Here is a 72,089-nt window from a genome sequence, read left to right on the forward strand (position 1 = left end):
AATACATTGATTGTTTTTCTGATGTTGAACCATCCTTGCATGCCTGGAATGAACCCCACTTGGTCATGGTGTATGATTTTTTTAATGTGTCTTTGGATTCGATTTGCAAGTATTTTGTTGAGGATTTTTGCATCTATATTCATTAGGGAGATTGGCCGGTAGTTTTCCTTTTTTGTAGCATCTTTGCCTGGTTTTGGTATTAGATTGATGTTAGCTTCATAAAATGAGTTAGGTAGTGTTCCATTTTCTTCAATGTTTTGAAAGAGTTTGAGTAAGATTGGTGTCAGTTCTTTCTGGAAAGTTTGGTAGAATTCCCCTGTGAAGCCATCTGGCCCTGGGCATTTATTTGTGGGAAGATTTTTGATGACTGATTGGATCTCTTTGCTTGTGATGGGTTGGTTGAGGTCTTCTATTTCTTCTCTGGTCAGTCTAGGTTGTTCATATGTTTCCAGGAAATTGTCCATTTCTTCTACATTATCCAGTTTGTTGCCATACAGTTGTTCATAATATCCTCTTATAATTTTTTTAATTTCTTCAGGATCTGCAGTTATGTCACCTTTTTCATTCATTATTTTGTTTATATGGGTCTTCTCTCTTTTTGATTTTGTCAGTCTAGCTAGGGGCTTGTCAATCTTGTTGATCTTCTCAAAGAACCAACTTTTGGTGATATTTATCCTTTCTATTGTTTTTTTGTTCTCTATGTCATTTATTTCTGCTTTAATCCTTGTTATTTCTTTTCTTCTACTTGGTTTAGGATTGGTTTGCTGTTCATTTTCTAGCTTCTTCAGTTGATCCATTAGTTCTTTGATTTTGGCTCTTTCTTCCTTTTTAATATATGCATTTAGTGCTATAAATTTCCCCCTTAGCACTGCTTTTGCTGCATCCCATAGGTTTTGGTATGTTGTGTTCTCATTTTCATTCGTCTCTATATATTTAGCAATTTCTCTTGCTATTTCTTCTTTAACCCACTGATTGTTTAGGAGTGTGTTGTTTAACCTCCAGGTATTTGTGAATTTTCTAAGTCTCTGATGGTTATTGACTTCTAATTGTATTCCATTGTGGTCAGAGAATGTGCTTTGAATGATTTCAATCTTTTTAAATTTATTGAGGCTTGTTTTATGTCCCAGCATATGATCTATTCTGGAGAAAGTTCCGTGAGCACTAGAAAAGTATGTGTATCCTGGTGATTTGGGATGTAATGTCCTGTAGATGTCTGTTAAATCTAATTCATTTATCAGATTGTTTAGGTTTTCAATTTCCTTATTGGTCTTCTGTCTGGTTGATCTATCTATAGGAGAGAGTGATGTGTTGAAGTCTCCCACAATTATTGTGGAAACATCAATTGCTTCCTTTAGTTTTGCCAATGTTTCTCTCATGTATTTTGTGGCACCTTGATTGGGTGCATAGACATTTACGATTGTTATTTCTTCTTGCTGAATTGCCCCTTTTATTAGTATGTAGTGGCCTTCTTTGTCTCTCACAACATCCCTGCATTTGAAGTCTATTTTATCTGAGATTAATATTGCTACACCTGCTTTCTTTTGGCTGTAGCTTGCATGAAATATTTTTTTCCATCCTTTCACTTTCAATTTCTTTGTGTCCCTGTGTCTAAGATGAGTCTCTTGTATGCAACATATTGATGGTTCATTTTTTTTGATCCATTCTGCGAATCTATATCTTTTAATTGGGGAGTTTAATCCATTTACATTCAACGTTAAAACCGTGAAGGCATTTCTTGAATCGGCCATCTTATCCTTTGGATTATGTTTGCCATATTTTTTCCCTCTCTCTATTAATATCCTTTATTGTACCCATACCGAATCTCTTTAGTACTGAACCTTTCTCCAAGTCTCTCTGTCCTGTCTTTGTTTCTCTGTCTGTAGGGCTCCCTTTAGTATCTCCAGCAGGGCAGGTCTCTTGTTAGCAAATTCTCTCAGCATTTGTTTGTCTGTGAAAAATTTAAGCTCTCCCTCAAATTTGAAGGAGAGCTTTGCTGGATAAAGTATTCTTGGCTGGAAATTCCTCTCTCTCAGAATTTTAAATATATCGTGCCATTGCCTTCTCGCCTCCATGGTGGCTGCTGAGTAGTCACTACTTAGTCTTATGCTGTTTCCTTTGTATGTGGTGAATTGCTTTTCTCTTGCTGCTTTCAGAACTTGCTCCTTCTCTTCTATGTTTGACAGTGTGATCAGTATATGTCTCGGAGTGGGTTTTTTTGGATTTATTCTATTTGGAGTTCGCTGAGCATTTATGATTTGTGTATTTATGTTGTTTAGAAGATTTGGGAAGTTTTCCCCAACAATTTCTTTGAATACTCTTCCTAGACCTTTACCCTTTTCTTCCCCTTCTGGGACACCAATGAGTCTTATATTCGGACGCTTCATATTATCTATCATATCCCTGAGGTCCATTTCGAGTTTTTCAATTTTTTTCCCCATTCTTTCTTTTATGCTTTCATTTTCCATTCTGTCATCTTCCAGGTCACTGATTCGTTGTTCAACTTCCTCTAGTCTTGTACTATGAGTGTCCAGAATCTTTTTAATTTGGTCAACAGTTTCTTTAATTTCCATAAGATCATCCATTTTTTTATTTAGTCTTGCAATGTCTTCTTTATGCTCTTCTAGAGTCTTCTTGATTTCCTTCATATCCCGTACTAGGGTCTCATTGTTCATCTTTAGTTCTTTGAGTAGCTGCTCTAGGTGTGTCTCTTCTGGTCTTTTGATTTGGGTGCTTGGGCTTGGGTTATCCATATCGTCTGGTTTTTTCATATGCTTTATAATTTTCTGTTGTTTTTGGCCTCGTGGCATTTGCTGTCCTTGATAGGGTTCTTTTAGGGTTTGTAGACCAGTTGAAGTCCTTATCTCTAATTTATCAGATCTACAGCTTCGTGGAGTACACTTTCTCTAACTAACCAGCAGGTGGCGTCCACGAGCCACCTGTTCTCCACAAGCCAGATCTCCCCTGCTTAGCCTTTTTGGTGAGTGGGGGAGTGAGTCTTGTGGGGCCCAATTGGTGTCCCAAGCTTGCGTGTGTAGTTGGTGTTGCCTGCCCTGTATGTGGGGCATGTTTCTGGGCAGTCGGGGAGGGGGGGGTGTCCCTAACAATCAAATCTCCCTGATGATCCTAGAGTTTTAAAGCTACTGCAATAGTCTAATCCTTCAGTTCAGTCCTGCCACAGTTTGTCTCTGCCACTGACCCACAAGTCTTTGGTATTGGTGTATGGCTCCTGAGACTTGCAAGTGGGCCCCTCTTCCAGGCTGTGCACCCCGGGTCCTCTGTTGAGGGATGACTGTGCTATGTCACAGGTGAGTGCCGTCCCCCCAGGGCAGTTCTGGGCTGCTGGGCTGTGTTGGGAGGCTCCCAGTCTGCTCAAATGATGGCTGAATGGGGCTCTGTTAATTCACACTGCTCCCCCTTCCCAGCTCTGGGACATTCAGCTGAGGTTGCAGGGAAGGCTAATGTCCACGCCCAGTTTTGTGGTGTGTGCCTGTTATTTGAAGCACTTCCGTCACACTGGGTTGTCTGGGGCAGCTCTGGGCTATGGGGCTGGCGATGGGCAGGAGTGTTTCCTGTCCACCAGGATGGTGGCTGTGAGCGGACACCCCCCTTTTCTTGGGAAGTTGTGTTGTTTAGTGAATTTTCTCAGCCACTGGATTATTGCCTTTTGTCTCAGAGCTCTCTTATTTCTGGTCTTGACTTGATGTGCCCAAATTTCAATTCTTTGAAGCTTTCTGTATTGAGCTTCTTAGAGTAATTGTTTTAGAAAAAGCAAAAAGGATTTAAAAAAAAAAAAAAAAAAACGGCCCTCCTCAGAGATCTAATGGGTTATTGAAATGCTAATAGACAAAGCAACCAGGGCCATTAAGGAAAGGTGCCCTGGGCAGAGAGATCAGCCTTGCTTCGGGATTTGCATATGCGCCTCAAGGCCTGATCTCCGCCCTTCCCCTTTCTGTGTTCACCAGAACTCCAAAAATCCTCTGCTTTTACTTTGGAGCTTCTCGTGTTGTTTTCCTTCTATGCCGGTCTCCTCTCTGCTGGGTTGGCTGCTCTCAGAGTCTCTGGTGTCTGGCCTCAGTCTATCTATGGTTGGAGTTTGAATCAGTAGAATGAGTTTCCGATGAGAGCAGCCACTGCAATTCTCCCTTCTCCTTCCTGGAGCTGACAGCCCCTCCTCCCCCGGGACTGAGCCTGGCAGGGAGGGGCGCGGGTCCCCTGGCCGCAAAAACTTACAGATTTCGGTGATCTCAGCAGTTCCACGTTTTCATGAGTGTTGTATGAAGTATGCCCAAAGACAGATTGCTCTGTGGTGTCCAGTCCACGCAGTTCCTGGCTTTTTACCTACTTTCCTGGAGGAGTAACTAAAACATACAGCTCACCAGTCTGCCATCTTGCCCCGCCTCCCGGAGATTTGCTTTTATTATAAGGTGACAGATAGTTTGTTGAAGGGGAGTCAACCCTTTCCCACTTTAAGCTCTTTCTGGGTCAGATAGAATTCAAGAGTTACCTGTAATCAGAGTGGCTTAGGTCAGTCACAGCAGCATTCAGGGGATTTGTTTTCATTACTTTTCTGTGGGAATGTTAAGACAACACTTAAAAAAATAAAATGTTAGTCATATTCATCAGGCAGCTCCAAATAGACCCTTAACAATATTAAATATGAGATCATTTAAATGAATACCTTCCTTATTTCTTAGTTTTCAATTAATATTCTCTTCTTCCATCTTCCTAGAAAATGGGTGGAAAAGTACCCTTGAGAATTTCAATATTATAATTTTAGAAAAACTTTGTCCTCAGGGTGGACAAACAATCCAGAGAGAGAAAAACAGGAATTTAGCCTTAGTCAAATTTCATAAACCATTTTGCCCAGCATACTGGGTTTTGCAGAACAAAATGTGCTTTTGCCAAACTTTTCCTCATTATTTAAAGCCACATGTTCTATGAAGAGGATTTAATGCATATGTTACAAATGTTTTTTATAAATATATTTTATTGGCAGAGATTAGTTAACTGAAGTAACAAAGCTTTAACTCAAGCCCATTGTAGCACAAGCCATAGGATTGTTTTAATTAATCAGTCACTTTCCTAGAGTATGATGAAGTGGAATTTATCTACAGAAGAAATAATTTTAGTTGGAACCATGAGGACTTGAAGTTGAATATTTATATCACCAGTGAGATGTATGAAACCCTTATTAAATTATGGAAAGCTTAGGAATGTAACATAGATTCACTGAACAAATAAAAATTCATTGTTGGAAAGGGACTTTGGCAAGTTGCAACCTCATCTGGCCTCAGTTTCTACTTCTGTAAAATTTAAGGGTTGGTGTATGTGTTGAATTCCAATCTATTCATATTAAGGACAATTTTTATTATTCTTTCATGCATCATGAGCCCCATATTTTATAAATTGTGCCAGCCAAACTGTATTTAATGTGTAGTAATTCCTTTCTCAGAACTTTATTAATGAAACATATTAATCACAGCTTCTGATCAGTATAAGAAAAGCAGGATTACTGGGTGGATACACTGCTAGCCAAAGCCATAGAAATCTGATGTTTTTGTTAGTTTATGCAGGTTTACTGTGGTTAAATTTATTATATCCATCAGGCATTTAAAAATATAGACAATGCTGATTATATGAGGATAATTGGTTCCAGGAAAGGACCATTGAAGTGAGTGCATATAAAACTAGGGTCACTCTACCTTAGAAGTTGAAATTTAAAATTACAAAAACTAGTATATTTTGGTAATACTTGCAGCTAAAGTATATTCATATTTAAAGGTATCATAGACCAATAAAGATAGTGACACACATGTTGTTCATTTTATTTTGGCATAATTTTTTGCTACAAACCTTCACCTTACATTTAACTTTCTCTGCAAGTTCACAAGGAAGGTAATTTTTTTATGGAGAGGGTTCAGCGGGGAGAGGAAAATATCCAGGCCCGAAGATCTCTTTAATCCTTTGATATTCAAATCATTCTCTTTTGTAGTTCCATCATTCTTTTGCAGAATCTTTGATTTCACTTTGGAGTTGATTTTTGCATCATATTTGCATTATGTGGTTGAAAGATTATAACATGTGGCAAGCATCCAAGTGACTGTCAAAGAGAACAAAGGTGTTGAAAACCAAAAGCAGGGCTAGAGCTAGTGCTAACTGGGGATTAGAACAGAGGTTATTTTTTGGTAAGTAGTAAGTATATCAGACTTTTTTTTTTTTTCCCAAATTACAATGAATTTCTTCCCTCTGCATCTTTGTAAACTAGTACCCCTGTGAGGGTCATGGAAGGAACAAACCTCTGTAAGGAAAATAGCTCATTGTCATCCACTGAAAAGTATCATGGACTTGGTTGGCCCAGAAACCCCAGGTTGGGAACCACTAGGTCTTTATTACAGTCCTTTCTGTCTCTAATATTTTCTACATCTCTCTTTTATTTTTATTTATTAATTTTTTTTATGATGTGGAAATTCAGAACCTGATGGGTTATTTTCTGGAGGCCACGTGGCCAATTACTGGCTAAGTCAGGTCTAGAATTCAGGTTCTGACCTTTTTTGTTACTTTAAAATAACATTTTATAGTTGCAAGTGTCTATGATTTTATTGACCTGATGTGTGCTTAGTTTTTAATCTCTAAGATATCATGATTCCTTTATGTAAAATTGCTACATGTTAAACACCACCATCAATGGAAACTCAAATGCACCTGGCTTAAGAAATTTCATGAGTTTTAAAAGGAAATATTATTGTGTTAATTATAAGCAATCTTTTCTAGTCTGAAGATCAAAATTAAGCTGAAATATCAGGAACAGGCACTTCAGAGTAGCATAATTGGGTACAACCCAACTGTAGTGGTTTGGAGTTAAGTACCCCAGTAAAATATGTTCTTAATCTTAATGCATTCTTGTGATAGGAATCCATTGTAAATAGGATCTTTTGATGAGGTTACTTCAGTTAATGTGTGGCCCAACTAAATCAGGATGAGATTTAATCCTATTACTGGAGGATTTACAGAGAAGATCTCATAAAGAGAAGCTACGGGGAGGAGCCAGAGGTTGCAAGTCAATGGAACCCAGAGGAGAAAGGAAAAGACACTGCCATGTGCCTTGCCATGTGATGGAAAAGCCAAGGAACCCCAAAGATTTCCACCCAGCCAGCAGATAACAACTCTGGGAGGAAGCAAGCCATCTATCTTCTGAAACTGTGAGCCAATAAATTCCCATTTTAAGACAACACATTTGGTGTGTTTGTGTTTGTGTGTGTGTGTATGTGTGTTTAGCAGCTAGGAAACAAAAACACCAAACAAGAGAATTTCTGTTATGAAAATGATGCTAAGACTGTAATCACACGGCCTCATCTACAACAAGGCTCTACACATCGAACAGTCAAGATGGGTACCTGGGGCCAGGGGAGAAGAGCTGAATTTGAGTATTAGAATTTGGGATTAAATTCAGTGTTACTGGTTGTTCTAATTTGGAGTTGTTATGTACCCCTACAAAAGGCGATGCTCTTTTAATCCATTCTTGTGGGGGCAGACCTATTGTGGGTGGGACCTTTTGCAAATGGTTGTTTTCATGGAGATGTGACCCACCCAATTCAAGGTGGGTCTTAATCCTTTACTGGAATTCTTTATGCGACAACTAAAGACAATAAAAGCCCAGAGAGCTTACACAGAGAGACATTTGGAGACAGCCATTGAAGCCAGAAGCTAGGAGAGAAGGATCAGCAGACATTGCCATGCGACAGAGGAACTCTGGATGCCATTAGCCTTTCTCCAAAGAAGAAGCCTTAACTGGGACATTCTCATGGCCTTAGAACTGTAAATTTGTAACCTAATAAAACCCCATTGAAAAAAACAACCCATTTCTGATACATTGTATTCCAGCAGCTTTAGCAAACACTGGTCTTCAACCCTTTTAACTTATCATCTGATAAACGATGAAGTTAAGCCTTTCTCACTTTATGCTGATGAAAGGGAAGGTTAGTAAGAAGATGGGAATTTAGGAATATTTGAAAGCTACTTTTTTCTTAATGGTGATGCTGTTTAAATTTAGGATATGCACATAATTTAATTGTGGAAAATCATGTGGCAATTCAGAAAGGTTTTATAATAAAAGAATCATGAATAGAAGAAGCTTCAGGCTTCCATTACCCTCCATAAAATTTTTAAAAATCAGTAAGAACTAGCAGAAATGACTTTCTCAGAATTCCAGAAAACAGTTAAAGTATTGCAGTAATAGGGCAAGTGCAAAATCAAGAAAAAGGCAACCTAAAAGCAGTAGGATCTCATGGCACTCTGACTGGTCCCTTCCCTATCCCCTCACCAGGTCAGAGCAAGTCCTTGGGAGCAGAGTAACCCTCATGTACATACTGGGAGTATGTAGGTCTGGACCAGTTTGTCTCATGGCAGCCTGAGGGACTGAACCAGGACATTTATCACAGGCTGGCCGTCCTAGAATTTTCCCTACCTGCAGACGGCAGTTCCTGGTGCTCTCTCAAGTACACTATGGAAGAGTAGCCAAGTCTGCTCAAGATGGTGGAAAAGGTTAAGTGTTGATCAGTAGCTAATAGATGGGCATTTATAAATACTTTGGGGAGATTTCACAAAACACAATCCTCCCCATGATAGTCAGATGGGATAGAATAATTGGTTCTCAGAGTAGGGTTCTAGTAGCATCGGCATCACAGGGAGACTGCTCAGAAGTGTATGTTCTCAAGCTCCATCAGCAGCTCTGGCAGTAAGGCCCAGCAATTTGTATTTTTACAATCCCGCTACACTAAGTTTGAGAATAATGGAATATAAAGATCATGTGAAGATGGAAAAACTTCCCATTTGATTCTAATTCTGAAAAATATGATTGCACAGAGGTAAAACCAACAGTAGTTAAAGAAAAACAAAATAAATTTTTAAAGAATTCTATCATGGTCGTCATAGTTTCTTATTATTTATTTATGGATGAAGTTTTTGTTGTCTTGATAATTTAAATACAAATTCAAAATCTCCCTGCTCTGCCTTTAAAGGAACCAAAACGGTTGAGAAATTAAGCACCGTTCTCCGAAGGGCTTTTTGGGTCTAGATGGTTGTGCTTCTTGAGCTGAACTGAAAGTGTTGTTTTTCCCCTCCGCCTTTCCTACTAGGCTGTAAGCTTCAGAGCTGTTTTCAAGTCTTGGCCATCTCTGTATTCTCATAATTTAGGTACTGATAAATGTTTCTCAAGTTAATTAATTAATTGAGCCAAATGCTTGTTAATTAAGAAAAATAAGTCCCTGAATTAACAACAAAGAGATGGTAGAATTAACTTTGTAATATTTGCCTAAATTTTAAAACTTATGTTATTATAACACTATAAAAGGAATCATGTTTTTCAGCAGGCACATTCTTTCGAAGTAAGTGAGAAAAATAAAGTTTTCTGATTAAAGTGATATTTTCAGATTAAAGAGACAATTGAATTGCTTTCCAAGTGTTTATGCCATTTTCTTGGCAGAACTTATTTTAACTTCTGTGGTGTGACTTGGCAAATCACCTGGGAAATATATAGTTCACCTTCAGTCTGGTGGTAAGACAGATTGAAAATATTTCCTCTAATCAAAAGGGAATTTTCTTGTTTTTATCAATAGATGTGAACTATAATTTTTAAAGCTGGAGGAATGAGGATACTGGGGAAGAAACAACTTTAGATTCACTTGAGTCACTGGGCTGGAATCCTGGAGAAACGCTAAGCTCACAGCCTGACAGGGGGAGAAGATTGGCAGCCACATGCGTGGGTTCTCAGAAGTGCACAGTGATGTCCAGATGGTGACAGTTTGGGGAGAAACGGGGCTGTCAGCAGCAAGAACATTCAGGTGGCATGTAGATGTTCTATGTGGGCTGGGACAGAGGGAAGCCAGGCCTGAACAAAGATAGCTGGTCAAATGATTATTTAGGAACAGTTTACCTAAATGATAGGGAATGATGAGAAAAACATTTCATAAAATTTAATGTATGAATTAGTAGCTATAAAAATATAGGAAAACATGTCTGAGATCTTTGAGGCCATACTTGTTGAAATTCTAGTAAATGCAGCAAGGCAAGTGTTCTTTTAGTCAGCTAACTGTAATGTAGCAGAGTAGGGGGATCAAACACAGGTTAAAAATACTGAACCTATATGCGGTATTCCCAGCTTCACTGGCTGCTGAGCTACATGGCTGCCAATAGGCTCTTCACGCCCAAGCTGGTGATATAATCACGGTCAGGAACAGGTAAACCTGGTGGAATGCCAGTTTCCAGGGTCGACAGTATGTTTCTATTTGTTGTTATATGATTAACCTTGCTGCTGCCCTTAAACTGCTTTTTTCCAAGAAGTTGAGAAATGTATTCAAGTTGAAGTGTACTGAGGAAAGGAAGGAGGATGAGAGGAAGAAAGAGGACAGTAAGATCAAAGAAGGGTGAATCACAGAAATAATAAAACTAGAAGGAACAAAAGCTGGAAGAAAATCCCAGGAAACTCCCTCTTCAGTTTGGCTTGTCCTGGCTCAAAGCACCTTTTTAATGATGCTCCCTTATCTAAATGGTCACCAGATTCCTAACTGAAAAACTCTGTAGACCTAAAATGGTTATCAATTCCAAAATGATAGGTAAGTGCAGGTATCATTTTTTTTTGCATTTTCCCTTTATTTATTTTTATTATTTATATATATTTTTCATCTTTGTAAACACCAGTTTTAATTAAACTGCATGACAGAATAATGTCCTGCTCTATCTGGACTGGGCATAATTACACCCACTGAGCTTCAACAAAGAAGGAGGCTTTCAGTCCTCTCCTGAGGTAGCTTGAAGGACCTGGTCTTTGGAATTTCTTTGGAGAAATGGCTTCTATAGGCCAGCTAATGGAAGTGTTATCTTTCTTAGTTTCAGAGGGGAATGAGATGGGTGAGATTGTGGGGCATACCCTCTGTTTTATAAGGCTCTTTCTTACACCCAGGTTTGGCAAGGAGAAGTTATATCAGAGATGTATGGATGAAGAGTTTATTGGTACTCACAGGATCTAGAACAGAGTGGAGTGGCATGCCTCACGGGGTCACAGAGGAGTGTAGGCTCAACCAGCAGGTGGGAGCAAAAGGTTACAGTGGGCCTGGGGACTAAGCCTTTATAGTTTTACATGGATGGAGCTGGAGCAGTTGGTCAAGAAAGAGTTGTGATTGGGGAGTTTGAATTTTGCAGGGGTGCAAAAAATAGGACACGGGGAGGACAGGGAGAAGTTGCTTATCTACATAAGCAGGTGTCAGGGGTGGTCACTGAGGAACCTAACGACAGAATCTAAGATGCTGAGGCATTATGACAATGCAAAATCCCCTTACGTTGCTAACGACAAGGTCAGAGATGCTGAGGCAGCATGACAGTAGGAAAAGAGCTATTTTATTTTGATTCACTACACCCTTTAACTAGAGATTCCCCCACCACTTTCCTCCTGTCTCTGCTTGAGCATGGTGAGAGGCAGCAAGAAGGAAAACTTTTTTGCTTAAAAGTAATTTTGTCCACGTGTTTCTTGTTTTTTGACAACCTATAGGTAAAGCATGTTGCTTCCTTATCATTAAGATCTATAATTATGTTTGCCTCTGGCCACCGATAAGACAAAAACTTGAAGACTTCTATAAATGAGGAAACTGAGGCCAAGCAGCTGTTTCATGGCAGACTTTAGGAGGAAAAGAGAAGGTTTTCTGATTCATTGCCTGTAACATAGTGCTTTCCATGGCAAGGCATTCCCAGGACTGAAGTTTGTAGGGCATGCAGGGCCTTGACTTTAGCTCTCCACTAACCTTTCGCTTGGTCCAGAAAAGGTGTAAAACCAGCTTTCAATATTCTCAATCTTGAGGGCAAGAGTGAGGCCAGTCCCACCTAACCCACAGAAAATGAAAGTAGGAAACGGATGGTTCCCCAGGGAAAATCAGGTACTCTTAACCAAGGAAGGTGAAACAGATGTTGGGAAAACACAAGAGATTGTCAATGTAGATGCTACATAATTTCCTCCAACAGTGTTTTGGATTGAAAAGTCCTTAAAATTAATAATTTTTTTCTTCTGTGTTCTTAAACTTTTCCAAACTCTTTCCCATAGATTTTCTAATTTTAACCTCACTGTTATCACTGTAATTAAAGAGGATGTATCGAGAATTCATTAAGAACACAGATGTTGTAGGGAGTGGACACAAAGCTCATCCAGAGGTATGGTCTTTGGTGAATTATATAACCTATCTGTGCCACAGTTTTTTCTTCCATAAAATTAGGATCATAATAGCAACCTCTTCATAGGTTGTTTTAAGGGCTATGTAAGTAAACACATGTAAAACATATAATAGTGCCAGGTTCATACAAAACTATCATTTAGGTATTATAAGAGAATTTGGACTCCAAGAGGTAAGATGACATAGAAGGGGTAAATTCCATCAAAATCCTATAGTCACAAGACTTGTTAGTGATGGAGTCAGGCCTTGAATGTTAATTTAATTGTGTCAACTCTCATATTTGGGGAATGAAGAGCTATAAAAGCTGATGGTTTAGCGGTCATCTCAGTGTCTTGTCCAGTTTGACTTCCAGATCACCCAGACCTCTGTTTCTATCAACAGACAATAAAGGGTTTTATGACCCAACATATCCCCCTACTGCTCTCTCAAATGAAACCACTATTTCCTATCATTCTATGACTAGCTACTTGGTGGGCTAATCACCAGCAGCCAACAAATATTAGAGTTCTGCACAAATTAACAATCTAAAAATAAAAGTCTGCATACCCCCTACAGAATTTCCCAAGCCATCTGTCCTCTTAATTCAATATTTGTTGAAATTATACTTTATCTTAAACAGTATTTCAACACCAAAGAGAGAGTATGGATTCCTGATGCTTCCCACTTATGATGTACATTGTTTAATTATGATTTGCAGATATGCTGAATTTCTCCTTATTTTAGGTTTCCAAATTAATCATATTAGTTCTTCCCATAAAATCATGATAACTGAATTTCTGCAGCACTCTGAGGGATTCATAATAAATTTCCCCTCCGTCTACTCCTCTTTTCCAGTCTCCTTTGGGTCTTAACTTTTGTCCCTTGCTTTAGCACTTAACACTTGAGAAACAATTATATTTAATTTAATTTATGGGGATCTTTTTTCTCCCCATCTTTAATAGCTTAGTCTATAATAAATTTGCAAAATTCATGGTAATGAGTATGTGAGTGAGCTTTTTAACATTAAATTCTAAAAAGTTGGGTCAAAATATGTACTAGATATTTATTGTAGTTACAACTCTAGAGTAGACCTTTTGAAGATCTTAGGATTTCCTCTGTTTTACAACCATCTATTTTTGTCATTGCTAATTATCATTTAGGAGGCTTCATGAATTAGCTTGGTGGCAAGAACTCAGAATAAGGAGTAGGGAGACATAAATTTAATATCTGGTTTTATTGTTGACTCATGTTTTGACTTATGGCAATAAGGCCATCCATATTCATAAGGAGAAGGGTGTAATTTTGGGGTTTACTAGTATTATTTTCATCCAAATTCCATGGTGCTTGATATTCTATTTTTGGAGTTTAATTTATTTGTGTTAAGCATTTCTTTCTCTTTTAAAAAGCAATGGGAAGTAATACATTGAGACTCTAATGACATGCTATGACTTAAAATGCAATAGACTATAATCCTGGGTTCTTGGCCGTGAAACAGCAGTGTGTATGTATACGTGTGTATGGAGGGGTGGGGTGTTTAGGAGTATGGGTGATTTTGGGCAAGGTGAGGTGGCTAGAGGAGCAGAAAGGGTTGTTGTGTGACACTGAGGATGAACCGCCCTTTTGCAGTGTCTTAAACTATGGAATAGGAGAAAAGCCTTGAATCTATGAAGTTATTTGAAGATATGTCAACCAATGGTTGATTTAGAAAAGAATACTAGACACATAAAAGGTATCAGTTGTCTAATTGAGAACATCAGACACCCCTAGTGATATGCTATTCTTGACCTGTGGTGCCTGAAAGAGAATAGAGCTGTCAGGAAACACATACACCTCCAATTCTGTTATATAATATTTTTCATTTTGAGCCATCTAAGCTACCAAGTAACCATGGCAGTTAACACATTTCTTTTTAAAATCCAAAGTTGTTTCTCCTCCTTAGGTTTTATACTTTCGATAAAATTCTATTTTATTTTTCAGTTCTTCCAATATGACTTGTAGAAGGCAGTGACAGGTTGCAATTTTAAATCCACTTAGCTTTCTTTCCTTTGAATAATCCTGTTTGACTGGCTCCCCTCCACCCCCTTTCCTTGTGATTAAGAACAGCTCCAGTTTGGTCTAAGCAAAAAAGTAGATTAATTGTACAGTTCTAGGAACACCACTCCCATGTTCTGAGAGGTAAAGAAGAGAATTTTTAAAAACGGATCTGTTCTTATCAGAAAGAAATGGACTTAAAAATACAACTGAGCTGCCAGGTTATATTACTTATCTATATCACATTAGTGGAATATTACATCTTATGACTTCCTTTGTAGTTTGAAATACAGAGCGATATTGGCCACATTTTTTGGTCAGGATCTCAGAAGCATTCCCCAAATTTTATTTTGTCTCATATTTTGGGAAGACACAATAGCAGTAAATATTCATGATTTTAAAAAGTTGCCATTTTGTGTGAAGTTTTAAATTTGAACTATTAAATACTTTCTCTTTCCCAATAGATATCATAGAGGACTGTTATTAATTTTGCTTTTTTCTACTTCAAATTTAAAAAATAAATTTGAGATGAATTAGTGGATTGCAATAGGTGCAAATGTTTTGACTATTTCCTCCAAAAAGCTCAAATTTGAATTTATCCAGCATTTCAGAAAGTCAGGAAGAGGCCTGTATTACTTCAGGTGAAAAAAAAAAGAAAAAATTGTATATATTGTGGCTTAGAGAGGTTAAGCAGCTTGCCAAGTTCACTCAGTCAAGCAGTGGAATTCAGGCTATAAACGACAGGTCTGCTGCCTTCCAGATGGTAGCAGAGTGGGGGTTTCTAAAGAGGAGGGTAGAGACGATCCTTCAGGGCAAGGGTTCCAGCCACCCTCTTTGTGAGGGGAGGCTGAAGCTTGTAGGCCTCGCCTGGGTCCAAGGGGGCACAGAGTAATTTTTGAACTAAACAACAAGACTATCTGTGGGAAAATGACCTGTGATTTATGTCTTGAATAGGAGTTGCCCATGGCAGCTTCTATTGCCGCTGCATGTGCTGTCTGCAAAGCTTTATTGAGACATATTTGCTGCTCTCCCTCCCTCCTCCTTGATGATTGAACACTGACTCACCAGAACATCTCACCAACCCTCTTTCCTTTAAGATAGTGGTGGTCCATGGTGCAATAGGGTTTATCGCAAATGCACAGAAAGAGTCAATTCCCCCAGGCAGCTCTGGAGGAGTGGAGGAGGGATTGGGCTCTCTTTTACAACACAATGATCCTCTCTACCTGGCAAGAAAGGGCCTTGTGTAATCCAGACCATCAATCTGGATGCTATCAGGGAGTCAGGGGCAGTCACTATCTCTCTGAAGCCTGAGGTAATGGGCCACCTGCGGCAAGTGGTTGTTCAGCAAAATAAAGAGAATGGAGGAGGATGAGGAGGGAAGGACCACGCTAAAAGGGGCAAACATTTGAAGGAGGATTCCTGTGAAGGTAATCCCATTATCCCACTTTAGAAGCTGCATATCTAAAGAGATAAGGAAGCACTGACTAGAATCCTGTGGACCACACGTTGTCTCCAAAGATTACAGATGTAACTGGTGAGATATGAGATGTTTTTCTGGGGTTTGCTGGAAAATACAATTCTGGCTCTATAACATTCATCCCGTGGCTTCCTGTTACCTATACTGCATGTACACTGTGCTACAGAAGGAAGTTATCTGGAAAAAGTGTAAAGGCATTGAAACGGCTTATAAATCAACACTATGCCCATCCCATGTATCCTCTACTTCCACCCATGCATACTCAAACAAACTCTGCAGGCCAAATTATTTGCTGTTTCCTAAATTCAGGTTTACCAGGCTCTCTTTCTCACACCTTTCTCATCTAGGGTGTGGTAGTTTGGAGCTGTGTAACCCAGAAAACCATGCTCTTAAACGTCATTCATTCATGTGAATGTGAACCCATTGCAAGTAGGTATGGCCCAACTGAATCAGGATGGGTCTTAATCCCATTACTGGAGTCCTGTATAAGCAGAATTGAAATTCAGACTTAACGGGAGAAAGCCATGGGAGCAGCCGGAAACTGGAAATAAGTGGAACCTGGAAGAGAAAAGAGAAGCCAGGAGAGGCAGCTATGTGCATTGCAAAGTGAAAGAAAAGCAAGGACCTAGGATTGCTGGCAGCCAGCCCTAGAATACCACAGTCCCCTGAGAGAAAGCATCGCCTTGATGACCCCTTGATTTTGGACTTCTCCTAGCCTTAAAACCATGGGCCAATAAATTCCTGTTGTTTAAGCCAACCCATTGCATAGTATTTGTTTCAGCAGCCAGGAAGCTTCCCTAACCCCAAATTGTCTGCCTGCAAATATCAAGCAGTTTGTCCCAAGATTTGACTCAAGCATCACCTTCTGCATAAAGCCTAAACTGATTCTCTTCTCTGCATTGGCCACTTTACCTTTACATTCTCATATAGCCTATTGATCATTCTTATTTGTTTACAAGTCTATCTTCTCTGGCTATACTGGAATGTCTCTGGGGTCGGAACTGCATCTTGTCTTTCAGTCTCATGAAACTAACACAGTGTCCCAGCCCTTAAATATGTTTGTTGAAAAAATAATAATCAATGTTCTCTGCTCTGTTTTACCCATCTTCTTGTAAAAAACAATACACAGATAAGGATTTTAAGCAGTAAGACATTTGGAAGAATGGAATGGAAGGGTTCTGGAAATTCAAATACTGTACTTAGTTTTTGTTAGGCAGTGAAAAATTCTCTGCTGATTCATGTGAACTACATTTAAGTTAAATACTGGTTGTGCTAAGTACTGTTTGGAAACAAGTCATTCCCCTTTTAGCTACTTCAATCCCCAGATCCATGAAGGACTATACATCAGTATGACCCAGGAAATTTTTTAGACAATACTGATGCCTGGTTTCACCCTAGAGATTCTGATTTGATTGGTCTAGAATAAGGCCTGGCTTTGGGAGATTTTTAAAAGTGCATTGGGTGACTCTAATGTGCAGCCAGGATTGAGGATCACTGCCTTAAGTGAATTTATCCTGGCTTATGTATCCTCTGTATTTTGACAACTATCAACTTTACAGATCCAATTGTAACCTAATCTCTGACCTCCATCCAGATTCATATACATAAATGCCTCATCAACAATGACTAATGGGCATCTCTTGCTTAACCTGTCCAAAACCAAACTCAACCCATGCACCTAAGTAAATGGCAACATCATCCTTCCAGTTGTTCAGACCAAAAGCCTTGGAGTAGATTGCAGATGAGGAGGTGGAGGAGTAAATTGAACCACGCAGGAGAAGCCAGGTAAAGTGGAATGAGAAGTGTTTGGGAGGTGAAGAAAAGGAAGACTTTGGCTATAAAGGATAAAGGAGAAGAAACATAGGGAGCTAGCCAGAGGGGGAATTAAAATTAAAGGAGTTGCAGTTTTTAGTTGTTTGTTTTATAAATTGGGAATTTGACCTTGTTTAAAAGTTGATGGGAAGGATCCAGGACAGAGGTACATTGGGAAAAAAAACCTACTCTCTTGGTTCTTTTCATTATCATATGTTTATAAAGAGAGCATAAGCGATATGGCTGATGAAACAAAATCGAAAAGTTGGAGAGATATTTAGAAGGTAAACCCACGGAATGTGCATTTGGATGTAGGGCAAGGTAAAGGGAGAATTCAAGACTGGTGCCCAGGATTTTGCTGGCTCATTGGTTGCTGGTGGTCGGTCCCCTTCACTTAATCAGAGAAGATAGAAGGAGAAAGAGATTTGAGAGAGAAAAGGAAAAGTTCCATTTTAGACATGTTATATTCTAGGTGGTGTTTATTATCCAATGTTACAAATCTTTACTGAAACATTTAATTACTGATAGGAGCTAAAGGACATTACTAATAAATAAATCCCAGTTCCTGAAGGAGCTTGCAAAGTTTTAACAAGGACAGAGCAATAACCACTATAGAAGAAGAATAAAGTAAGTAGTACCATAAGAATTATGTGACAATCTGTAGGTGTTCAAAGAAGGGTGAGATGTTTGTGGGATTTTTCCCCCCATGTTTGGGAGATCACTGGAGGTAAAATTCAAGAAAGACTTCAAAGAGAAAGTGATGTTTGAGATTAGTTCCTGAAGATCTAACGACATTTCTACAGGCAGTAAGGTTGAAAAGAACATTCCAGGTAGAGAAACAGTCTCCACAACAACATAGAACTATGTAGGGAAACAAGTTATTTTAGTTTTCTAGGCTGCTCAAGGAAATACCATGAAATGGGTTGGGTTAAACAATGGGAATTTATTCACTTGTGGTTTGAGGCTGGGAAAAAGTCTAAATCAAGGCATCTTAGGGCAACGCTTTCTTCCTGAAGACTGTGGTATTCTAGGGCTGGCTGCTGGCAATCTTTGGTCCTTAGCCTGTCACCTGGCAAGGCCCATGGATGGCAGCCTCTCCTGGCCTCTCTGTTCTCTTCTGGATTCTGCTGAATTTCAGCTCCTTGCTACTGTGGCTTTTCTCTGTCTGTCTGAATTCTACACCACTTATAAAGGATTCCAGTAAGGATTAAGACCCATCCTGATTGAAATGGGATACACCTTAACTGAAGTAACCTCATCAAAAGATCTTACTTATAATGGGTTCACAGTCACAGGAATGGATTCAATATAAGAACATGTTTTTCTGGAATACATAGAGCATACAAGCACTCTAGGCTGAAGATAATGGAGGCTATGTATGCCCTGACAGCCCAAAATAAATCTGTAAAGAGAGGCTGGACTTTGGAGTTCAGCAGGCCTGGATTTGGACAGACTCCACCACTTGCTAATCACCCAACTGTCTTAGTTTCCTAGAGCTTCCATCACAAATCCACAAACAACAGGAGTTTCTTGTCTCATGTTTTCAGAGGCTAGAAAGCTTGCTTCTCCTGGACTTTTTTGCCTTTCAGTGCTGGCTGGACAGCAATCTTTGCATTTCTTGGATTTCCTGTCACATGGGATGTCCTTTCCTTTCTCTTCCAGGTTCCCATTGACTTCCAGCTTCTGGCTTCTTTCTGTGACTTTCTCTTTATAAGGCCTCCAGTAATCCCAGATTAAGACCCACCATCATTCAGTTGGACTACATCTTAACTAAACATAACATCTGTAGGAGTCCTGTTCACAACAGCTTCACACCCACAGGAATGTGGATTGTGATTAAGAACATGTCTAAATCAAGGTACATAATTTGATCTATCATACTTAACTAGGGCAAGTTAACCTCTCTCAGTCTCAGTTTTCTCATTTCTAAAGCATTTCCTAGGATTGTGTCTGAGATATCTGGTCTATAATAGCAATTTATAAATTTTAGGAATTATTATAATGCAGAGGTCTTGAATCCCAGGGTAAAGAAGAGTTTATATTTTCTTAACCAGCTATGGAAGGTTTTGCACAAATTAACTACAGTTGGAATAATCTGCCAGAAATATCAAGGTTGGAGGGAAGGGAGGGAGAGGGTTGGAAGAGGCAGGGAGACAAGTTAGGAGACTATTTTGAAGTCAGCTAGCAGATCAACAACTAGTCCTCACAGTGATGCTACTTCATAGTCAATCAATAATATCAAAGTCTTAGGAACATGCAGATCCTTTTTATTTTCTTCCCTTTTCCTCCTGCTGTTCTATCATTGGCTTTTTCTGCCAGTGGGAAAAGGAAAATTGATGAAACTTCAATCAACCAACATTATCATAAGCAAAAGAGAAACTTAAATATCCCTGGTTAAAATATGAATGTAAGCATCTTTGAAAATTTTTGATGGAATAGGCTGAAATTAACCACTTGAATTTAATATTTTATGTAGATCATCTTTTCCAATAATTTATAACTTCCCTTTGTTCAAATACTACTGCTGAGCCACTACAGCATTCTAAAGACTTTTTTTATATAAACTCTTTTCTATCAGTTAATAAAAAAGGCAGTAGGGCAGGACTCTTTCAAAGACAGGAGACTGCAATAACTGGCCACAAGTAGCCTTGCACAAGTCATTTAATACTGTTGAACTTCAGTTCTGCATCTGGAATTTTGGGGAGGTAATTTATGCCCTGTCTAATTCTCAGGGTTACAGAGGGGAGGGGGATCAAATGAAGTAACTGATATAAAAATGTCTATGCTTTATAAGTCACAAATGCACAGGATTTTTATTTAGATAAATCTACATCCACAAAAAATGAGGCACAACCATTATTAACTGTATTTGAAATTTTCCCACTTACCTTGTTTTCTTTCCTGCCCCCTGAAGGTCAGCTTGGTTTGTCCATTTTTTTCAGTTGGCAAGCATTTTACTCCCATATATGGACAACAGTTGATACCCCATTTTTATAAGATTTCCAAAGTACAAATTCCAACTAAGTAGCAATTTTGTTTTACTTTGTATTTCTTTTGTTTGTCCTCCTTCATGTTTTGTATAAGTGTGAGAGCATTTAGTTTAAGATTTTTATTTCACTAAGGATGATTTCGGGTGAGGAAAAGTTATTTTTCACTCATTTAATAAAACAAATTCTGGTACAGAGAATGCTCATTAAGAGCTGTGCCTTACTCTGGTGATGATTTAAGAGACTGAGTCAGCATCTTTATTTTGCAATGCATTGGAAGATGTGCTAGTTCTCCTAGGGAGAAAAAAAGGAAATTGAAAACAAAATATTGTTGCCTCCTTTTGGATTAATTTCTTATTTTTGCCAACAAAATGAAGCAGTTACTTCTGAAGTATAGACACAGATGAGAAAATGTGTGTAATAATAAGGGGAGGGGGCATGCATAATTCAGTTGAAATTTAATGCAGTTTAAGGAAAGGGAACCATTCCAACTAAGTTTCTGGCAGATAATAATGAAGAAAAAAAATGAAAAACATTTGAGGCTCTGAAGTCTCACTTCTGTTGATACATATGGTGTTAATGGATTTTGTGCTTCTTTGCCTCCTGGTAGGCAGATGGTTTTACACTTGTGCTTAAACTAGAGGTTAGATAGTTTGGTGAAGAAGCAATGACCTTTCATCTCAAGTTTAGTTTTGATTCTAATGCTTTGCCGACTGAGCTCTGTCAAAGAGTAAAGACAACAAACTTTTCACACATGTATTGTCACTTTTAATGCCCTTTAAGACACTCAAACATTGACTAGGCTTGGTAAATAAATCGTAATTGATTCTCAACGATGTTATCTTTTTCCTGGCTGAAGTCAAGGGTGTTTTATAAGCAAGTTTTTTATAATTTCCTCTCTTATCTTGGGTAAAACTTGTATCAGGGATTCATATCTCTCATTGGTTTGCCTGCTGAAGTATTTAAAATGCAAACAATATTAACACACCAAAAATATACACTAGTTTCTAGTAGGCTAAATGGAAAGTAATAGTCCTGTCAATTATTATTCTGTGGTGGGACTACAGCAACGAGATACCCCCTCCTCAGCCTCCTGCATTTTATTAGAAAAATACTGGGCCCATTCCAAATCCTAAGTAAGTTAATTTAAAACTGTATGTTCCTTACAGTGATTACATATTTTTTTAGTTAACTAACCATTGCATCATCAGCTCATACAGTTTATGATGGAAACAGCCCTTCTAATTGATAAAGCCCAGCATGCCTATAAATTAAAGTTAACTAACAGTGACTCTCCAGGGAAATGAATATAACCATTTGATGTTTCTCAGAAGTAGGCTTATTTAGAGATGATCCAAGAACTGCAGACCTCTGCATTCAAGAACCATAGCTAGAAACTGAAATGAAGATGAAAGTCAAGAAGGAGGAGTTAACATTTTCCATTTGGTAGGACGGAGGTGTCAGGAGCAAACTGAGGGGAGGGGATAGGTTAGAGGCTAGAGAATGACATCAATAAACACATTCTCACCTGGGCTTCTTGGGTTGCTGGATGCCAGGACTCTTTAAACACCAAACAATTGTAGTGAGATTTTTCAGTAATAAGGAACTCTCACCTTCTTTCCAGTTTGATGTTTACAAAATACTCTGGAGAGAATGTAGATAAGCATATAAACACACAAGTGGGTTGAGTAATGTTATTTGGATCAAGAGATGTTTGTAATGGAAAACTGTCTATGACATATTAAGAGAAAAAAGCAGGTTATCAAGCTTTTTGTGCAGTACAATTCACTTTTTATTATTTTGTGAAAAATTATTATATAAATGTACATTGAAGCAACTACAAAGAGAGACATAGCAAATAAATAAACAAATAAATAAAGGCCCACAGTGATTTGGGGGAGATTTTGGATGCTTCTCATTTTCTTCTTGTTTATCTGTACTTTCAAACATTAGTCATGTTTGACTTTTGGAATAAGAAACAAGTTCTTAAAAAGGGACTTACAGAAAGAACAAATTCAACTTATAAAAACATGGGGGCAATAATTATTACTTAGAATAATAAATTTCTAGGCTTAAGGAAAGGAAGCATTAAAATTAGACATAAACAGCATAGTATTTATATTTCTTTTCACATCCTACAACAATAAATATTTGAGAAGTAAAATATTTAGCTAGGTCAGGCTGTTTATATATCCAAGAAACATATCATGATGTCTGTTAGCATTTAAGAAGACTTATTAACTGGAGAATAATGCACTAATGAAAATCTAGTTCATATAACTACCATATCATATAAGAATAAAGTTAACTTTAAAAAATTTTTCAACCAGAATTTTTATTTCTAGTAATTCATCCTATGGAAAATATACAAATATGAACAAAGCATTTGAGAAGCTCTTAGTAATGATGTTTATGACAGTGAGAAATGAGAAACTAAGTGTCCTACAATAGAAGAGTTATTGCTTTCATGCTTGATTAAATTATTGTGATCAATTCAATAAAATAACATACATCCACCAAAAAGAATATGTGCATGGGTGAACCTACTAAACACGATGTTCAGCAAAAGAAACCGGACATGAAAAGGTATATACTGTTTGTCATTTATCTAAAGTTCAAAATCAAGCAAATGTAACTAGTGATTAACTTTGAGGGTGCTGATAACCAAAGGAGGGCACAAAAGGGCTTCCGGGGTTCTGACAACGTTCTGTTTCTTGTTTGCTGGCTGATACATAAAGATACTTACTTTGTGAACAAATTTTCATCAAGCTGGATGCTGATGATTGTGTACTTTTCTGTGAGTATGTTATCTTCAATAACATTTACTGGAAGAAAGGTTGTAAGGAGTATTAACAGCATAGAATGATGTTCAGTCTATATTTATTTAAGGAAAATATTATCAAATGGAATAACCCCATTTTCTGCCTTAAAGAATTTTATAAAAAAAATAAATGGATGTTTCAAAGTGGCATTCATGTACATTTCTGAGTGATGTTACTATAGGCAATTTTAAATTTTTAAATAGTTTTATTTTTAATATTTTCCAAATTGTTGCAATAAATATGTACCCTTTTTGTAAGAACAAAAAAGCCATTAGAATATTTATCAGAAAAATAATAAAAGTCCAGGTAAAATTGCTAAAATAGAGAGGAAAGTTAATAAGAATATGTTAATAGCTAGGACCTAGAGAAAGACTGGGACCAATTTGTATTAAAAACTTGACATTTTACAAAGCCTTGATTCAAAAACAGAACACTTTTCATTCTGTAGGCACATAACCCGTGGCTTGAAAGTGAAAGTAGCATGTGAAAATTCTAAAGCGAGTGTGTAATGACTGTACTCACTGGTTCACTGATGCAAAAGATTCTAGACCTTGGTTGTCCTGTCTGTTGAATGGGGTTAATAATACCCTGCCCATGTCCTCCCAGAGGTATTCTGAGGGTAAGTTATATAATAATATAGGAACAGCTTTGAACTTTTCAGAGACACTGGTTCAAGGTATTATTACAAGGGCAGTTTACAAAAAAATTTGAGATTAGATGTTACTTGAAAATTTGAGGAAACTATAATATACCCTTCAGAAGCACCTATGTTAAGAAGATTTGAAGATATTATGAGACTATTCATTTTTCAGACTTTTAAATCACTGGACCATATAAATGAGAATATTTTAATAAAGAAAAATGAACAGAAGATAACTAATTTTCAGCTTGAGAAAAACAGAACAATTTTATAGATCCAAATTACTTTTTTAAAATTGGATGATAGCATTAATTCTGTAATTCCCATGATCAAATGAGTATTTCCTGCTGTTCTAGTTTGCTAATGCTGCTGGAATGCAAAACACCAGAAATGGATTGGCTTTTACAAAAGGGGGTTTATTTGGTTACACAGTTACAGTCTTAAGGCCATAAAGTGTCCAGCAACAAAGTCTACCTTCACCAGAGGATGGCCAATGGCGTCTGGAAAACCTCTGCTAGCTGGGAAGGCAAGTGGCTGGCGTCTGCTCCAAGTTCTGTTTCCAAAATGACTTTCTCCCAGGACGTTCCTCTCTAGGCCACAGCTCCTCTTCAAAGTGTCACTCTCAGTTACTCTTGGGGCATTTGTCCTCTTTTAGCTTCTCTGGAGCAAGAGTCTGCTTTCAATGGCTGTCTTCAAACTGTCTCTCATCTGCAGCTACTCTCTCTCAGCTTCTTCAAAGTGTCCCTCTTGGCTGTAGCTCCTCTTCAAAATGTCACTCTCAGCTGCACTTCAAAATGTCACTCACAACTGCACTGAGTTCCTTCTGTTTGTCAGCTAATTTATATAGTCCAGTGATTTAATTTAGACCTACCCTGAATGGGTAGGGTAACACCTCCATGGAAATTATCCGATCAGAGTCATCACCCACAGTTGGGTGGGGTGCATCTCCACGGAAACACTCAAAGAATTACCGTCTAATCAACACTTATACACCTGCCCACACAAGATTACATCAAAGAAAATGGCATTTTGGGGGACGTAATACATTCAAACCAGCACACCTACCATGGAGCGGTAGAGAGATGACTTCTTCAGCCCAGAGAACACATTTCCCTGAGCTGTTGTTAGAATTGTGTATCTCTTTTTACTGTCAGTTGCCTTTCATTTCAGATGCACACTCTTTGAGGACTGGATAGATTAGCCCTAAAGAGCTACAGTTCAAGCAGTCTAACCTTAGAACTTTTCCTTAACCCCGCACCTCCACTCCACCTATGCCTTATCTTAAGGACTCGAAATTGCATATATTTAATATTTTACTAATGAATTCTGTTTTTAACTACTACTTTTAGTTTGTCATACAGTATAACTGAGAATTAAACAACCCACTTTGCCCACAGGACACAGCTATGTTCACAGCATTCCTTTAATGCAATGAGCTATGGAAATGGATCTCACTTGATAATCATAATAACCCAAGTGAGTATTTCGTAGAATTCTCAAGAGTCTCTAGAGCAGTAGTTCTCAAAATCTGGTCCTTGGACCAGCAGCATCAGCATCACTAGACCTTTTTTGTTTGTTTAGAGCAGTTGTAGGTTTACAGAAAAATGAAAACTCATGCAGGAAGTACAGAGTTCCCATATAACAACCCTCTGCCACCCCCCACAGTTTTCCTTATTATTAACATTTTGCTTAAGTGTGGTGCATTTTTTACAATTGACAAACTGATATTATAATTATATTACTAATTACCATTCTCTTTTTGTGTTGTACAGTTGTATAGGTTTTTTTTAATCTTCATTTTATTGAGATATATTCACATACCATGCAGTCATACAAAACAAATCGTACATTCGATTGTTCACAGTACAATTACATAGTTGTACATCCATCACCAAAATCAATCCCTGACACCTTCATTACCACACGCACAAAAATAACAAGAATAATAATTAAAGTGAAAAAGAGCAATTAAAGTAAAAAAGAACACTGGGTGCCTTTGTCTGTCTGTTTGTTTGTTTGTTTCCTTCCCCTATTTTTCTACTCATCCATCCATAAACTAGACAAAGGGGAGTGTGGTCCTTATGGCTTTCCCAATCCCATTGTCACCCCTCATAAGCTACATTTTTATACAGTAGTCTTCAGGATTCATGGGCTCTCGGTTGTAGTTTGATAGTTTCAGGTATCTGCTGCCAGCTACCCCAATTCATTAGAACCTAAAAAGGGATGTCTATATTGTGCGTAAGAGTGCCCACCAGAGTGACCTCTCGGTTCCTTTTGGAATCTCTCTGCCACTGAAATTTATTTCATTTCCATTCACATCCCCCTTTTGGTCAAGAAGATGTTCTCCATCCCGCCATGCCGGGTCTACATTCCTCCCCGGGAGTCATATTCCACGTTGCCAGGGAGATTCACTCCCCTGGGTGTCTGATCCCACGTAGAGGGGAGGGCAGTGATTTCACCTGCCAAGTTGTCTTAGCTAGAGAGAGAGGGCCACATCTGAGCAACAAAGAGGCATTTGGGAGGAGGCTCTTAGGCACAATTACAGGGAGGCCTAGCCTCTCCTTTACAGCAACCGTCTTCCCAAGGGCAAGTCCCTTGGTAGAGGGTTCAACCCATCAAACCACCAGTCCCCTTTGTCTGTGGGCATGTTAGCAACCATCGTGGTGGGGCAGGCCAATACCCCTGCATTCTCCACCAGCTCCTCAAGGGGGCTCTGCATATCTTTTTCCTTTTTTTTTTTTTTTTAACTTTTTTTTTAAATCAACCGTATGAAAAATTAAAAAAAAATTTAAAAAATTTAAAAAAACAAGTTGTATAGGTTTTTAAAACTTTTTTATTGTGATATATAAAACAACATAAAATTTCACACTTTTCCCACTTTCAAATATACAATTCAGTGGTGTTAATTATATTCACAATGTTGTGTTACCATTAACACCATCCATTACTGAACTTTCATGTCACCCAACACAGAAACCAATTAAGCATTAACTCCCCATTCCTCGTCACCCCCACCTCTGCCCCCAAAACCTGTATTCTAATTTCTGACTCTGTTAATTAAAATATTATAATTATTTCATATAAGTGAGATCATACTATATTTCTCCTTTTGTGTCTGGCTTATTTCACTTAACAGGATGTCTTCAAGGTCATCTGGGAGTTTTTAAGAAACGCAAATTGTTGGACCCCACCCCAGACCTACTGAATAAGAAACTCTAGGGGTGCTGTCCTGCAATCTGTATTTTAACAAGCCCTCTAGGTGATTTTGTTGTGCTAAAATTTGAGAACTGTTGTTCTCAAGGAATCATAGGTGAGTTCCCTAGAGTAACATCATTCTGCCCCTGAGTGATCTGGTGAAAATTATCAGTATGAATTGGCTTACTTTGATAGCAACATTAACTCTCAAAAAAGGTATCACCATATAAACATGGTAACACTGGCAGCTACACTTTGCAGCTCCTTGGCCATTCTACAGCTCACCAATGTAGTAGATCAGAACTGTTCCTAATTTCAGTCCAGAAAATAACATCAGATTGGGCAAAAGAAAGATCTATACTTTTTAGAAGTCTGGTGCAGCAGTCACCATCATCTGAAAGATTCTCTAATGTTAATTGTAGTAGACACGGTTGTTACATGCCTTTCAAAACCTTTCTCTGTGGCAAAACTGAGAATGAAAACCTGAATACTGGTCTTGTTTCCCACAGGTAAATCATCCTGATCTTTGAAGTAAGATGCAAATCCAAGACATATCTTCACTATGGAGTTACCAGGTCCTGTGCAATTCCTCAGCCTAACAAATCTACTTTTCTCATTCTAGAACCTCCTTAAAACCAGTAAATTAAGGCCTCTTCTCTCTAAAGCAAACTAAGTTTACATATTGCAAAATCCCTCCCCTTCTTACAAAGGCAGCATAAGATAAAGTTGGGAAAGAGATAACATGAATATTATTATACCATTAAAGGGAATTTTTTAACAAAAAAAGAGAACCATTTAATTTACTTCTTCACAATATTTTACAGTTCATTTCATATAAGGGTTTTTATGCAGTAGTCTTTTCACCCCCAAACTGTGTTGCATTTGATCATCTATATCTTATTTAAATACAGTGGGCAAATTGAATAATAAGGGAGGCCTTGTAAAAGGATTAATTTGCTGCTGTGAGTCTAAATAATTTGTGAAAAAAAATCTTAGGGTCTTGACTTTGGGATAAGAACAGGAATGGTAACAGTTTTCTTGATTAAAATATACATAGATAGTAGTTTTAGTTTTTTAAAATTGAGTTAATTCCAGACAGTCATAAATACAAAAGAGGGCTTTGGGAAAGTTAATTGTTCTGCACCTCAGTTTTCTCATCTGTATAATGGGAATAACAGGATGACTCTGAAGAAAAATGAGTTAATTCAGACAAGTTGCTTAGGATCATGCCCAGCATTTAGTAAGCACTCAATAAAATGTTAGTTATACTTGTCATTTTTGTAACTGTAAATGTTATTCAGTTTTCAGATGAACTAAGCTATAGGAAGCTGAAGTCACTACAAACAGACCAATGGATTGAACAGCTTAGTAATAGAAAAAAATTTGTGGTAATAACTATGGCTCTCTTATCTAGAATCACTACCATTTACCAAGGAATTCAGACAAAAAAAATGCATTGTCTCTTAATCATCATACTTTAAAAACATCCAACCTACCTAAGTTTCTGATATATAATATCTTACTGAAATTTGGTTTACCTATTAGAAGAAGTAAACACTATTCTTTGGCTGTGATTTCTCTCCCCTTTTTAAATATGATAAATAAAAATTTTAATCTTCTGCTCAGAGCTCCCTGCTAGCATATCACAAATTGGTTTGCAGGCTTGACTTTACTGATCTTTGATTCTAGAAAGGCCTTAGAGAATTGTACATTTCTGAGCTTCAAAGACTATGGGTCAACAACCTTCCTAGGCATATTCTAATTTGGCCCTTGGAGTACAGCTCTGTGGGTTCAAGTCTGTCCTTTCTCTCTTACTGACTTTGGCACTGAAATATTTGTGCCTATCTCACAGCAGTTGTGTGAAACTCAAATAATTAGGTGGATAGGAAAGCACTCTAAACTGGAAAGATCTACATAAATGCTAAATTTTCTGGTTTTAGGTTACAACCTCAAATTCTTTGTAAGTAATACTAATGACTCTCCTAAAGAACCTTGAAAAAGTGCTGTTCTATAGACCTTTGGGATATCAGATGTTAAACAATTTCAGCTATCTCTATTTATCAAACAGTATACATTCAATAAAAATACCACATGACCAGAGTGTAATTACCAAGTAAATACATATTCAGCCTGTCAGAAGCCTACTAGAGAGTCTCAGACTTAGTTACAGACGAAAACTGATGGTGGTAACTATAAACAGTGACAGACTGGGTGGCAATCCTTGCACGATCTCAATTTGCAATTTTGTTTTTGGCAGAACTTATTGGTTTTATGACCAACAATATATTGCAGTCCAAAGAGAAAATGGAAAGATTATGAGCCATTTTCAAGGGCTGTCTCACCAAACACACTCTGTTATCACCTAACTGGAGAGAACAATTCCCCCTGATGTGACATGGTGGGGGTGTTTTAGTTATTCTGTTGAAATTTCATCTCAAAGATTAGGGAAAATGTATAGTACTACATCTTCCAAAAGGGACCAGTGTGAAAACTGTGTGTTTGAGTGTAGCCAAGTTTGCCTAACACCATTTAGAAAGAACAATGGAAAGCCCAAGAAAGAAATTCAATTCCAGGGAGTGGCTCAAGTGTCAAATGTTCACCAGAGGTGCAGTTTTGATGCATAAAATATGGGTTGAGGAAAAACTGATTTAAAACAATTGGAGATAGGAAAAAAATCACAGAAGATATATTTTCAATTGAAAACAAAAGTCTAAACTCTGGAATAAATAGTTTAATGTTTTTAATTGAACTATGGAAATGTGGAAATGCAGTCTTCCATATCTTAATCATATAAGCCGTAAGTTTGTGAATTATTCTTAAATGGAAATGACATTACAAATTTCAATTTTATGTTCCGTATTCTTACAGGTTTACAGTGATGGTCAAGGATTAATTCAGATCTTGTAAATAAAATTAAGCAATGGCTATATATTTTTTTTCTTCTTCTTCCACTTAATACCTCTTAGGTCTCTAAGTTAGATTGATAATATTGGGAATATGACTATTCAGAAACATATCCATGAGAAATTCACAAATTGCTATAAAATACCTCCAAGATAAAGTTTTCCCCAAGTTACCCATCTTGTCTCATTTGGAAGGAAAAAAATTTGGTTGGATAGACATTCTTATACTAAAAACATAGAATATCTGACAATCCAGAGCTCTGCATGTAGAAGGGTAGTGAGGATTGGGCCAGAGATTGAGACATGTTCTTGTGTGAACCCTTAAACACGGCCCTGCTCACCTTGGAGAAGCACTTACAAGAACCCGGGCTTCATCAAACTGTGCAAAATCCGGGCAGCGCAGAACATCTCCAAGAGGATTCCCACCTCACGGAACTGTGTCTATCCTCCCTGCCGACAACCTTGTGCTGAACCTGCAGGATTCAGGTTTCACCCAGGGAAGGGACAGCCTCATCAAGAGAAAGAAATGAGCTAAGTGACCAAGAACTCCTCCCCCAGAGAAGGGAGACATGGGGACATGGGCTCTTCCTGGTTTTCAGGGAGCCAGCCTGGGGTCCTGCGCACCCAGCCCCATACCAGTATCATGTGATCCCCCCCCATGCACGGGTTGTCCACAGTCTCTGGAATTAAGGAAGACTGACCCTTTTTTGAGGGAATGATTTTCCTCCTTGTATTGGCCAGGGGTGTAGAGACAGTGTGTGATTGTGATTTTTCAGTGATTTCCTACAGCATTGGTTCCCTCTGTTGAGGTTGGGAAGAGATAAGCGTCATCCCAGGAATTCTCAGTTTTTTATTGCTAAAGTCTGAAAAAAAAAAAGTATAGAATATTAGAATATGAAAGGCAAAAAGAAAATTTTTAATCTAATGAAAAGTTAGTTCATATAAAACAAAGTCAATACAGAAAGTGACAGTCTTCTTTTGTAACCCAAACCGTTAACTAATCTTAACTCCAAATGATTCATTGTTACTCCTTCTCTTTTTCTCTTTTAGTCATAACTAGCCCCACAATCTAGTTATTTTCTACACCTTGTTTTATTTTCCTCATAGCACTTATCACTATCCGAAATTATCTTTGTCATATCTTCCCTTGTTAATTAGCAATCCACCTTGTCAGCTATGTTCACAACTGGATCCCCAGCACTGAGGGCAGTAACTGGCATGTAGTAGGGTCCCAAAAATATGATGATATTAAAATAATAATCTTAAAAAATAGTGGAGATTCTGTTTAGATCACTGAGCCACAAGGTTTTCACAATCACAGGGTCACACCGTGTAAGCTACATAGTTATACTTTTGTTTTCAAGAATTTCAGGTATTTCCTTCTAGCTATTCCAATACATGAAAACTAAAAAGGGATATCTATATAATGCATAAGAACAACTTCCAAAATGACCTCTGGACTCCATATCAAATGGCTTCTTAATGTTTTAGTGCAAGGCCCTGGCTCAAGAATTGAAAACCAAACCAGTCCAAAACAAAACCGTCTACAGAACATACCTACTGCTTTTAAATTGCTTAGAATCTAGACTGCAGATAACCAGAAATTAGCTTCAGGCACAGATTAGGTAAAACTAATACATCTCTGGGAGAAAGAGGGGATTTTGATTTCAGAACTAAAGGACATGCAGGGTTAGCCTAGTAAAGGAGCAGAAAGGGAAAGGTGTTGTAAGCTGAGGGGAAAAAAACACATATAAAACCCAGAGGCCAGATATAGCAAGGCTGGTTCTGGGAACTGCCAGGTAGTTCAGTCCTTGATAGAGTAGAGTTTCCCAACTCTCACTGTGCAACTGATGAGTGAAAAAATAATAATAGTACTAGAGCCCCTTTTTGATCCCCTCCCACCTGCCCCAGGGGTACTAATGTAATTAGTCAAGGCGTGGTACCTATGTGTCTGTACCTTTAAAAGCTTCTTAAGTGATGCTAAAGAGCAGGTCAGTGATAACAGTTGAAGCTGGTAAAGAGCAGAGGCCTTGGCCTGGATGGCTTTGGCTTTGAATGCTTACTAATTTGGATATTATCCCCAGGGCAATGAGGTGACCTTGAAGAATTTTATGCATGGGCAGGATATAGTCAGAGATTGCTTTGGAAATATTATTCCGGCTGACTTGTGAAGAATGAGGGGAACAGGGACTGGAGGGGAACAAGATCAGAGGTAGAGACCACTTAATAAACTAATGAAGTACTCTGGGTTACTGCCTATGGCTTTGCAGATTGTTTCTAACACCTGGTCTCTTATTTAACTTTCTTTCAAAGGATCACATAAGATACCTTTGAGTGCTGAATCTTGCTGAAATATGAACCATCACAAACCACAAGGGCAATCATTCAAATGGTTTCTTCCCCTAGATGGATTTCAGCAATCTGTGAACACTTTAATGTATAAATGTAAAATGCCTACCTGTCTGTGCATATGTATTTTTTCTAGAGTGAAAATCCCCCATTTTCATCAGATCAACAAAGAGCTGTATGACCCCGAAAAGTCAATACAAATCAAGAATATATAAGGATTTGCTGTGGATGAAATGGGTATATTTAGAAATTTGGTCATTCTGAACATAGCTCTAATATAATACATGTGTATTTTTAAAACTAAATATAGCTCTAATATAATACATGTGTAGTTTTAAAACTATCTCTTAAATTGAACTCTCCAGTGGTTTCTAAATGTAACAAAGCATTTGAATCACCTAGAGAAATTTTTAAAATTAAAGAGTTCCAGAAATTTCCCCAGAATTCTTGAATTAGGAGCTATAGGGAGGACCAAAGTGATTTTAGTTATGTTAGGTTTGGGAACCACTGAGATAATTCTTTACCATTAAATAATTATGGCACTATTTTTTAAAAATAATATTTCTTTAAAAATAATACATCATCACTAATTTTGCAGTTCTCTAAATGTGGTAGTATGTTCCTAATAAGATTCATAATTCCAGAGAATTTTTGAGTTGGAAGATACTTTTTTTTCCTCTGCATCTCTGCTCCTCTCTTTTTTACCAAAGATTGCCATTCAATGCTCTTCTGTTAATGCTGTTTCTACTTAAGATTTCTGGGCCAAGGTGAAAATCATTCTAAATTGCCTTATCTCAGCACTCAAAATGAATGGATACTCTTTTTTAAGAAAGAGGCTTCCTGGGTTGGGGAAATTATTTTCACTCATATGAATCTGGCCTTCCTGTGAATAGCCTTCTTATTTTCCTTTCCTTATGTTATCTGCTCCACATCTGGTATCCAATACAAGGCAGAAACACCATGTTATCAACTGCGAGAAGAAAGAAACATAAGGCTCTTAGAAATCTTGGATCTCATTTATTGTACTATTGAAGGCATTCTCTGGAGTATCTGAAAAGCTCTAGATGATTAAAAATGAAATGTAAGAATGTGCTGTCCTAAACAATTATGAAGGCAGAAAGGAAACCTTTTGTGTATTGCTGGACTGCAGCTATCTCCAAGGACAGCTTGGAATAACAGCAGGAACGTGACGGTATTCAGAAGGACTGATTATGTAGGATTGATACAGTATTTGGTATTATTTCTTATTGTATCAGACTTAATAATGTAAATTTGGACATAGTTAAATATTCTGAACCACAGAAACACAATAGGCGTTTTGAGGCAAACTTTCTAAAAGAGAAACATTTTAATTAGGTTCAACAAAAATAATCCATGGTGAGAAAATATAATTTTTAAAAGATGTTTTTTCCAGGACTGGAGATAGAATCTCTGGCAAGTTACACTATATATCTCCCTCCTTCTTATTTGTATTTTTTTCCTCCCCTTTTCTCTTGTGTTTCTTCTTTCCATATTTCTATATCCCATTGTTATCCATCTTCTCTTCTATTTAGCCTAGATTCTGCCATAGAACTGTGCCTCCACAGCCCCCACTGGCACACGGTGCAGCTTGGCAGGGACTCCTAGGAATGAAAACCTTGTGAGCTCCCTCTGTAAGGACAGCCAAGAAAAAGGAATGTCCAGGAATCTGAACGGTGTGTAGTCTGAATGTGCAGTTATCAGTCCTTTACTTTCCGTCAACTCCCAACTGTCATTCCCTCATATCATTGGGGTTATCTTCCCATTTTTAAAAGTTTATTTTTATTTGACAAATACTTTCTCATTGCTGTCGTAGTAACAAGTTATCCAACCCTTTTAGGTGTCTTCTTTGCTCTCAACCTAAAATACTACTGAGTAAAGCAAGGCTGTCTGCTTTCCTCAATGTACTTAGGAATTTAACAAAATATAACAATGAAAATAAGATTTTTAGTCAGCCTTCACTGCACTATTGCCGTCTGCTCACCAATACTCCCTTCAGAGGGATCATCGAAAGTTTTTACTGACGGAAACTGAAAATACAGGAGTTAAATAAAAATGTAGTATAGAAAACTCACAATTTTTAAACTTTGCCTGAAGAAAACATACTTGAAATCTCAAGCGTGCCTCATTTTATGTCCTGTCGTGTCCCTTCCTACAGTAGAACTCACATTCAGGACTGCGCTATGGGAGAAAATGGTTGAAAGAGTGTCCAGAGCAACAAGCCTTTCAACTCTTGAGCAGCGGCTCTCAACAGGGATGATTTTATCCTCCAGGGGACATTTGGCAGTATCTGGAATCATTTTGATTTTCATGTCTGGGAGAGGAGGGTGCTACCAGCATCTGATTGGCAGAGATCAGGGATGGCTGCTAAACATCCTACAATGCACAGGCCTGCCACCCCATGCCTCCACTCCCCCATCAAAGAATTTTCCAGCCCAAATGCTGAAAAGTGCTGAGGTTGTGAAAACCTGGTGTCTAGGTTGGCTGTGCCCTGTTTCAATCTGTGCCTCGGGAGGGAAATGTGTCCCTGAGACCTGAGGCTGATGCACAGTGACTATTGTGCCACCTTTGGGAAAACTGGTTATGTTTGTTAGACTTGATGGGTGTTTATGCATCTGTCAGACCTTTGGTTTGTAATGGAAAGTGAAATGGGGTCTGTTAAACAGTGCTGGGATGCAGAGGCATCTATTAAAAGAACCCTAGACTGTGAGTCAGCAGACCTGGCCCTGCCTTTTACTGGCTTTTACTGGCCCTGCCTTTTGCCTGGCTTCCCACATCTATCACATAAAAGCTTGAACGAGGTCATCTCTTCCTGTTCCAAAATTGTATAGCCCAATGAAAAAATTACCTCACAGTTAAATGGAACTGTTTAAAATATTTTTGATTGGATGTCTTTTTAATTTGCAGCTCTCTAAAATATTTCTCATCTAGAACAAGTATCATCCTAGAATACCTGCACCCTTTATTTCTGTCTTGCATAAAGTCTATACCCTAGGAAAACAAAATGTCTATTGGTATTCAAATGTTTCTCCTCTGGGGTGTGCTTCCTAGAAAAATCTTGTCTAGCCACTTGTTTTACTGCTTCTCTTGAAGAACCGTCAGTTTTTTCTGAGACCTACAGCAACATGGGTGACAAGTAGAACTCCCTGGAAAAGGCACCAGGGAAGGGTCAGGTCTAAGGGGACTCAGAGGAAATTCTGCCCTTTTTAATCATGACCTCAGCCCTCATTCTACACCACTCCCTTCTCTGAAAACTCCCTGGATAGATGGAGTATTGTCTGACTCATCAGTATCCAGAAGTTTGTAGGAGGAGAAGAGGAAGAGGAAAGGAAACAGGATTAATAGTTGCTGACTGTTTAGCACATCCAATGTGCTTTACAAATGTTATGGGTTTAATCATCACAAAGACCTGATGAGGTGGGTAATATTTAACATCCCTTTACTGATGAAAAACTGATGCTCAAAGAAGATGAGCAATTTGAGAGAAAATCCAACTTAAGGAGGCTTCTGTGAGGTAGGATGAATTGGTGCTGGGAAATGTCAATCAACAGAAGCCAGTCAGGTCCATTGTCAGTGCTGCTGGGTCAAAGATGCAACTTAGAAATGGACTGATTTCTTCAAATGAAAATCTGGGTGCTGTTGGCAAGAAAAATTTGAAGGACTAGATGCTGGAATGGTGACTCAAAACTCTACCAGTAGATTAGGAAATGACCAAGGACCTGAAGTTTCTAGAACACAAATAATTTTTAAACAAACCTAAAATAAATTAAATTGAAATAAATGGGCAGATTATTGCTAACATTTGGGCTACAGATCCTTAATTCCCTAATCAAGTTCTAGAAGCTCTGGAGATTTTATATCAGTAGTTTAGAGTTTATTTAGTGATATTTGAAGTTGATCTAGATAAGGCATGGGGACTAAAATGAGTATGTTTTAATAAATTAAATAAGTAAATAAATATGTTTTTTTCACTGCTCATACTTCTGGACAAATTTTTCTCATTGATCATTCCTCAAGGAATGTTAACCAGGGCAGTTTGGTTCCTTACATCCAACCTTCTTGATCTCCTTGGAATGAGTTATTAAGAGCCTGAAAGATCTCAGAATCAATCACAGTATATTCTTTTTATTTTTTTCCCCCAATATTCCACCAAGTTCCAAAGATGGGCTCCATTTTTGTTTAGCTATGAAATATTTCTTCATGATTAATAATATGACAATATCTGAAGCAGCTTGAATCAATTCCAGATGATTTAAAAATAACTAGGTTAAAATCTTCCAAAGGAAAACTATATTATTATACCTGATAAAGAGATTTTTCTTTCCATAATGTACAATACAAACATTTTTAACTAAGAGAATGCATGTGGACTAAGTGAAATTGCCTGAGTAGCAACCGCTTATTCTGTAGAAACAAAAACCATGGAATTTGGACATTAAACTTATTTGTCCTCAAGAAATAAAGGGAACCTAATAAAATATAATCTGAAATGGTAGGATTTATATCAGTTGGATATTCAGGAATTTCTCTGTACAGATGACTTTTAGGTAAAGAGTAGAAACAAGTTTCTTATCTAACACACACCACCAATATGCAAAAACAAAAAAAGTTATTTATTAATAGCTCACCTGGATGGAAATTGCATCTCCATCCAAAATTTTTATAAAATTACTTGTTTTGCTAGTTCAGAAGCCAAAGTATTGAAAAAAATACTCCTTTTGGATAAGTAATCACAAAATTTTCAAACATTATATTTTTGGTTTACCTTGGGCTTAGCCTACAAAGGTAGAAATAGTTAAAACACACACACACACACACACACACATACACACAACAAAACAGAATAAAAACTCTTTTATAATTTTAAAACAGATAAAATTCCACAGCGTAAAATGATAATAATCCTCTTTGTATTTAGAAACACCCATTGCCGCTGCAGGAGTCAGACTCACCTCCAGCTGCTCAGCCTTGTCCTGGGCAGTTTGGTAGAGGCAGGACTTCACAGTTTGAGTGACTGAGATACTGACGGCATATTCAGAGGAGAGCAACCTTAGTGGTGAAAGGCCTCAAAATGAGGTCATGTAAGGAATGGCTGCCAAACACGGGGACACAACTGGCTGTCTTGATTCACTGAAAGAAACTGAATGTTTACCCTAGAAATGACAAGAAATGGGGGGGGGCTTCATTTCTTTTTCCAAATATCCAAAAAGTTAACTTGGCAGAGAAAACTGAGCTGTTCTATAGCACCTTAAGGAAAACCAGAAGCAGTGGATAAAGGCTACAGGAGTATGGGCTTTGGGTCTCTGCCAGAAGATTTGTCAAACAAGAGGGAACTCAAGAATGGTTAAGTACACAAATTACAGAGTCAGAAAGTCATAGGTTTAAATACCTGTTCCACCACTTACTAATTGTATAAGCTTGGCAAGATGCTTAATCACTCTGAGCCTCAATTTCCCTCTCTGATAAATGGGGAAAATAACATCTAACTTGTCTGGTTATTATAATGATCAAATGAGTCACCACATGCAAACTAAGTGTAGTGACAGACACCAATAAGGATTCAACCAACGGTGGCCCAGTAGTTGCTTCATAAATCATCATCATATTACTTCTACTGTTATTTGTCAGGAATATTCAATGATAAACATCCCTGCTTCTGGAAGTAGCATTTTCAACCATCACTTGAGGTTTTCAAGTAGGTTGTTTGGGCTTGAAGTCATTTGATCAGGATTTGAATTTCAGTTTTAACACTTACAGTCTCTGTTATTTTAGACCAGGTATGTAATTTGTAGGAACCTCAGGTTTCTCATCTTAAATTAGGATAATAAAATATCTCTCTTTGCTTTGTCTTCCTAAGTAATAAGTAAGATGACATAATAATCAAGAGAAGAATATCATCTATTGAGCATTTACTCAGTGCCAGATAATATTCTAAATGCTCTACATGTATTGATCTATTTAATCCTTGTGACAACACTATTATCCCCATATTACATTGCTATTATCCCCATTTTACAGTTGAGGAAACTGAGGCAACTGAAAAGTAGTATGCCCAAGGTCACACAGCTACTAAGGGCTAGAGCAGGAATCATGTTCCCAGGAAGTCTGGCTCCAGAGGCTGCGCTCATGAGCACACACTGCTATTTCCCACACAGTGCTGGGCACTGACCCTGCATTTGCTCATTCCTTCCCCTTGCACTTACCGTGCTACAGTGCCAATAAAACAAAGATTCAAACTTGTGGAGAGCCGTCTCCCGGGACGGGCATAGCGCATGCGCTGTAAACCTGCTCCAAAGTCCCCCCGCCCATCGAATGAGCCAAGATGGCGCCCATATCCTGCTTCCGCTTATGACGTGCACACTCACTATTCCTATCTGCCAATTGAGTGCATATGCGCGGCGCTAGATCATTGGTTATGAGTAGAGTACTTAAGAGTTTGCCCAAGCGAACCTCGGAGAGACAGCCCACTAGGAGCCGTACCTGACGGCCACATCGAGGCTGCTCTCCCGCGAGGCACTCTGCCCCGCGTGGAAACCTGTAACAGAGAATGCTTATCTAGCTTCAGTAAAAGACTTGCTCTCGCAACCGCCGTGTGGCTCGAGTCGTGACTTCCAGCCAGGTCAGTTTGCGTGGTCTGCATCTCTCTCTCTCTCATCCCTTGTTTCTCCCCTCGCCGGCCGGGGAACAGGGGTCGAGCGGGGCGGCGCCGGACACAAACTTGCCATGGTAGTTGTTCAAGACTCCAGTCCCTGATTCCTAGGTACCAATCTGTGAACTAGGGTCAGATTGCCCACAGTGGAATCAATGGTTGCTTTGAAAAGTACAAACTCTTGAGTCCTGGAAATTATGAGCCGGTAATCTGGGATTAGGCCTTGAAACTTGTAAGTAAGCAAAACACAGTTAAGGCTGATAACCAATAATATAGAAAACTCTATATGTCTTCAACCAGGAGTTTCTATGATTCCTTTAATTTTTTTAATAAAAACGAGTCTCTGCTTGTTTCATCGTGTCTATGTTTTCCAGTTTGTAGTCATGGAAACCTCATCTCCTTAATTGATTAGGGAAAGAGATAGAAGGTCAGTGGAATCTGTTGTTCTATTTGCTCCATAGAAAAGCTTCACACTGCCCTTTTGGAACAGTGTGTCACAAGTAAGTGCTGCAGCCACTTCCCTGATCACTTAATGCCTTCTCTAATAAATGGACAAGGAAGCGGAAAGAAAAGAACAAGTGAACAAATTCAAAACCTGAGTGCAAGCCTATTCCTCAGCCTCCAGGAGATATTATGGGTAACATGAATAATGAAAAAGAAACAAAAATGTTGGAAATATTCAGCTTATAAAATAAATGGATATGGAAATTCAATCTCCACCTGAGGCACACAAGGCTGACTATTTATAAAGAGTAGGAAGAACAACATTTGGGTCCAAAGAAGGTTGTTTATATGAGAAACAGTCTTAATTACAGTCTCTACACAATAGGAAAAGGGTGAACTTTTGGCTCAGGATACAATCCTTAAAATCAATTGGTTAAGAAAATATATCAAAGATTCCTTATTCTATTTCTGTGAAGCCAGGTGCAGCAAAGAGCTCTGTTCCTAGAGTTGAGTGACTGTGACATTGGATGGAGGTGACAAAGAGAAAATTTTATATGTGTGTGTAAGGATTCACACATACACATGTAAATGCACATGCACTTACACATGCAAATACATATATTCATACATATTTCAAGATTACACCTACAAAAATAATTTCAATAATTTCTCAGTCTGTTTCTGTTTGACTTGTAGAGGACTTTCCCCATATTTTAGTAGAGAATACAAAAAACAAAACAAAATGTTTCATAATTCTTTAGTTGGAATTTGACTCATAGGCAAACTATTTCTCTTTCCAGTGTCCTCCCATCCCCCTTTTCCAAAACAGAGGTTCAGAAATGATGGATGCTTTTTTCATAGGAGCAAATGCCAGATTTTATCATGGTATAAACACCTAAAGGAGATATAAATGTTGTGAAACTTCCTAAATAGCTGGAAGGCAAAAATGCAAAGGGGAATTTTTCAGGATACACTTTGACTGCAAGTTGTGCAGAATGTTGAGCAGGGAGTACAGAAATGACATTTGGTAACTCTCAAGAGAAAGGAATGACTCAAGTGTTTCTAAAAAAGCAGAACAGTGTAAGTATCAGAACAGGAAAAGGGCAGGATAAATAACTGCTGCTGTATAAGATAAAGGAATAGAAAACTGACTTATTTTGAAGAAAAGGCCTTTAAAAAGTTGTAGTTGACTTGAAAAGACTATTTTAAAAATGTTCTGTGAGTGCCAAGTGATAATGAAAAACATCTGTTCATCTTTGCTCAAATAACCAATAAATAAAATAGAAATTTGAACAGAGAACCGAGACCATGTCTTTTTTACATTATGAAGAATTGCTGTTTTACCTGTATTTTTTTGACTCTGGTCCATTTAAGAGAAATAGTTTCTTTGGGTGCCATCTAGTGACTAAAAGGAGACAGTCAACTAGAAGAGTTTTTTTTTTTTTTTTTTTTTTTAAGGAGCTTGGTACTTCCTGCTTTAGGGAAAATTAGAATAATGAAACTGTTGAGTTTCAGAATAAGGCATTAGTTTGAAACTTATTAAGGAAATGGATATTCATTGATATAAGCAAGCATATTTGGAGAAGGCAAGGACTTCTGCTTTTCAATTTTTGTTCTATCCCCAGCATCTAGAATGACATCTGCCATATTGTATAAATTTTATGTAAATTTGCTTGAAACAAAATGAACAAATGGAGATAGAGATTTCCAGACATGAAATATATTTTCTTTGACATATATTGCATCTGTTTACATTTTTAAAAAGAATGATTCAAATTTTATAGATCATTTTATAAAACAAGATTTGAATTATTTACGCTAAGTTGTTGTTATTCTCATAGATGCCTCAAAATCGTGTTAGGGATTCTTTGCACAGTTTGGAATTCAGTGTCAGAAAATCTAGGCTATTCCAGCTCCAAAATCTGTACTATTTGGCTTTATCTGCTTATTTCTATATTTTGCATATTTGCAGGGAAGGAGAGAGGCAATTAACATATATTGTGTCCCTCTGAGGAGCTAGGTGTATAATTTGTGTATTATTTTATGTAATCTTCACAAAAAAGACATTTGGATGGATAAAAATCCTAAAGCTCAGAGCTTTAGTTTATATAGTTGTAAAGCCCACCCACGTTTTCTGGGTTTAAAAGCCATAATACTCTAGCAGATGTAATTGTTGTTTTCTTGCGTGAACTTTCCACAGCCTAATGTTGTCCATCTCTTCCTCACAAGACTCTGTGACTAAACTTGTCATTTTGATACCATTTTCTGTGGTCAAGGGATTGGTTTAGGCTTGGGCATGTAATCCATTTATGGCAAATGAGACAGAGAAGAGGTCTTCTAGCAAAGTTTCCAATTCTGGCTAAAAAGGGGCATAAAGAAGAAATGCTCCCTGTCTGCCTCTCAACACTGGTTTGTGAAAATATGATGCTTGGAGCTGCTGAGGCATCTAGCACCTAGAAGGGAGTGAACTCAGACACCAAGAATGAAGGGAATAACCAAATGAGGCTGCCCTACCTTGAAATTTTTGCTTTATGAGTAATAAAGTCCCTCATTTAAAAAGCCATTTAGAGAAGATTTTCTATTACTTCCAGTTGAAAACATCTTAATTAATACATATAAGTAGAATTTAAGAAATAAATAATCTGAAATATTTTGTTTAGAAACTATCAGAAAAGAGAATTAATGTGAAAATGATTTCTTTTTTTAAGAATTAAGAGAAGTAATCCTGCATTTTTTACTAACAACAAATGACATATTGAGGAAAGTTCTAACAAATGTATTTGGTGAACTTTAAATTGAGCTGAGGAAGGGCTAAATTCCATAGACAGTACAACAGAAACATAAGAATGTGGAAACTCTGCTTACCTCATCATGGATGCCACAATTTTAATAGTCTGTCAGAAACTAAATTATAACTTTCTTAAATGCTCTATCATGCAAATGGGGGAAAAAAAAAGATAAGCTAAATTTCACCTTGCAGGATCTGTACTATAATAAGCGTGCTAGCTACTTATAATTACTGAAGTGATGCTTTCATGTTTTTATACATTGAAATGAGCCATTAATCCAAATTTCACTTTGCTTTTCCTGCCTCAAGGTAGAGTAGTACCTGCCAATAGTGAATTTTATACACTGAGTTGCAAATTCCAATGACAAAATATATTTCCCCCATAAAATAGATAAATCTACTTTTTAGCTCTCTGCTTTATCCTTTTTGGAAACCAGATCAGAATAAGTAAGAACTAGATATCTTTGAAGTGGAAATTAAAAATGAAAATAGTTTATTTAAAAAAAATCAAATAAAAATGAAAATAATGGAAACTTTTCAAAGTTAATTCGGGTGTTGATTTTAGTGAATATAAAATTATTTGGATTACATTTATATAGCAACACATGGAAGCTAGAGCTATTTGCATTGTATTCTTTTTCAGCAAAACACATGTGCGCACAAACCAAACCAAACCAAAAGAAACATTTTGACTGCTATATCCACTTCCAGGAACAAAAAGGTCATTTTAGGATAAAAATTTGATAGATATAATTTCCTTTGAAATATTTTTTGATAGAAGATTTAAAAAGCAATTACTTTCTTTTTATCCTTACCTTTATAAGTAGTAGCTGATGGTGGGGGTGGAGGGGTTGGGGAGCTGATGTACCATCTTTTACCTCTTTCATTTGCTCTTTAGAGCCATCTTACTTCTTATCCGATCAACTTTCAATAAAATTGAACTTCTCCATATCTTGGACTTATAAAGGATGTTGTACAATTTTATATAACTTTGGAGAAGTAGCTATGTCCTTTTCCTACCATTTCAAAACTATAGTTATTTCTGCCACTATTTCACTGTGATCAGTAATGTAATAAATTTCAAGTCTAAAAGGATTTATGTGATGAAAAAATCATCTTTATATCACAGCTGGGAAATATTCCCAGAATCTTTTTCTTACACAAACACTGTCAAAGTATTACATTAAAGTATGTGGTGTTTCATTAACTTCCCATTTACTTCTTCTGACCCATTTACAATTTGTCATTAATAATAATATAAAACAATTATTACACCTTTACAACACACTTATAGGATAGGTATTTTATTATCTATAGATGGATAAACTGAGGCTTGAGTGGAAGAATGACTCAGTTAAGACCACACAGATCCGTGTGGCAAAGCCAGGATTTGAACCTATGTAGACTGACCATAATAACTCAGTCAAGTAAACAAACAGTCTTAATTTCTTTGCTCTGGTAAAACAATAGTTATTTTAATTTGCTTGCTAAAAATTAATTTAAAAAGGGTCACTCATACACTCCTGATGAATATAAAATGGTTCAGTCACTCTTGAAAACAGGTAAACTAAACATTCAATTACTGCACCATAGGGCCAAGCAATTGCACTCCTGGGCATTTATCCCTGTCAAAAGAAAATGTATGTTCAAGCAAAAATCTGTGCAAAAATATTCATAGCAGCTTTATTTGAAATAGCCAAAAACTGGAAACCACCCAGGTGTCCTTCAGCAGATGAGTGGTTAAACAATCCATGGCAGAGCCATAGCACAGAACGTTACTCAGCAATAAAAAGGAATGAACTGTCGATGCACACAACACCTTGGATGAATCCCAAGGAAATGATGCTGAGTGGAAAAAGTCAATCCTAGAATGTTACATACTGATATCATTTGTACAATATTTTTGAAATGATAAAATTATAGAAATGGAGAACAGATTAGTGGCTGTCAGTCATTAGGGTTGGAGCATGGTGGCGGAAAGGCAGTAGATGTAGTTACAGAAAAAGCAAAGCAAGGGTTCTTTTGGTGATGGAGCTGTTCTGTATCTTTACTGTGGTGGTAGATACATGAACCTACACCTGTGATAAAACTGCCTAGAAGTAAACACATGCACACAAGTACAAGTAAAACGGGAAATCTGTGTAAGATTGGTGGATTGTATCAGTGTCAATATCCTGGTTTGTGATATTGTATGATGGCTTTGCAAGATGTGATTTAGCACTGGAGGAAACTGGGAAAAGGGTATGCAGGATCTTTCTGTATTATTTCTTACCACTGCATGTGAAACTACAAATCTTATCTCAAAATTAGAAGTGTAATTAAGTTTAGATAATCCGGTAATACTGGTTAAAATCAGAGTTATAATTATTTTTCTACACACCTAAGAGAAATGAGCCCAAAAATTCTATACATATTTTTAGCCACAAAGTAAAATTTAAAATAAGGCTCCATTCAGCCTATAAAGCAACCCACCCTCTGTTGGTGCTTTGTTTTTTCTCTACTAACAGTGATTCAGTAGTACAGTGCATTTGTGCTATATGGATATTCATTGTAGTGTCTTTTTGAAGTGTAAAAAGAAATCCCTTGATGCTACAGCTTTTCTCTTACATTTATTCATTATCTGAGCCTATGCATATATGCCTGGTTTTCATTTTCTTTGTGTGGCTCTCGTCAAAGACATTGTTTTAAAAATATGTCCTTATTTGTCAAAGTCCACTGTTTTTTAAAATATACCTAATTCAAGTCATTTACTTTCTTTTTAAAAATAGCATAATAGTTTCTCTCAACTTTGATTTTAATAGGATGGCAGGGAAGCATTTTTGGAAAAAAAAAAGGTTTGAAACTCTGATTTTTTCAAATGCAGTACCAATGAATCAAGGTAATCTTAAATTACACAGCTTCTGGTTTGAGCTGTCATTTTTGTTACTCACTCTGTCTCTGAATTCTTCCACCGTCTGCTCCCCAACCATTTTTGTCCAACCTGCCTCAGCTGTTTTTGATGTTGGTATAATACACACAAAGGGAGATTTGCCCTATGGTTACCAAGGAGACACAGCTTACTAGAAAAAAAATCTGTCTTCTGAAAAGAATTATCACATTATGCATTCACCTAGGTTGTAAGCAAGTTTTCTGCATTCTGAACTTACATATTTAATAAAGAACTAACTCTACAAAATTAACTTCTTGCATTTACTGTCCACATCAATGACCTTGATTATTTCACAAGATATACACTTTCCTCCAAAGTTGTGATCATATCCTTCTGCTAAGGGAGCTAAATATGATAAATGAAAGAGCTGATGATCTATCTATCTATCTATTTATCTAATCTCTTTTCTCTCTTTCCCTCCTCCCCTGAAGCCCCGTTTGCAAACCCAATTTAAAAATCTGTAGCAATTATTCACAGCTCTTGCTGTCCATTCTTCCATTCAAACTTATAGGTAGATATATTTTGTAAATTTATCAAATGCCATAGCACTTGTACCTGGCACAATCTAGTAGAGAAATTTATTGCATATTGTCTTGTACCGTGTGCTATGTCATGCATATTAGCATTGCCCTTCAACTAGACTATGAACTAATCAAAGGCAACATCACACTGTCCAGTGCTAATTTTATATCCCTCCCTTCCTCCCTTCTTCCATGCTCCTCTAATTCAGGGCTGAATAGCAAACCTTTCAATTGAAAAATATTGGTTAAACTCCTGCTATGTGCCTAGGATTATTCTAGGAGCTGGAGATCAATAGTGAATAAGACAAGTCCTGGAATTTAATTATATTTGGAGAAAAGTTGATATGCTTTAGAGGTAGATTATCTTCTACTTTTGCCCTTATTGTTTAAAAAGAAAATGCCAAAACTCTTTTGTTGGTATTGTTCATTACTGGGAATCTTTCCCTCTTCATACTCCAAACGCTTTAAAATGTTAGTTATGATATAAAGAGAAAAGCTAAAATAAAAGTTATCAATAACTTTGCTGTCCTGAAAAGTAGTGAGATGGAAGCAGGCCTGCTGGGCACGTGGTAGAAGCTAGGAGAGGAGGCTATGATTAAAGTTTATGCAATCTAGGAAGAACAGGGTACCAGAGTCCAGCCTATTGCTTGAAATAAAGTCCTGGGGTAGAGGGTACGCCAGCCTGTGAAAGGAAGAAAAAAAAAAACAAGAGAAAAAGAAGACTGACCTACAACTGGGATGAAAGCCTATGTAAAGGTTGCTTAACCAAGAGGAAGGGAAAAATAAAGACTTCCTTGCACCTAGAACTTGTGCCAAGCTGCCCACTGACTCAGTGCCTGGATCTACATTTTTCCCCAGGATCATCCCTGGGTAAGCTCAGAGTCACCTCTATGTGATGTGGTTCTTGATTGGAGTCCATAGTGGTCTAGGTAGTTCATCACCAAGAGAAGTATAAGGAGAGTGCAAAAAACAAGTGAAGAACACAGAGGGGGTAAGAGGGCTGGGATAGTATTCACAGTGAAAATGAACTTGAAAGCACATCAGAAATGTTATAACTGTGGAAATAAAAAATTAAAAATTGAGATATATACTCTAGATGAAATGAAAATAATGGAGCAATATGAAAAATTAAAACAAATATATTTAAGATATTAATAGGATTTTGCAGAGAGATAAAAGAATGAAACATAATCCAAAGAGTATAAAATTAGGAAAAACAAAAGCAGTAGCATATGAAAAAGAATTGAGTAAAAGCCTTAGTTGGAAATAAAGAATATTTTTATTGAAAAGAAAAAAAATAGCAATATACAGGATTAATGCAAGATTAAATGCAGTTGAATAGAAAATTTTTAAAATATAAAATTTGGAAAAATGTGATGAGAAATATACACCTAACCTGGAACGAGGAGCTAAAAGATTAAAAAATACATGTGAAATAGCAGTTAAAAGAAATGGATAAGCTACAGAAAGGCTCCAAAATTTGTTTACTAGGAGTTTTTGAAAAAAGAATAGAAGAAATAGTAGAGAAGCATTACTTAGACAACTAATGGCTGAGAATTATACAGAGCTAAATAGAATAAAAATTCAAATACCACACTTAATACATAGCAGGATATATTTTAAAATAGACTTGTTTATCCCAGTGAGAAGATCTCAAAATAAGCCTTTTGTCTATTGTGAGAATGTAAACTTCAAAAGATATGACTGAAACAGCAAATTTCTACTTATTGAATATAGTTTATTACTTTACTCACACACATATTTAAATTATATATTGCCTAAATATAGTAATTTAGAAATATTGCTTTTTTTCCATTTACAGTAAAATTTTTTAGTTCAACATCTTCAAATGCCTCTTGGCATCAGTGTCTTTGTCATCACTAGCATTATTTTTAGGCCATCTGCCATGTTTCTAGAGCATAGTTTCTGAGATACAGCACTTGTGTTTGTACACCTGATGTCAACTTTGGACATTCCTATTCACACATATTACACAGTTTAATTTTCATTTTTATTCTTCCTTTAGGTTTATTCCTAATCCTCACAATGCAATAACGTTTGTTGTTTTAAAAGTGTCTATAAAAGCAGTGCATGTGGTTTCCAGCACTTGCATAAGTTATGGCAAAACCCAGGGATAATTACTGAAATTGTTACTTTTCTTTGCCTTCTTTTATACTAACTTTAATGGGCAATCTTTGTAAATACCTAAACAAGCTTTAATTGTAGTAAAAAAGATTGTAGGGTGGTTTCAACTAATGTTTTTACCCTAAGAGTGTTTTGTGGTCTATGAAAGTAATCCATAACATGTGAGACTTTATAAGGACTTGAATATATGTGGTTATTCCCTTTTTTGGGGAAAAAAAAAGTTCACCTTGTATCTAGATTGCATGGTTTTTCTTTTCTTTTCTTTTCCTTTTAATGAGAGATGTTGAAGCCTTACAGAAAAATATCACAGAATATAGAGAATTCCTATAGATCATCCTTATTGTTAACATCTTACCTTAGTGTGGTACATTTGTTACATGTGATGAAAGAGTATTATAATTGTACTATTAACTACATAGTCCATGATTTACATTAGGGTCCCCTGTTTGTGTTATACAATCCTGTGTTTTTAAAATATTTTTATTCTACTAATATATGTACAACCTAAAATTTTACCTTTTACCACATTGAAATTTATAATTCAATGTTAACTATGTTCACAATGTTGTGCTACCTTCACAACCATTCGTTACCAAACTTTTCTATCACCCCAAATAGAAACTCTCTACAATTTAAGCATTAATGCCTCATTCTCTATTCCTTCCCATCTGGCTCCTGGTAACTGATATTCTAATCTAGCTCCATAAATTTGCTTATTCTAACCATTTCAAAACAGTGAAATTATACAAAATTTGTCCTTTTGTGTCTAGCTTATTTCACTCAATATGATGTTCAAGCTTCATCCATGTTGTCACCATATATTACAGCTTCTTTGCTTTTTACTGCTGAATAATATTCCATTCTATGTATATGTCACTTTTTGTTTATCCACTCATTGGTCGATGGACCCTTGAATTGCTTTCATCTTTTGGAAATTGTGAATAATGCCACAATGCACATTGGTGCACAAATATCTGTTCAAGTCCTTGTTTTCAATTATTTTGGTGTATATACCCAGCAGTGGGATTGCTGCGTCATATGGTAATTCTATACTTAACTTTCTGATGAGCTGCCAAACTTGTCTTTCACAGCAGCTGCACCATTTTACATTTCTACCAACAATGAACTAGTGTCCCTATTTTTCCACATCCTCACCAACACTTGTAATTTTCTGTTGTTTTTAGATAGTAGCTATTGTACTGAGAGTGAAATGTATCTTGTTGTGGTTTTGATGTGCATTACCATAATGGTTAATGATGTTGAGCATCTTTATCTGTGCTTTTTGACCATTTGTTTATCTTCTTTGGAGAAATGTCTATTCAATACTTTTGCCCATTTTGAAAATTGGATTGTTTGTGTCTTTGTTGTTGATTTGGAGGGTTTCTTTATATATTCTGGATATTGAACTCTTATTGGATATGTGGTTTCCAAATTTTTCTTCCATTCTGTAGGTTGTCTTTTTACTATCATGACAAAGTCCTTTGAGGCACAAAGCTTTTAATTTTGATGAGTTCCTATTTACATATTTTTTTCTTTTGTCATCATTGCTTTTAGTGTAAAGTCTAAGAAACCATTACCTAGCACAAGGACTTGAAGATGTTTCCTTATGTTTTATTATAGGAGTTTTATAGTTTGGATTCTTATTGTTCTAGTTTGCTAATTCTGCAGAACGCAAAACACCAGAGATGGATAGGCTTTTATAAAATGGGGGTTTATTTCGCTACACAGTTACAGTCTTAAGGCCACAAAGCGTCCAAGGTAACACATCAGCAATTGGGTACCCTCACCAGAGGATGGCCAATGGCATCCGGAAAACCTCTGCTAGCTAGGAAGGCAGCTGGCATCTGCTCCAAAGCTCTGGCCTCAAAATGGCTTTCTCCCAGGACATTCCTCTCTAGCAAGCTTGCTCCTCTTCAAAACATCACTCACAGCTGCACTCAGTGAGTTTTCTCTCTCTCAGTCAGCTCATTTATATGGCTCCACTGATCAAGGCCCACCCCGAATGGGCGGGGCCACGCCTCCATGGGAACATCTCATCAAAATCATCACCCACAGCTGAGTGGGGCACATTCCAAGCAAATCTAACCAGCACCAAAAACGTCTGCCCCACAGGACCACAAAGATAATGGCAGTTGGGGGACACAATACACTCAAACCGGCACACTTTTATTTAGGTCTTCGATTCAGTTTTAGTTGATTTTTGTGTATGATGTGGGGGTGAATGTTAACTTTCATTCTTTTGCATATCAACATCCAGTTTTCCCAGCATCATTTGTTAAAGAGACTATTCTTTCCCCATTGAGTTGATTTGGCATCCCTGTCAAAAATTAATTGGCCATAGATGTGAGGGGTCATTTCTGGACTCTAAATTAGATTCCATTGGTCTATATTTTTGTCCTTATGCCACTACCATGCTGTTTTGATTACTGTAGCTTTGTAATATGTTTTAAAATTGGGAATTGAGTTCTCCAACTTTGCTCTTTTGCAAGATTGTTTTGGGTATTCAGGAACCCTTACCCTTCTATATAAATCTGATGATTGGCTGTTCCGTTTCTGCAAAGAAGGCTGTTGGAATTTTGATGTGGATTGTGTTGAATTTTATATTCCTTTGGGTAGAATTGACATCTTAACTATATTTAGTTTCCAATCCATGGACATGGAATGCCCCTCCATTTATTCAGGTCTGGTTAGATATATTCCTAGAAATTTGATTCTTTTAGTTGCTATTGTAAATAGATTTTTTCTCTATAGCATCTTCAGCTTTTTCATTACTAGTGTATAGAAACATGACTGATTTTTGCATGTTGATCTTGTACCCTGCCTCTTTGCTGAAATTATTATTTAGCTCTAGTAGGTTTGTTGTGGATTTTCAGAATTTCCTACATATAGGATCAAGTTATCTGCAAATAGGGAAAGTTTCACATCTTCATTTTTAGTTGGATGCCTTTTATTTCTTTTTCTTGCCTGAATTGCTCTGGCTAGAGCTTCCAGAATGATGTTAAGTAACAGTGGTGGCAGTGAACATCCTTGTATTGTTCCTGATGCTAGAGGAAAAGTGTTCAATCTTTCACCATTGGTATGATGTTAGTGATGGGTTTTTCATATATGCCCTTTATCATGTTGAATAAGTTTCCTTCTATTTCTACTTTTCTGAATGTTTTATCAGGAAGGGGTGCTGGATTTTGTCAAGTGATTTTTTTCTGTGTCAATTGAAATGATCATTTTTCCTTCATTTTATTAATGTAGTTATTACATTAAATGATTTTCTTATGTTGAGCAATCCTTGCGTAACTGGGAAATAGGCTACTTGATCATGGTGTATAATCCTTTTAATGTGATGTTGGACTCAGTTTACTGGTATTTTGTTGAGGTTTTTTTTCTTTTTTTTACATCTATATTCATAGGAGATATTGGTCTTTACTTTCCTTTTCTTATGATATCTTTATCTGGCTTTGGTATGAGGATAATCTTGGCCTCATAGAATAAGATTGGGAGTGTTCAATGCTCTTCAATTTTTTTGAAAAGTTTGAGCAGATTTGGAGTTAATTCTTGGAATGTTTGGTAGCATTCCCCTGTGCAGCCATCTGGTCCTGGCTTTTCTTTGTTTGGATGTTTTTTTAAATGACTGATTCAATATCTTTACTAGTTATTAGTTTGTTGTAATCTATTTCTTCTTGAGTTAGTGTAGGTAGTTTGTGTGTTTCTAGGAATTTGTCCATTTCATCTAGGTTTTCTAATTTGTTAGTGTACAGTGTTCATAGTATCCTATCATAATCCTTTTTATTCTGTGGTATCTATAGCAATGTCCCTTCTTTCATTTCTGATTTTAGTTATTTGTGAACTCTCTCCTTTTTACATGGGGTTTTTATTAACCTCTTACTACATGTCAAGTATTGATGCTTGGGTATGAATAGGTCAGATAATTGACCTAATGTTCTGGAGTTCAGATTCTAGTTTGGTAATATAGTCAATAAGGAAATAAGTAAGATAATATCAGGTATAAATGAATGCTCTATAGAACATTAAAATAGTTTCAAGAAATTGGATGAAGTTTCTAAAGGCCCTTGGGAGTTTTCAAAGAATCTGGCAGTCCTTAAGCCTCATTTACAGACCAAGCCAGGTCTCGAATTCCCTCACTTTGAATCTAAATCTAGTGCTTTTTCTTTATACTACTAATATTTTTCTTTAAAAATTTTTGGACTTCACATACAAAATATGTACTAAAAATTTGGCAGTAAGGGGTATATCAACTGTAGAAGAGTGGTTACCTCTGAGGAGACTAAGAGGGGAAAGAGACTGTAAGGCACCAGAAGACTTCATCTTTGTCTATCACGTTTCGTTTGTTTCCAAAAGTAACTGAAAACAATCTGGCAAAATGGTGATGTTTGTTAAATATATATGGTAGGTACAAAGAGGACTGTTAAAATAGCCTATACTTTGTAAATGGGTTAAGTATTTTGTAAATACTTAATACTGTTAAACAAATGAGTAAATTATGACACAACCATACAATAAAGTATTATGGCAGCCATTAAAATAATGAAGTAGATTTATGTCTGACCACCAAAGACCTGTAAAATAGGTTAAGTGAAATAAGAAGCAGAACAATATGTAAATCCATTCATGTTTATACACATACTCACATGCACACACACAAACATAAGAATCAGCTATGAGTACAGAGTGAGGGCCCTGGAAGGGCACACACCCAACTGTTGACAGTGATTATGTAGCTGGGGAGAGAGGTGGATGGCACAAAAGTGGATATTATCTTTTTTTTAACATTGAAATTTCTTTTATTTCTGTTTCTTTACAATCCACATGTCACACTAACTCTCAGAGGTACCCCTCAAGCTCCAATCACCCTCTAGAAAGTCAGATTCCTATTTCTGACTCTATGGGACACTTGTCCTTGAAGGTCCCCATCAATCTTCTATGTCAATACCTGTACTCCCTTCCCATCACCATTCCTTTTCTTGTTCCCACTGGGTACTTGTCCAAAACTGATGCCCTTATGTTTCTCCACAATGCACTTATGTCCTAGTTTCAGTTTCCAAGGGCCCAGAATCAAGCTGTTAGTGTATGCACTGTAGCTAGACAAGCATATAACAGGGGTGTTTTAGTTTGCTAATGCTGTGGAATGCAAAACACCAGAGATGGATTGGCTTTTATAAAAAAGGGGGTTTATTTGGCTATACAGTTACAGTCTTAAGGCCATAAAGTGTCCAAGGTAACACATCAATAATCGGGTACCTTCACTGGAGGATGGCAAATAGCGTCTGGAAAACCTCTGTTAGCTGGGAAGGCACATGGCTGGCGTCTGCTCCAAAGTTCTGGTTTCAAAATGGCTTCTCCCAGGACATTCCTCTCTAGCAAGCTTGCTCCTCTTCATAAACGTCACTCACAGCTGCACTCCGTCTGTCTCTTTGAGTCAGCATGTTTATATGGCTCCACTGATCAAGTCCCACCCTGAATGGGTGGGGTCACACCTCCATAGGAGTATCCCACCGAAGTCACCACCCACAACTGGGTGGGGCACATTCCAAGCAAATCTAACCAGCACCAAAACGTCTGTCCCACAAGACCACAAAGATAATGGCATTTGGGGGACACAAAACATTCAAACGGCACAAGGGGCTCAGCATGGGTCATAGAAGGTCTGTTGCCACGGTGAGGACAGGGGTTGGCCTCAGCAGTTTCCCTGGGATGGCTACAGAAACAAGGTTTCCTCAGAAACTGAGAGCTGTCCTTTGGCCCAAGGCTGGCAGGAATGTACTGAATTGGGAATCCACAATCCTATACTCATCTAAATCCAGATCCTGGAGGGTGGCTGAGGCTGTCGCACGCAGCATTTGAGGGGCCCAGAACTTACACTGGTGTGGCTGAGTCCACTCAGACTCAGGGCCTTTAGCAACATTGGGTCACAGGGACAGATGCCTCAGGTCTGACTCCAAAAGTAGGCAATTACTGATTGAGAGAGTCTCCGAGGCAGTCTTCAGGCACCTGAGCACCAGGTCCAGGTGACTTCCAGTAAGGAGACAGAGCCCACATGGAGCTTCTGGAGATGCTGCAGACTGAAGAACTAAGAGGTAAACTGGGTGACACACTCCCCCTCCTTAGCTGTGGACATGTGGGAAGATGTGGATGTGGGAGAAAAGGAGTCTGTTCAGATTAACCAACTGGCCCAGGTGAGGAGCAAACCACCCCAGGGTAGACAGTCTCCAGGTATAATTCACTTCCAAACTCTGAATACAGTCCAGCTGCCTCACCTTCAGGATCTTAATATTATCTTGGATTGCCATTGCAAAACTCTTGAGTTTCTTACAGAACAGTTGTGGTAAAATATTTCTCTGCTTGACTTGTCCTTCTTAATGAGGTAGTGAGGAATCTACTCACAAGGGCCTCCTTGAGATAAAGGTTCATGAGCATGTGGGGCTGCTTCACCCCTATCCATGAACCCTCCACTTTTCTGAATCTTAGTCATGGGTTGTGGCTGTGTCTGGCTCAATCAACTAGAATACACAGGCATGGTTCCAGGCTGTACCTTCCAGACATCCTGATGAGAATGTTTCCATAAGTCCAGCCTTTGTAGTTACCTTCTCCTGGGGGAACTTGGCCTCTAGCCCCTTGAGCCACTGATTGTAAGGTGTCCTGGAGAAGCCACTGTTCCTTCATCAGTGCCCCCAGTGGTAGTCAGGTGAAGGGTCAGGCATGAACCATTTCTTTCAGTGCCTCACTGTGTCTGCTGGTGAAGGCCACTGTGAACAGAGGCAGGAAGAGCTCTGTGGGCAGCTCCCGCAGAGCAGTGGTGGCCGAGGACTAGTCCCTCAGTGCCAGGAGCCTGGGTGGGGCCTGGCTGCACCTCCTGATGCATCTCCTCCTCAAGGAATCCAGATAGGAGGCTGTTCGCAGAGAGACATCTGGTTTGAACTCTCAGAGGACCACAGCAGAGACTCCAACACCCCAGGACTCTGATCCCTTCTCTGGCTCCTTAAAAGCTTTTATAGACCTTTTCATTTCACCTATCCCTTTTAGCTCCAAGCTCACTAGGCTCAGTAGCTGGATGGAAAGAACAAGGGCAATTACTCAGCAAGTTTTCTGGAGCTGAACAGTAGAGAAACATTGTTACTAATATTAGCATTGTTTATCCAACCAAACCTGATTTCAGTCTTCCTGGGGATAAATCCCTCAATACCCTGGGGAGTTCTGTGCGGTGGACATGATATCCCCAGAAGGAGTTTGTTTTCTTGGGCTGGGGTGGGAAAGGGGGATGGAAGGTAGAAGGAGGGGTGAGGGGTAGAGGGAGGGAACTGGGCTTGGGGTAGGTGGTGGGCTCAAGGTGGCAGAAGTGGACTGGATCTAGGGGTGGGGGTTGGATCTGGGGTGAAGGTTGGGATTTCTGGACATTATCTTCTATATTATGTATTTTAAAAAAATCTTTTACTATGAAAATATACTGTGCATGTAATGAAAATTATAAAGTTTATAAAAAAGGAAAAATATATAATATAAAAAAAGATTATCAATCTAGAAGAAGTGGGAAAGAGAAGAAAATTGTAGATCAAAATTTAAAAACAGATTGTTTGATTGAGAGGGTTAATTATCCATACATGCAAGAGTCTTCATGGTGTTTAGATTGCTTAGGCCATTTCAAACCTGCTGGGTGGCATATGTGTATTTTTGTTTTCCTTAAAATTTCAAAATTTCTGAATTTTCTAAAATAAACATGTACTGACTATTTACATAATCTGAAAAGACCTATATAATTTTACATTGTAAATATTCGCTTTCACTTAATAAATCAGACATTTTATTCTTTTTCTTTTGACAAGGAGACACTAACGGGTACGCTGTTTTGTTGGTTTGGTTTATCTCAATTAATACATAACAATATAAGAATAATTATGATGCATAAAATTCAAACATACTGATTTTAAATGTCCAAATGATTCTCTTGTAAAAAGGTGGTTTACCTATCTACAAAATGGTTGGTAAGTTTCCTAAGACGGGAAAGTACATTTGATTCATTATTTTCAATTGAGTGAAACCCAACTTATTTACCACCAGTTACTATCTTATGATTGGTATATTTTATATTAGCAGGTTGATTTCAATAAATTGAATTACTAAGGTTATGAAATAATCCCTCAATCCTGTGTCGAGATACTTGGCTCCTCCCTGGAACTCATTTGATGTGGAAAACATACATGAACCACCTGAATTGCTTTCAAGTACCTGAAAGAATGCTATTTGAAAATACTACTAGATCATGGATTCGGAATCATCCCAGATAAAAATCTTTAGTTTACTTCCTTATGCTCACATTATCTTGCTTCAGGTCATAGAGATACCATAGTGAATTCCATTCTTTCTGTTTGGTCAGTTTTTTGGATGAAATTGATTCATTAACTTCTCAGTTTCTCTTTTATACTCAAGACACATTAGATCCTTGATTTGTCATAATTTTCCCTACACCATACTCTGAAAAGACACACATATATTTTTTTTTATTAACTTCAGTTTTATTGAAATACTTTCACACACCATACAATCATCCATGGTATACAATCAACTGTCCACAGTATGATAACATAGTTATGCGTTCATCACCACAATCTATCTCCGAACATTTTCCTCACATCAGAAAGAGCCAGAACAAGAATAAAAAATAAAAGTGAAAAAAAGAACACCCAAATCATCCCCCCATCCCACCCCATTTGTCCTTTAGTTTTTATCCCCATTTTTCTACTCATCCATACACTAGATAAAGGGGGTGTGATCCATAAGGTCTTCACAATCACATTGTCACTCCTTGTAATCTACATTATTATATAATTGTCTTCAGGAGTCCAGACTGCTAGGTTGGAGTTTGGTAGTTTCAGGTATTTACTTCTAGCTATTCCAATACATTAAAACCTAAGACGTGTTGTCTGTATAGTGCATAAGAATGTCCACCAGAGTGACCTCTTGACTCCATTTGAAATCTCTCAGCCACTGAAACTATTTCGTCTCATTTTGCATCCCCTTTTGGTCAAGAAGATACTCTCAGTTCCACGATGCCGGGTCCACATTCATCCCCAGGAGTCATACTCTGCGTTGCCAGGGAGATTTACACCCCTGGGAGTCGGGTCCCACGTAGGGGGAGCGCAGTGAGTTCACCTGTCGAGATGGCTCAGTTAGAGAGAGAGAGGGCCACATCTGAGCAACAAAGAGGTACTCAGGGGGAGACTCTTAGGCACAATTATATGCAAGTTTAGCCTCTCCTTTGCAGTAACGAGCTTCATAAGGTCATGTCCCATGATCGAGGACTCAGCACATCAAACCGCCAGTCCCAATGTTTGTGACAACATCAACACCAGTCCAGGTGAGGAAGTCCAACACTGCCGCACCACCCCTCCCCAGATCCTTGGGGCTGGGGAGGGGGAGGCTGTAAATATATTTTTTATTATCTGCCCAAATTACTCTGGGATGTGTCACTATTTCACTCCAGCCTATACTAACCTACTGTATCTCATTTCCTATTCAAAGTTCCATGCAATTGTGGTGTTTGAACAAACCACATAGAGTTGTACTGTTTAGAAAATTTAGATCCTGTACCAAATAGATAACTCTTCCCTTGGTCTCATATGGAAGTTGAAGTTTTAAAACACAGTCAGTTTCGACCTTTACCCTTTGGCCTGGCTTGCCCTGGTCTTAACCAGACCTGCTTCATTCATATCACTAATTGAAGTCTGGGCTCTTTTTCAGCTTTTTTTTTTTTTTTTTGACAGTGGCTGTATGCACTAATACTGACATTCATATCTGCCGAGCTCTAGCTCTGAGTTTCAGGTGTCTCAGAGATATGCATTGTTCCAGAGACCAATCAAGTTATACGCTAAGGGATCAGCATCTCAAAGTTTAGAGATAGGCCTTACAATTCAGGGATAGAGTTAACTGCTGTAAGAGCTTACAATCTAGGGACTATAACAATAATTATGTCCACGTTAGGCTATGTTCTAAGATTCAATTCTGAGTGTACACATTGTAGTTAGTCCATATTGGTGAGGCATTAAAGTGTTTGCCTTTATTTCTGGTGTACTTCACTCAAATACTGTGTACAGGATCTATTCACCTCGTTGTGTGTCTCACCGCTTCACTCCTTCTTGTAGTTGCTCAATGTTCCACTGTATGCGTACACCACAGTACACCATTCCATTCTTCAGTCAGTGTACCCTTAGGTCATCTGCACCCTTTGCAGATCACGATTACTGCCTCCATGAACACCAGTTTGCAAATGTCCATTCATGTCTCTGCTCTCAGATCTTCAAATGACATACCCCATAATGAGGTTGCAGGACCTTTTGGTCCCCACATACTTAACTTTTTGACACACATATATTTCATCCTTTTACTCTAATTTCATTTATCTTGGTGTCCTGTTGGTTTTCACATATTTGCATTAAGTTGAATTGCTAAGGTCATTTGAAAATTTCTCATAATCCTTCTGGTAAAATTTACTTTGCAATCAAATGGACCTTTTGAAAGTATGCAAAATCAGAAGGATGAGAAAAAAGTTTGCTAAGTTTTTTCCAGCTCTAACAGTACGTAATTTAGTGAAATTTTCTTAGCTCTTTAATTTTTTTTTTTTTTTCTCAAGGCTGGATGATCAGACTTCATTAGCACCAAACAGCAGATAGGTGTTTTTAATTGATTTTGAAATTCCATCATCCAAGTATATCAAGAAGGGTACATTCTAAAGAGACATTATAGACAAATGTCTAAATGACAGCTTAGGTCATGAAAAGTCTTAAAGGCATTTCTCTAGTACACACAATACCCTCTATCTGTTGTGGGCTGCCTGGAGCAGGTCCAAGCAGCTGCTGGGGTGGGTGGAATAGGACAGCTGAAGTTGCCTTTCTATCTTACAGAACAGCTGGTGATAGAAGTAGACATGTTTGCAATGATGCAGGTGAGAAATCCAGTTCTTCCTGTCAGGCTTTCTACTGTAAATAGTGGCAAAAACACCAAATATGTGTTGAGCTTTATGAAAAAGGTAAATATGAAGAGAAAACCCAAGAAGTTTGGGCCTGGACTAGGGTGAGGCAAGTGAGGTGGCCTAGGATGCAAAATTTAAGACAGCACTCACTATTAGGTGGTGACCCTGCGCTTGCATGACCGACCTTGAGACAGTGCCACCTTAAATGCCATGTCCTAGGTGCCTTGCTTGAGTTTCCCTAGTCTCTGCCAACTTTGTTCTGCAATTTTTAGTATCTTATATGAAAAGCACCTGTGGACAGCTATAAATCCCGTGACGAGAAAATCCCATAGAGGTTGCTAGCATAGTTTTCTTCCATTTGATGGAGCTTCTTGATATTTGATAATGGACTTAGAACAAGGATGGAGTTGAGAGTCCTGGATATCAAGGTTCTTCTAGGTTAAGTATCAATCTTGTTTGTAAAATATACTTTATATACACACATGCCCACCCCCACGAACGAAAGAGAAATGTCTATCCTGATCAAATTGTGTATTCTACCTTTTTCTTTGTTCTTTGTCTTGGATTTCTATCCTTGACTGATCCCAACTAGGCTGCTTTTTTGTGCCATTGACTTAGTCACTAACCAAGGAGAATTCTCTCTATCTGCAGTTATTCAGAATTAGGCTTTAAGTAATGTGTGTCTCTGTTACAGCTACCTGTGCTGGGAATTATGCAAAGCTTAATGAAGTTCTTTCTGCTCCCAGCATTCATAGCAAATTGCTTGCCCCAGGTACTCATTCTCCTGAAATGATGTCTCTGTGTTTGTGTAGTCCTTCAGGTCTCCGATCAGTCCCTTGCTGAGCATGTCAATCCTGCTCTGGATTTTGGCAAATCAACTTCCAAATTTGTTATAAATTGAGCAACTCCCTCATTGCATAGAAAATTATCTCTGTGCACTTCCTGTTCCTTCCCGGGTTGTACTCTCTACCCCTTAGTTGTGTTCTAATATTTAACCATTTCATGTGCATTATCATATAGGTTTTCCCATACTATGGACACCTCTTCCTGGTCTAAGTTCTATGAGAACTGGGTGAGACAGGAAGAACAAGGTGGACGAATCCTTTCTCATTTATGCTTCTGACCATGGTATTCTAACGTCATGTTTAATGTGCTCAGAGCTGAGTTAGGCCCCAACCTATGAATTAATTATCCACTCATAAGGAAAAACTTTTTCCCATCTCCCTTTTCTAAATACACTTGTCCTTCCTGCCTGATTCACAACCCCCAAGGCAGGAGTCACAATGTCAAATGCACCAAGTTCAGTCAGAATATATGAATGAATGAAGCTGACAGGTAAAAAAGAGAAGAGGGTAGAACTGTGGCAAACTGGGAGCACCCCTCTCTGAAAGTCCTGCTTGAATCCCAATTTCAAATCCAGGTATAAATAAGGTAGCATAATCCATAGATGTAAAATTAAAATGCCATATAAATGATGTGAGCACTCATGTGCAGGTATGTATGTGTGTGTATGTCTGTGTTGTGTTCCAACTGTCCTACTTAGAGGGGGGCTTTGTTTATGTAAAAGTATTATTTGTTACAAAATTTGCACACACAACATTAATCTCTTAACAGAGCCAATTAAAAATGAAAATTTGGGACCAGAAAGAAATGTTCTAGAACCTCATGCTGAGGTAGGCTAAGTACAAGCCAGCAGTACTCCCAGGGAGAAAGAAGCAATTTCTAGGAGAAACAAAACGCTAAAAATAGCCTCCCAGCAGTAAGCCTAGGAGGAGGATTTAACAGCAGTGTCAGAGTCTCACTCACGTTATCAGGGCAGATCAATGAGAAAATATCTCTTCCTCCAATTAACGGTTGTAGCATTTCAAACTGAAAATAATTCAAGATAAACAAAGGCAACACTGATGCGGTACTAAGACCAAATGAATTGATGGTTCTGCAATACTTTTATCCTTCTACATTAATTCTTAAACAAATTTATCTCTAAAACACTTGGAATCTTGAACTATGAAAGCAAGTACCACAAAAGGTATTATTGAAAGCTGAATAAATATCATTCATTTTGAAAATGAAACTCAAAAACTGATGTATCTTGAGATCAATCTTTTAAATGAAACTTAAAAAAACAGTCCATTCTGATATTTCCCAATAACTACCATTTATGAAAATACCAGATAGAATACAAACCTGAATGAACAAGGATAAAAAGTATAATTTCAGGCAATAATAATATAAAATCTAGCAAAATCTTATGATTGAGGTATCAGCCATAGCTAAATTATCTTTCTCTTTAGGACTAATTGTGAATAGATACTCTTCAATTACAATTGTACCTGTCTTTGACAAGGACACAAGAAGAAAAATAGGGAATGATGAAGAAGAATTTTTGTGTGCCATATTTCTTTGTAAAACAAACAAAAATGCGGTTGTTCTCACAGTATTTCTTAAAAAACAACTTTTCTGAAAGGGGGGGGTAACACTGGGTAAATAATAGAAATCGTATGTCGCCATCTTGTGGTAGTCACTTGTAATTGGATACGGTCTTTTTAAAAAACGCTCTAGCTCTATCCTAAAATAAAGATGCTTTGTAGTTGAAAAGTTACCTAATTTCTTTCAGGAATCTAACCTTTGAAGCATAAACAACATATTTATGTGAAAAAAGTACCAAACAAAAATATACTTGTATTGGAAAGTAATAATAATAATTTATTCACTGCTTCCTGTGTGCATTTGCTTGATATGGGAAGCCGAGGTAGACTAATTCAGTTTACACAGCTTTAGTAAGGGATGAAGCTGGGATTTAAAAACCAGGTCTAAATCCAGAGACTTAGTAACTACTGCCCTTTTAAAAATGCCTACTATATGCCAGGCAACATGCTAAGTGAGATAAATATTATTATATTCGTTATACAAATGAGAAGATTTAGAAAAATTATATAATCTGCCCAAAGTCTCTTAGCTGTAACTGACAAAGCTGACATTTGAAACCAGAAATATCCTAAAAACCATGTAATGTCCTATTACAAAATGATGCTTTAATATATGCATTTATTCATTCACTCATTCATATTTATAGAGAGTTGTCAGATAGATAGAGGGCATGAGAGAGAGAGAAGGAGAAAGACTCAGAGTGTTGAGTTTTGGGCTCAAGTATCAATCTGGTGGCATCTAGGAAAATATATTTTATCTGAGACTAGCAAATCTGTTCAATATGGCTTTAAACTAATTATTAGAAGAGTTAGAAAAAGCCCAGCTAAATATTTAAATTTTATTATAGATTTTTTTCACTTACATGGGCACACACACATACACAAATATACAAATGGGCTTTGACACTTTTTTTTTTTTTTTCCTTTTGCTGGAATACCCTCTCTTTCCCTTGGGGAACTCCTATTTCTCCTCCAAGTATTGACAGTGACATTAATTTCCTGAGAAATGTCCTTGACCTCCACCCCCAGTCTAAGTGTTCCCTGAAAACTTCCACAATATTCTGCATTCTGCCTTTGACAGTACTTACCACACTTCATTGTGACTGTAATTTCCTGTGCACTCCCCATTAGACACAAAGCTCTGCGGGTCTGGGTTGGATTCTCAGTTGGTGGACCTTTCCCATTCAGTAAAAATGTGTTGCCAAATGAATTAATATCTCCAAGGAAATCATGGTAGTAGTCATAAAAATAAAAGCTATAAATACCATGAGTACTGGGTAGAAGTTTGAATAGGGTATAGTGGATGCACTATAGAGAGAGCAAAGGGTCAATGATATCTGGGGAAAGAGTGTCAAAAAGACCTTTCTTAATGGAGGTGATGTTCAGTCTCCATGGAAGGGGAGATGGGAGAGGTGGAGGGCTCATGGTAAGGAACAGGGTGCACTCCTCAAATTTTAATGTACATGAAAAGTAAACCACATGGAGATCTGGCACTGGAGAAAATGCATATTCCAGGGTCAAATGCTCAGAGACTAGATTTCAGTAGAACTCTGGAGTCATCATTTCTAACAAGCAGATTCCAATGCAGATTATCTTCTGACCACATTCTGAGGGAGCTAGGAGGCATGAAAAAAGCATGACATGGTTGAAACCTGGGAAGGAGTTAAGTATGGCTACAGGTTTAGGACACAGAGGAAGAAAGTAGAAAGGTAAGTCTTAGAGTTTAGTTGAGACCAGATTATGAAGAGCCATGTGGGTCATGCCTCTTAAAATCTTGGTCTGCAGTACTGCGGAGCTGTTAATGATTTACAAGGAAGGAGTGATATGATGAAATATGTTTTGGATTAATTTTAGAGGATGGCATTGATGGGGGAGAGACTGAGGGTGGGATGCCCACCAAATGTCTCCTCCATGCATTGCCTGCATGAACTTAAGCAGTGTTTTTCAAACCTCTATAAGTTCCCAGACATTTTCTTGGGGTCTATTTTAGTTTTCTAGGTTGCTCTAAGCAATCCCATGAAATGGTTGACTTAAGCAATGGGAATTTATTCACTTATGGTTAGAGTCTGGGAAAATGTCCAAATCAAGTCATCACCAAGGCAGTGCTTTCTTCCTGAAGACTGGCTGCCGGTGATCCTTGGCTCCTCTGCCCCATGGCAAGGCACATGGCAGCATCTACTGGTCTCTCCCTTTCCTTCTGGGTTTTCTTGATTTCAGTTTCTTGCTTCTATGGCTTTCTTTATTCATTCCATTTGTAAAGGAGTCCAGTAAGAGGATTAAGATCCATCCTGAATGAGGTGAGTCACACCCTAAATGAAGCAGCCTTGTTAAAAGGTCCTACTTACAATGGGTTCACACCCACAGGAATGGATTAGATTTAAGAATATGTTTTTCTGGGGTACATAGAGCTTCAAATCCCCACAGGGTTCATACATTTTCGCTGGTAATCTCTTTAACTTGTGTTTTCATATCAACAATAATCTAAAATTAATGTAATTTTTTCCCAAGTCACCTCAATGGTGCTTTAAAACCAAAACTGTTACAAGATTCTAGTGGCAGTTTGTGTTTGTGCTTTCCTTTGCTTCGTGCCAGGTAGACTAGAAAGACAGCTTAGTGTATGGATAAGAGCACAGTCTCTAGTTCCAGGCTTCAAGGGTTTAAATCCTGACTCTGTCATCAACAAGCTATGTGCCTGTGGGCCAGACATAAGCCAACTGTGCCTTAGCTTCCTATCTGTAAATTGGGAATAATAGTGATGCTTACCATATAGGAGAACTGTGAGGATTAAATGTATTAATAATGCAAATATAAAGTGCTTAGAATGGTGCCTGGCATAGAGTAAGGACTATGTGGGTTTTAGCAGTTTTTATTATTACTAGAATCTTCTCCTAAGCTGTGGACCTTTGTTTTACACCATAGTTGTAATTACTTCAGCAACTGCCAGACAGCCACCAACCACTTCCAAAGTACGAGAAATACGTTGTTGTGGCTTTCTGATGTGGGCTAACTCCAGGTTGTACTTTATTTCTACACCACTTTTAGAGCAAGGGGCTCTCAAAGTCATACCAGATTTTGTAGCTCAGATTCCCCTGTAGAGAGTGCATACATTTCTTCCTTGACCTCACTTACATGAACGATTCCCCAGTGTCATTTCTCCAAGCAGGGAGCTTTTTTTTTTTTTCATTTTTAAGTAGTTTTATTGCATTATAGTCATATATCATACAACCCATCCAAAGTGTACAATCAATGGCTTGCAGTATAATCACAGTTGTACATTCATCACCACAACCAATTTTAGAACAGTTTCATTACTCCAAAAAGAAAAACCTCATGCCCCTTATATTCCCTATTATTGACACTTTGAATTGGTATGGTACCTTTGTTATAACTGATGAAAAATAGTAAAATATTACTGTTAACTACAGGCCATAGTTTGCCTATGATTAACACCTTATTATAGTGATGTATATTTGTTGTAGTTCATGAAAGAATATTCTTGTACTATTAAGCACAGTCATCATCCGCAATGGGGTTTACTGTATTATGCAGTCCCATGTTTTATCCTCTAGCTTTCCTTCTAGGGGCATACACGACTCTAAAGTTCCCCTTCCAATCACAGTCACACACATAATTCAGTGCTGTTATTTGCACTCACCAATTGTGTTACCATCACCTCTATCCATTTCAAAACATTTAAATTCAACCTAGTTGAAAATTCTGCACATATTAAGCATCCACTCCCCATTCTCTACTCTCATTCTGCCACTTGGTAACCTATTATTCTAGACTTTAACTCTGTAAGTTTACTTATTATGCTCCATTTATATTAGTGAGATCATACAATATTTGCCCTATTGTGGCTGGCTTATTTAACTCAACAGAATGTCCTTCAAGGTTTATTCATGTTGTAGCATGCTTCAGGATATCATTCCTTCTTACAGCTGAAAAATACTCCATTGTAAGTATATACCACATTTTGTTTATCCATTCCTCAGTTTATAGACACTTAAGATGTTTTCATCTTTTGAAAATTGTGAATAATGCCACTATGAAAATCAGTGTGCAAATATCTGTTCACATCCATCAGGGAGCTAGTTAGGACACCAAATTTCATTATCCTGTTTGCTATATCTGTAAATTTCAAATGGTTGCTATTGCTTCTCTTCCTGCATCTGGGGAATTGGAGACTTATTGGAATAAGGCATTTGGGAATCTGAGATTTTGTGAGGTTGAGCACGTCAGACTTTCAAGTATCAAGGACTTGAGATTCTCCTTCTAAAAGCAAGCCTGATCCCTTAGGCCCAGCCCCTGAAAGGTTATGGACTGTTTGGGGAGAACATAAGCAGATGGGTAGGTGTAATACAACAAAGGTGTATCACTAGCAAGTCAAACATGAACACAAAATCTTGGAGAATGTTCTATTAGTGTGTTACCTCAGGATCAAGGAGTATGTAATAGCTCATTTAGAGTTCTCCTGATGGCAAAGAATCAGGACTGGCTACAGTCCTTCTCCAGGTCAGTAGGGAGAAACTCTTCTGGAAACTCTCCTCATGATTTCTTTCTCTTTCTTCAACTTGCCCTGCCTTCTCTCAGGCCCTTTGGTTTTATTAACCCTTTACACTGTCCCTGAGGTTGCATCTTCTGATTCTCATTTGGCAGGGCTGGACTCACTGCTACCTGGACAACTGCTTCATATTTATGCCTCTGCATGTTGGTGTTAGTGTCCCAAGGACCCTCTGGACCCATTCCTTACCTCTAGTCACACTTTATGAAACTGGCAGAACTTGTCCCCAATCCATGACCCAAACCTGGATCCTCATCACAGCTATCATGACTTCCTATAACACCTACATTCTATAGCAAAACCTGAAGGCTAGCTACATTCCTGATCCTGCATGCACAATCCATTGCTGGTTTTAATCTGAGTATTATGCTAAAGGCATGCAATGGGCAGAGGACAAATCCATCTGAGTTTTTTCTTCAGCTTAGTTTCATGTGGTTTGAGGTGGCCATTTTTGTCTCCTTGAAACCAAAACAGAAGAGAGCATCTGAGGCTCCTGCCCAAATGTCAAAAATTTAAAGTGGGGAAAGGAGGTCATTGATTGTAAGGTCAGAAAATCTATCTACTCTTTTAGCTCCTTTATCCTTTCAGTCTTGAGGGTGGAGCTGCTAGCATGTTTTACCTAGTCCCTTTGGTAGGGGTCTGTTCTAGTTTGCTAATGCTGCCAGAATGCAAAACACCAGAGATGGATTAGCTTTTATAAAAAGGGGTTTATTTGGTTACACAGTTACAGTCTTAACGCCATAAAGTGTCCAAGGTAAACACATCAGCAATCAGGTACCTTCACTGGAGGATGGCCAATGGTGTCCAGAAAACCTCTGTTAGCTGGGAAGGCTTGTGGCTGGCGTTTGCTCCAAAGTTCTGGTTTCAAAATGGCTTTTTCCCAGGACATTCCTCTCTAGGTTACAGTTTCTCAAAAATGTCACTCTTAGTTGCTCTTGGGGTGTTTGTCCTCTCTTAGCTTCTCTGGTGCAAGAGTCTGCTTTCAACAGCTGTCTTCAAACTGTCTCTCATCTGCAGCTACTCTCTCAGCTTCTGTGCATTCTTCAAAGTGTCCCTCTTGGCTGTAGCAAGCTCGCTCCTTCTGTCTGAGCTTATATAGTGCTCTAGTATACTAATGAAGACCCACGCTGAATGGGCAGGGCCACACCTCCATGGAAACTGTCCAATCAGAGTTATCACCCACAGTTGGGTGGGGCACATTTCCATGGAAACAACCTAATTCCAACCTTCCAACTTAATCCCCACTAATATGTTTGCCCCCACAAGATTGCATCAAAGAACATGGCTTTTTCTGGGGAACATAATGTATAAAAACTGGTACAGGGTCCCTCTGAGAATAATAGGAAGTATTAATCCTAAGCATTTTCATCCCTAACTGAAACACAATCCAGTGAAACCAGGCCTCAAGTTTCCTTTCTTGACTGGAATGGGTCCAAACTTCAAACCCAGGGCTATCTGGTCCATATGGAGTAGACTTTGAAATAGCACCTATAGTGAGTCATCTCCATAGGCACTGTTCAGATCTAGACTCTGTGATTCTGTTCTGATTCTAGAGGCTTATCAACTTCTGTCAGGTCATCAGTTTTGCCCCTGAATCCCCTAATCATTGGTAGATAATGCAGAAGGGGTTAGCATGGGGGTTGTGGAGTTCACACTCTTAAATCTGTCCCTAAACCTACTGGCTTCTTCTTAGCAGCTTAAGTCATCCCAACTTTGTATCACACAACCAGTGTGCAATAATTTACATAACTCCTATTTTTCTAGATTTCTTTTCTACCACCATGATAAGTTATCTAAAACACGAATATATTACCAATGATGAAAAATTTAATTATGGCGTCTTGAATCTTTAAGTTCTCTTAAATAACCATCCTTCTAGAATGCTTCCATAAAGGTCAAAGTTTCTGAAACCCCATTCAGTGCTTTCCTCTTGCCAGCCCTTCTCTATACTTATGGAAGGAAAAATGAAACACCTTTTCCTAGCTTCCAGCATTTCATTTTATCTTTCATGCCACCTCCACACCATTCAGCTGAGGTGAGTCAGCCACCACTTTGCTTTCCTTCTAGGTTCTCTTTGTTGGGGCCACTCACCATAGGACCTGTCTTGAGAGCCTGTACTTGACCAGAGCAGTTTACTGCTTAGAAGAGACTGAAGTGGTACTGATTAATATTGCTACTCCAGTTGGGCACTTGGGGTCTGAGGTGACCCCCATAGCAGTTTCCATGAGCCCTCCATCCTACAGAAATTCCAGATTTAACACTGTACCTGCATTGTGCTCCCAGCTCTCAAGACCAAAAGACCAAGCTTTCAGCCTTAGAAGAGCACATGGTCCAATGCCTTTCACAGATTTGAAAGGAAGTTATCCTCTACCACCTCCTGACATGTTCTCCATCTCTCTGTACTCACATCTCTGCCTGAGGAACCACAGACTTAAGAGGAAGTGGCCTGGTGCTAATGAGCAGCTATTCTTGAGAGAGAAATCTGGAGGGGTCCAGCAGGGTTGAGCCTAATAACTGGTGAAGCTCTGCTGGCTCAGGCATAGGGCCCCGCTGGAGGAGACTCTCTTTCTCGGCATTCTGCACTTTTTATCCTACAATAAGAGTATTGATAGCCTAGGCTCAGGATGCTTACCTTGTGCCAGACCCGTTTCTAAGTTTTTCAAATACATAGGCCCAATTCTCTTAACCCCAATACTAAGGAGGATTTATGAGGGAGAGAAACCTCAATTCCATAATCTCACCCGTGAATCACCCGAAAAGCTATCCAACATTTTTTTCTTTAATTCTGCATCAAATTAAGTAGACTAACTTACCATTCTCTATTGTTTGTCTTCCTTTGCATTTCTAAAGGACAGCTCATATCCAAACAGGCTCAGTTCTGACTCTGGTTGAAATGTTGACTCATCTGCAGCTCTGGCTGCTTCCACGGCTTGCCTCTTGCTCTTAAAGGGGTTCTGAAGCATCTTTACTGTTCGTACGGTGTGCACCTTGCTCCACAGCACTTTCAGTCATGTTTGGTCATTATAATAGAACATCTGATGTATGCAATGATGTAGTTCAGATACAGCAGAACAGTATCTAAAAGCTCAACAATTCCAGACAGCAACTCTCTGAGATATAATTCCAGCATACATCTCCTATAATTCAGTTTAAAAAAGTCTCTGTCTCCTTCCCCGTATTTGAATCATATTGCAAATAACATTTTCTATTGCTTTAGAACTCTTTATAGCCCTTCTTCATTCAATTCAAATAAAGCCATAACAATACACCCTAGGAAGTCATCTGTCCCACATAGCCAGAACTCCGGATGTCATTTTAGACTCAGTTGGGATCATCTGTGAACAGAAATATTTAGTGATGTGTTTCAGAAATGAAGCATGCATTTCCTGCTTTTCACTGGGTAGCCTGGAGTTACTTACAACATTATCATTTTTGTTTATCCCTTTTATCTTTACCATTATGAACTTCTTTTTCGTATGCTTCTTCATGGGCACAACTCAGATTTGTGAATTTACAAACAAATACACCCACAGCTATTTCTTCTTAAGAAACAATACATATTTGCCTCTGTTTCTTTTGAATAGGCAACACTATTCCTTCATCATTTCAGTTAGGATGTTTTCAGTACCAAATAACAAAAAACCTGACTCAAACTAACTAAAGCAGTAATACAGAATTCCAAGGTGGATTTCTGGTAAAAGCAAAGTGCTTTTCCCATAGGCTGCAACACACATTTTCTTGTGTCTTAAGGTTCCCAAATAGGTCACATGCTCCCTCATTTCTTTGCAATCAGGTTTTGCTACTAGACAGTGTATGTTGATAAACTCAACCTAATTGGGGCCCATCTCTGGAAAGGGGGATGGGGTCAGCTTTTCCTGAGCACAGAGGCTGGATCAAAGAATGTAGTTTTACTAGGAGGAGGCGTGGCTTGGATTCAGCAAACTATGGTTACCACATTTTCATCATACATTGAATCTCACAATACTCAAACAAACCTGTGAAAAGTTACTTTACAACTTTGCTAGTTTCTGTTTCAAATGCAGATTGTGTTTCCCATGCTCTTTGCATTGGTATACATAGGGGTCTGAGGTCTTAACCAATCTTACTAGATTCCTTTACAATGATTTTCTTTTGTGAATTACTGAGCCCTAGGCTTCATGGTTTACATATTATAATTTTTCTTAGAAAATTTCAAAATGACAGGACAGTTGCAAAAATAATACAAAATGTATCAGAGAACTCCAACATAACCTCCAACCAGATGCCAGATCCACCAACTTTTAACATTTTGCAACATTTGCCATGTCATTCTGTCTGCATAGCTATCATCCATCCATCTATCTACCATCTATGTATCTGCCCATCCATCTGCCTATCCATCTATCTATTTATTTATTTTCTCAACATTTGAAGGTAGGCTATATATATCATGATCCTTGGACACATACTAATTCCCTGTATGTTTCATAAGAATAAGGATATCCACTTATGTAACCACCATAAGTACAGTTATCAAATTCAAGAATGCTGACATTGATATATAGCTTATGCTGTATATTCCAGTTTTTTTCATGTGCCCCAATAATGTCCTTTGGGCATTTTCTCCTCCATTATTAGATCCAGTTCAGGATCGTGTATTGCATTTTTTTTTTTTTTTTTTAATCATCATTTTATTGAGATATATTCACATACCACGCAGTCATACAAAACAAATTGTACTTTCGATTGTTTACAGTACCATTACATAGTTGTACATTCATCACCTAAATCAATCCCTGACACCTTCATTAGCACACACACAAAAATAACAAGAATAATAATTAGAGTGAAAAAGAGCAATTGAAGTAAAAAAGAACACTAGGTACCTTTGTCTGTTTGTTTGCTTCCCCTACTTTTCTACACATCCATCCATAAACTAGACAAAGTGGAGTTTGGTCCTTATGGCATTCCCAATCCCACTGTCACCCCTCATAAGCTACATTTTTATACAACTGTCTTCGAGATTCATGGGTTCTGGGTTGTAGTTTAATAGTTTCAGGTATCCACCACCAGCTACCCCAATTCTTTAGAACCTAAAAAAGGTTGTCTAAAGTGTGCGTAAGAGTGCCCACCAGAGTGATCTCTCGGCTCGTTTTGGAATCTCTCTGCCACTGAAGCTTATTTCATTTCCTTTCACATCCCCCTTTTGGTCAAGAAGATGTTCTCCATCCCACGATGCCGGGTCTACATTCCTCCCCGGGAGTCATATTCCACGTTGCCAGGGAGATTCACTTCCCTGGGTGTCTGATCCCACGTAGGGGGGAGGGCAGTGATTTCACCTTTCAAGTTGGCTTAGCCAGAGAGAGAGGGCCACATCTGAGCAACAAAGAGGCATTCAGGAGGAGACTCTTAGGCACAAATACAGGGAGGCCTAGCCTCTCCTTTGCAGCAACCGTCTTCCCAAGGGTAAAACTTATGGTAGAGGGCTCAACCCATCAAACCACCAGTCCCCTATGTCTGTGGTCATGTTAGCAACCATGGAGGTGGGGTAGGCGAATACCCCTGCATTCTCCACAGGCTCCTCAAGGGGGCACTACATCTTTTTTTTTTTTTTTCCTTGTTTGTCTTTTTTCTTTTGTTTTTTTTTTTTTTTTTAACTTTCCCTTCTTTTTTCAAATCAACTGTATGAAAAAAAAAGTTAAAAAGAAAACAAACATACAATAAAAGAACATTTCAAAGAGACCATAGCAAGGGAGTAAGAAAAAGACAACTAACCTAAGATAACTGCTTAACTTCCAACATGTTCCTACTTTACCCCAAGAAAGTTACATAATATAGCAACATTTCAGTGAACTTGTTCCTACTACATCCATCAGAAATTAACAGACCATAGTCATTTCTGGGCATCCCCAGAACGTTAAATAGCTTATCTGTTCTTCTTGGATTATTGTTCCCCCTTCCTTAATTGCTCTCTACTGCTAGTTCCCCTACATTCTACATTATAAACCATTTGTTTTACATTTTTCAAAGTTCACATTAGTGGTAGCATATAATATTTCTCTTTTTGTGCCTGGCTTATTTCGCTCAGCATTATGTCTTCAAGGTTCATCCATGTTGTCATATGTTTCACCAGATCGTTCCTTCTTACTGCCGCGTAGTATTCCATCGTGTGTATATACCACATTTTATTTATCCACTCATCTGTTGGAGGACATTTGGGTTGTTTCCATCTCTTGGC

General features: G+C 38.0%; 1 long non-coding RNA gene across 1 annotated transcript; it reads right to left on the minus strand.

Annotated features, from left to right (window-relative positions):
- Positions 1-5,949: 5,949 nt before the first annotated feature.
- LOC119539109 lies at positions 5,950-37,563 on the minus strand. The gene is made up of 5 exons (XR_005217787.1): positions 37,381-37,563; positions 30,763-30,924; positions 23,248-23,326; positions 22,030-22,145; positions 5,950-6,100 (listed from the first exon to the last, which is right to left on the minus strand). It is a non-coding gene; the product is annotated as an uncharacterized LOC119539109 (long non-coding RNA).
- Between the last annotated feature and the right edge of the window lie 34,526 nt (positions 37,564-72,089).

The sequence above is a fragment of the Choloepus didactylus genome, chromosome 1 (genome assembly GCF_015220235.1).
Source record: "Choloepus didactylus isolate mChoDid1 chromosome 1, mChoDid1.pri, whole genome shotgun sequence".
In the NCBI taxonomy this organism is placed as follows: domain Eukaryota; kingdom Metazoa; phylum Chordata; class Mammalia; order Pilosa; family Megalonychidae; genus Choloepus; species Choloepus didactylus.